This window comes from Epinephelus moara, chromosome 6 (genome assembly GCF_006386435.1).
Source record: "Epinephelus moara isolate mb chromosome 6, YSFRI_EMoa_1.0, whole genome shotgun sequence".
NCBI classification, from domain to species: Eukaryota; Metazoa; Chordata; class Actinopteri; order Perciformes; family Serranidae; genus Epinephelus; species Epinephelus moara.
The window spans coordinates 34,125,274-34,187,908 of NC_065511.1; the positions used below are offsets into that span (position 1 = coordinate 34,125,274).

Here is a 62,635-nt window from a genome sequence, read left to right on the forward strand (position 1 = left end):
GAGAGGAGAGGAGAGGAGAGGATCACCTCCCTCTCAGTGCTTCTCTGTTCTCTTGTACATTGGAAGCTTCCCAAACCTGCAGACACCAGAGGATTCAGGGAATCCTGGCCTCAGTTACATGACATCACACACACACACACACACACGCACACACACACACACACACACACACACACACACACACACACACACACCTTGAGTGTGATCTGTCCCTTAAGCACACTGCTGCCCTGTCTTTCATTTCTTTCTTTCTTCCTGTGTTTTCAAGTCTCTTTTTTTCCAGCGCTCATGACGCACTCTGGCATAATGAAACTGTTAAGAGGAGTCCGGTGGAGGCTGGGGCTGAGACCAAAAGGGGGGTGGAGGTGGGTGGGGGGGTGTAAAGTGACACCACACCAGGGCACTATATTTACAACGCGCCTCTTTAACACACAGCCTATTTATAGCTGCCAGATCTTTTCTCAGCGTCTGCCGCACACTGTTGCACCGTCACAAACACAGGCATCAGATGGCACCTGTGGATTTACACTGCGCTGCGCTGCCAAAGGGAACACGCCTTATCCTCTAGCATGTTCCTGCACAAACCCAACCTCACCACACTCCGGCCCACCTCCCCCCTTCACACTCGCACCTTCAGGACATTCGCTCCTCGCTGCTCTGTGTGCTCTCAGTCTTTTATTTCCTTGCTTTCACAGATCCGTCTGTTCTGAACATGAAAGAGGAGAAGAGGGATTTAACCCCATTTCTGTCTCAGCTTGATTGAGGTATTAGACGGGACGAGAAGACAGGCAAAACAGGCGGAATAAGTGGAGGGGTTTAAATGTGGTTAAGGATTCACACATGTTTATATGCAGCAACATACACACCTGACCAGCCATGGAGGATTTAACATCCTTTGCGTCAGTAAAGCAACATTGCAATATGAAAATACTCCGTCACAAGTAAAAGTCCTGCACTGAAAATGTAAAGTATGTCGTAATTATAAACAAAACGTACTTAAAGTATCAAAAGTCCGAGTGCTCATAATCCAGGAAAATTGCAGCCACAGTCAGTGATACATTATTATACATTACATTATTGTCTCCACCAGACGTGTATGTGTGAGTGTATCTCTCCGCAGCTACTCTTGCAAACTACTGGGCCAATCAGCCTAATACTTTGCGTGCACACTTATGGCTGTATGATCAAGTACCTCTTATGGCTGTGGTGATTCGTAATTGTTAAAACCTGTTATTGACTGTTTATTACGCCATTGACTGCTGACGTCTCACTCCTCTTAACCAGCCGGTAGGAGCCTCAAAATCTTTGGAAATCAGCTCGTCTAAAAACAACAAGCCTCACCGTCTGCTGCAGGTCATATTTTGGCATTCATCATGGCTCAGAAACACGTGACATCCACAGAAAAGTTTGGTCTCATTTTGAACCGGAGCATCTGCAGATTAATTCCATACATATGTTGTGATCCACTAAGGGCTGGGCGATATGGACAAAAATTGATATGTTGGTATTTACAGGCTGACTGGTGATACACTATATATATATCGATATATTCTACGAAATGGGCTACATGTTTTCAGTTACAAGTCAAAGCCACATTTGAGATGACACAAGCAGTTTTATAAAAACAGACTGTGATCAAAATAAAATGCAAAAACAGGGATTTTATTCCCCTGTTTGAAAATATACAGCTGCACAACAGTTACAACTCCAAAACACTAGTTGGCAGCGGGGTTTCTGTGAAGTGCTGAAGTTGGCTTAATAGAGACAATTTCAAACAAATCGACTTAATTATATCTCGCAGGATTCACAGACAAAGCATTTGTCTTTTGCTGGACAAATTTTCCACACAAATACAACATGCTAACGTTATTAGATCAAGCCTATGGCATTTTACATTGTATAAATTAGCCAAGCAATGAGTGGAGATCTCCTTTACTCATATGAAGCCAGGATAAATCACACACAAGACTTAAAATGCTATTTTTGTGGAGGCTTTATCGTCTCAATTCATTGTTTCTTATCTGTGAAATTAAATTAAATAAAAGCTTTGTTTCCACTGAGGGAAATGGTTTCAGCTTACAAAAGAGACATAGGACTGTGTTGCCACGACATGTAGTTATATTTCTGGGGAGGTGCACGTCAGGTTACAGCTCTAAAAGGTGTTGCTGGAGAACTTGTAGGTGAGTGAGTGGGGCGGAGCTGTGCGGAGAGTGTGAGAGGAGAGATGCACACTGGTATGCATCATGTAACGTAACTTGACCCTATATCGATATAAACCTTGTCTTAATTTATGTCTTGCTTGAAAATATATCAATATATCGTACATAGCCGTATGAGATAAAAAAAAGTCCCCCTTTTTGTTGTCTTCACCACCATCTTGACTGTAGGGGAGCCTGGAGGGACAATTCCACCAGATGCAGCTATGTTGCATTCCAGCTGCCTTGGCTGTGACCTGAGCTGAAGTGGAGCGTTTTGCCTGCCAGATTTTGTAGACTTGCAGATTTTGTTGATTTGGTCATTTTTGATGCTTATTCCCTATGAGCCTGACTGCTGCCTGAGATTCTCCAGTGAGGCTCTACTGATAGTTCCAAAATCTTTACTTGCCACTAAAGGTGACTGAGCTTTTGCTGTGTCGGCCCCTCAGCTGTAGAACTCAAACTCAGTGACCTCTTTTAAATCTCTTCAAGCAGCTGTGACTCAGAGGCAGAGCAGGTCGCCCACTAATCGAAAGATCAACGGTTTGATCCCCGGTTCCGCCAATCTGCATGTCGAAGTGTCCTCGGGCAAAATACTGAAAGATAAAGATAACACCATTCAAAGTTTATTCAATCATTTCCACAAGTGCTTATCCTGCTATGACTCGTGCGTGGGGCTAGTGCCTGTCCCAGAGCTGACATATAGAGACAGACACACATTCACACTTACCGCCAATTTAGAGTCACCAGTTAACCTGCATATCTTTGGACTGGAAAACTGGAGTACCCAGAGAAAGCATGCTGTCATGGGGAGAACATGCAACCTCCACACAGAGGGGCTCCCCCACCCCAGGTTCGAACGAGGAACCCTCTTGCTGTGAGGTGACAATGCTAACCACTGCAGCACTGTGCCACCCCATTCATAGTCCAGTCATGAATACATGGATTCATTAAAAATAATGAAATGCACCACATTTTACAAGATGATCTTTTTTTTCTTTGCATGTTGAATCTTATAAAGAATCTAAAGCCACAGACATATAAGCATGGTGGAGTACAAAGGACAATATTTCCCTTTAAATTATAGAGGAGTAGAAATATAAAATAGGACTTAATCCTGTTTCTGTCATAGCTTGACTTGTACACACACACACACACGCGCGCGCGCGTGCGCACACACACACACACACACACACACACACACACACACACACACACACACACACAGACAAACACAGCTGACTCTCTGGTTTCTGGTGCTGGAGAGGAATTCATTCATAGTATCATGACTGCCCCCTCAGGACTATTTCACTGTTTGTGTTTCCATCTCTTTGTGCACAAACATCACTAACAAACACTCTTAAGTAATAAACCAAATTACGCATTTGATCACATTTTTTCATAAAAGTGGCCTGAAAACCATCTTTCTCAGAATTTTTGTTTTTGGGCCGGAACAAACACAGTAACTTCACTCTGCGCCCAGAGACCCAGTTTTAAATCTTACTCTGACGTCCTGACTTTAGTGTTCTTATCAGCCTGCAGGCAGAGGGGAACTACTAAAATTAAGTTTCCTTCACACTATTACAAAAGCACATCATGCCCTTCATGTGAGACTATTTAACGTCCTTTTCCTCAAAGAAAAATGTGTCCTTTTTTGCCTCAATAAGCTGTTTTCACATTCAGCCCTTTATAATCTCCCTGCTTGCAGCTCACAGTAATTTATGGCACTAGTTGTGTTTTTGGGTTTGTTGTGCGTATGCTGATGTCAGAGGGAACAAATAAGGATAGTGTAAGCTTGATACAGAAAATGAAATAAATTTCTTTAGCCTAAAGGTGCTTCCTTATCTAGAGGGAATAGTATGCTATTGATATTCAATATACAAATCCACAACATTAAAGTTGTTAAAAAGTCTGTGTTACAACTGTGATGGCTATAAAATACAAAACTTTAACTATATGTTTAGTTTGACCTCAGGGTAAATGAAATAGCTAAAACAGTAAAATAATAAAACAGTACAATGAAAGATAGACTTTAGAAGACAGCAAAACATTGTCAGTTATTTAAATGGGAGTTATAAAACATGAATTGCTGTGAGGGTTTGGTGTCTTACAACAGCAATGGTTTCATTCACTAAACTTCTCGGGTTCTTAGAGTGCCAGCGCTTCAGATAAGACTAAAATAACCAACTGGACAAACTAGGCAGACCCCCAGGGGCTCCCAAAAGTCCCTGATTCACTGCATGTCAATTAGTTTGGGTGTATGTTATGAATCACTTTATTTGTACTCAGATTGGTTGTGCAGAAGCCAAACAGAGACACATCATATTAAAACAAAACAGAAGCAGAAATAAGCGGTCCAAAGGAGCACAACAGCACTTTATCTTGCCCAGTGGCCCCCACACAGGCTAATCTGGCAATGTGTAAGTCCTTTTCATAGTGGTAAAGGTAAAAAAAAAAAAAAGAAAGAAAGATGAAAAAACATCCCCAAGAGAGAGGAGTCGACACACACAAAAATACACACAAGCAGAGAGAGACAGAGCTCTACACGTGGTTAGAACAGAGCAGAGAAGCTTCGTGCTTGCTAAACAGTGCAGAGAAATGTGGCTCTATTTAATGGCCAGGTGACTGCTGACGGGCGTCTGCATGTCAAGTGGCATATCGGGGTGCTTCTGTATCCAGCAAGCTGACGTTAGCCACCCCACCCTCCATTCGTCTCACTCTCTGCTGCTGTGGACTGCTTCCCCTGGAGTAGAGCAGGCACCAGCTCAGGAGACAGCCCTTCGGACGCCTGCTGTAGCGACTCGAATTTGGCCAGCGCAAACACCTCAACGCTGACTATCAGAGTGGGCTGGTGGCTAGCAGCAGTACAAGGTCTAACCTGTTGGCTGATCTGGCAGGAAGTTGGCTCTGTCAGGTCCCCTGGAGCGAGGTAATGCTGGCTGGATTTGTGTTGCTGCAGCCTCTGACTCTGGGTCTCTCTCCAGGAGCCCGGTCTCACTCTGTCCAAATCCGGTGCTTGGGCAGTGACTTGCAGCATCAGAAACCAACGGAAAAAGGCATCCTTGAACGTCGGCATGATATGCGGCCAGTTGCCATTATAGTTTAAAGGCAAATGTCAGTGTCAAGGGGCATTGGGGAAACGCGTCAGGACAAGAACGAAAGTTAAGGTGGCGAAAGTCAGTGTGGGATGGGCGGGAGGGATGGTGGATGGATCCAGCAAACCATGACTTTCACCTGAGAGAGCGGTGTTCATGTCCTGTAAGATTCTCAAGCCAAACCTTGTTCCTTTGTTCCTAAACCCAACCATGTGTGTTTGTTGTTGAAGGAAAAAAAACACCAATTTGTGGCGTTGTGCAGACGTACTGCGTTTATTTTGAAAGAGACTGCATGTAAATGTAAAATTTCCTTTGAAAACAGAACGATCTCTCTTTTTGGTAAGTCTGTCTTCCTGTCTTGAGTTGCTTTGCAGTGTAGGCAGTTGTTTTTTAATCCTGGAATAGCAAATTTCTGTGCAGGATTCTCCACCATTGAATCCTGTTTTCACCAAAGGGGAGTGCACTTGCATCTAACAGCCAACAGGAACGCCCTCTTTCTGAGAGACAGGCAAGCGATCTGATCATTTCATTCGACCTGGATGAACTGATTGGACGGGATTATTACAGGCCTGCAACACTTACAGATCCCTTTTTTCCAGAGCATTTCATTTATTGATTGCTATCAGGATGTAAAGAGAAGTTCAACAAACGTAACAGGAAATGCTTGTAACATAAGTGACTTGGCCTTGATTGTTTTCCCAGAATAAGAGGGAGTGTGATTTTTTTGGGTGACCTGTGCCTCTCTGTTGTTTTTTCCCCGTGGGGCATGACAGTGAACTGTGTTGACAATCCGCGGCTCTCAAACCATAATACAGGTATGTGCTATGGTAGTGGTTGTATGTGTGGGAGAGCTGTGGCTGTACCTGCTCTGAACCCTGAACTGGCGCTGTTTGTTGGACCTGTCGCCGTTAACCAGACGGCTATAAGACGCGGCCGAGGTGCCTATATGCATCTGAGTGTGCAGGGGCTGTCGTATGCGGCCGCCGTGGTGTGAGTTAAGGTGTGTGTTTACTCAACAGGGTGTTAACGTCAGTCAAGGAAATCGATGTTTATCCTCACACGTGTCAAAGAGAAGCTTGTGAGTGTGTGTACACCACTTTGCTTTGCCATCATCTCTTCACTGTCCCCAAACACACACAGATACACACACATACAGGGACTAATGTGTCCTGACTCAGCCTTTATTGAGCCAGTGTTAGTTAGTGTACCCACCAGCTGGCCAGCACAACGACAGGACGACTCTATGGTAGTTTTCCATGCGTGTGTCAGAGGGCAGAGGGGCGGCACAGTTGCTCAGAAGCTTGGGCTTTCCATTGTAATAACTTTGTGGGTGGTGTGAGAGCGTCACCACTGCTTCCTGTGCTCAGTGCTACACACACACACACACACACAGATGCAAGATGATTTTAGAGACTACGCACAACGATGTAGCACACAGAAGAGAGAACAGCATCACAATGACTCCACTAATAACATGCTGCAGTCAGGGTCGTCCCCTCTCTCTGACTCTCCGGGTCCTTTGTGGGGAGGTTTGTGGCCTCTTTCCCAGCTCTCCCTCGGGAGTCGATTCCAGCTGCTGCAGCTCCGTGCTGTCCCAGACCTCAACCCGACTTCACTGGCCACAGCCGCGGCCTGTGTGCTGACATCACTGTCCAGGCGTCCACGCACAGGCAGTTCAGAACAGCACATAGAGACGTCACAGCCAAGACAAGCGGTACGCAGACACATTGACATCTCCCTGTGGAAGTTGTAGTTCCCAGGGCCACTGAGTTGTAGTTCTCAGGGGTGAGGCATTCTGGGTACTGGACTGGGAAATATTTATAAGTTGCTATGAGACACTGACATGTTTGGTGGGACACACAGGAAGAACTGGGATCTTATTAAAGGCGTATTTACACTGGATTAGTTTGCTAAAATTTGCATTTCAGTGTAAAAACCTACAAAGTGATGTTAGTATGTAATGTGAACAATGTATCTGCTTAAAGCACATATGGCAGGCACATGGCTTTGGCCAGCAAAAGAGAGTACAACATAGAAGAACAGCTGAGATGTTGCATGAATGGGGCTGGATGTTTACCCTCAATACTTGGTTTACTTATTTTTTTAATCTAGAAAATCATTAAACTTAACTAATTGTGACTGTAATAAATTCAGGTAAAGTTTTATTGTTTTAAAGGTTTAACACACCCATGGCTGAATTCCATTTAGTTGCTTCAGTTTCAGGGTCTTGGTATTGTTCATGCTGCCTCACAGCCATCATTAAAGGGACAATTTGGATTATCTTGTTCACGAGTGAGGGTAAAATGGAGTGTGAGATGGATCGGCGGGTTGGTGCGGCTTCTGCAGTGATGCGGGCGCTGCGCCGGTCCGTCGTGGTGAAGAGGGAGCTCAGCCGGAAGGCAAAGCTTTCGATTTACTGGTCCATCTACGTCCCAACCCTCACCTATGGTCATGAGCTCTGGGTAGTGACCGAAAGAATGAGATTGCGGATACAAGCAGTGGAAATGAGTTTCCTCCGTGGGGTGGCTGGGCTCATCCTTAGAGATAGGTTGAGGAGCTGAGAGTAGAGCCGCTGCTCCTTCGCGTGGAAAAGGGTCAGTTGAGGTGGTTAGGGCATCTGACTAGGATGCCTCCTGGGCGCCTCCCGCTGGAGGTGTCCCGGGCACATCCCACTGGTAGGAGGCCCCGGGGCAGACCCAGAACACGCTGGACGGATTACATATCTCGTCTGGCCTGGGAACACCTTGGGGTCCCCCAGGAGGAGCTGGAAAGTGTTGCCAGTGAGAGGGATGTCTGGGGTGCTTTGCTCGGCCTGCTGCCCCCTCAACCCGTCCCCGGATGAGCGGATGAAAATGGATGGATGGATGGCAAACATACCAACCAAGGCAACGGTAAACCAGCAACTCTCAGCACTCTAACTGTTTTTGTGAAAAGAGTTGAGAGAGCGATGTAACAGCGTGTTGAAAAGAATTGAAATTGATTTTTTTTTTTTTACACAGGTTTTAAAACAAAACAATCTCTGCAAACACAAGCCTTCCAGCACCATTTCAGAAATAATCTTAGTCCATAACAGCATGCCTGAAATCACATATCACATGACCATCCATGTACACGGGGCATGCTCATGCTGATGTAAACAGGAAACAGATCTGCAGTTGGATGCTGAGTTGCTGTGAACACTACATAGAAAGCGAAAAGCAAGACCAGAGATTTCTTTGCTGGGACCGCAGATGAGGTGGAATGGTAACTGAAAGTAACACATTGGTATGAGGCCTTCAGATTGGGAGTAGTTGCAAAGCAAATGCAGCAACATATTAGAGCGGTACCAGGAGTATTACCCATGGCTGGAGAAAGCCGTGGCAAAGGGAAAAAAGGTACTCACACAAGAAGGATGAAATCACAAAAGGTACGCAGTCCTAGCTATATGTTTTTGGCTTGACACGTAGTGACTGATCAGACCTAAACGGGAAGCAGACATGGGTGTTGTTTTCGCTCATCCAGACTAAAATGCAATCTTGGAACAGGGTCAGCAGCATTTTTAATATGTCGGAGTAGCATTGACGCTAGGTGTAAACGTAGCAATAGTGATGAGTCTAAAATGAAAACGTGTCAGTGTAGATGTAGCCTTGGGTGCCGACATTATGTTTGGCTGCTGCCCCTGTCCACAGCAGTACGTTGCCTAGGCTGTGTGTTCTCTGCTCCTGCCTGCTTCTCCAAACTGGCAGCATGCAAACCCCCATCTTCTGTATATAATATACTGACTATGGGTAAGTACCTCAAACAGCACCACTCCCAAAAATCTGAGCTATCCCTTTAAAGTCATCAGTAACACCTGTTCTTCTGCTACTGTGACAAGTCAGAATGTCTTCTGTGAAAAAGGCCTGTAACCAGCCCCATGTGTGTAAAAACTGGCTCACAATGTGGGTCAGGCTCACGGATTCTCACATCTGTATAAGTGATGAGTGATGGGCGTGTGGTTGAGTCCTGGTTCATGATTTGACTGTATGTGTGTAATCCTTTATGTATAGTGATTCTGGTCGTCGTACATATTTGATGGCCCTCGGAGGCACAAAGCAGCATGCACGACTAGTCTCCTTCCCCGTCGCTGCGGCTCCTGGCACACCCGTCATGTTTTCCACATGGAAGAATACAAATATGCATGTTTGTGTGGGTGTAACTGTTGCATGTTGAATGTTGGAGGGTTTGTGGAAAGGGTTGACTTGAATATGTAACTTTTTTTTTCTTACATTTGAGTGAGAGATTTTTTTTTTACTCTTTCATTTGTGTGACTGTTTCTCAGCCCAGTCGCCAGAAGAAAATGTTGGCATTGTAGGTTTCTGCAAACCATAGATTCGTTACATTTATACGTTTTATACATACTATATCGATGTTTCTAAGGTGACATAGTGTGTGAGCTGTCGACGGGTGGTGGAGGGGACAGGGGATGGCATGTCACCTAGGTGTGGGCGTGCCAAACTGCAGACGACTAGTTGGGGGCGGCAGGTTTAAGTCCCCGTCTGGACCACACATGGAGCATGGACTGCCAGCTGGAGAGGTACCAGTTTGTCTCCTGGGCACTGCCAAGCAAGTGCGGGGTCAGTGCCTTGCTCTGGGGCACCTGTCCATGAGCAGCCCCCTCCCATCTCTCCATTTAATGCATGTATAGGTTCTGTTTGTGCATATGTGTGTTTTTCGGGCCTGTGTGTATATGACAACAAAGTGAAAAAAATGATTTACCCCTCAGGAATTAATACAGTATATCCTCTTCTATCTTCTTAGTTGTTGTTGTCATTCCAGCAGCTTTTTAACCCCCAAACTTGGATGTTTTTAGCAACCTTTTGCTACGTTTCCATTGAGGATATTGCCACAATAAACAGTTGTTTTTTATGGAGACAATGAGTGCGTTTACATGTACAGTTTAATTCCCTTTTCATTCGGAATAAAAGTTCATTCCTATTAAAAGTGATCTTGTAAATGCCTAATTCGGAATGAAAATGGCCAATGCGATTGAAAATTCATTCCGATGTAAGGGGTTGGAATATTCTGTTTCTAATTCCGAATGAAAGAATTTCTCGCACTTGTATACACTCATTCCTCTTTAAGTTCATTCCGGTCTTTCTGCGCATGCTTGTTTCCTTGCCCTTCTGGCGCGATGACGTATACCGCGTGCATAGCAACGGGCTGAGATAGAGCAGTCGGACTAGTTGCACTCACTGGTTTCCATACGCCAAAGCACGGTCTTCTATCTCCCTTCTTCAGCCTTCCACCTCTCTTCTCCTCCTCAGCAGACGGAGCATTAGCAGAACAAGGTTGTTGTTGTACTGCTGCTTCGAGAATATAAGCAAAACAAGCCCGAAAAAGGCGCTAAGAGCGTCGTCGTCAAGCATCTTGTTATCCGGAACGAGGACTACAGTGTTTTCTTTAAACGTAAACACGTAACATCCGCCCCGCCCCCTATCCAATCAGAAACCTTCCCTGCACCAAACCTTGCGTGGACCCGAATAAAGGCGAATAAAAGGCGATTAAACTGATCTCCCGTGTAAACCCTCATTCAGAATGAATATTTCCCATGTAAACTACCTGGAAAAACTTTAATTCCGAATGATTTCATTCAGATTTATTTCATTCCGAATGAGAAGCCATCATGTAACCGCACCCATTGCTGCATTTCCTGCTGGGATAGTGCCATCAAAAGCAAGTATTTTAAGCGGAATTAGGATCTTTTCCTAACTGTAACCAACAGGTATTTCTGCCTAAACCTAACCACACGTTAACCACAGTGTTGTTGAAATGTGTTTTTTTCCGCTGAAACATTTCATGCTGTTCTTGTTAGACCGTAAAACATTTTTTACTTTTTTTTAAATAGATTTTATTTCTGAGTTTGTAACACCAACAATACACACACTCAGACACAAGAAATACAGGACAGTTCACTAGCAAGGACCACGCCACAGCAATATGTGGTTTAAATGTTTGTTGTAATTCAGGAGGTGTTAGTTGTTTCGGACTGGTGAATGAATGTAGGTGGTTGAAGGTGGAAGAGGGATGTCTTCTGTTAGGCTGATCTGGGAAGATGTACTGGAGATCGGGCACAGGGAGACTCAGTGTTGGGGTTCTGTCTCAGGCGTTTTTTCCACCTGAGCTGATTACAGGTCCTCCAGACGGTACCTAGAATGGGACATGGGAGAGGTATGCACCAGACTGAATACGAAGAGATGAGGGAAGAAGGGAAGAGAGGATGAAGGAATGTTGGTAGGTATGAGGTAGGGAGGATGATGGATGAAGGGAAGGCAAAGGGAGGAGGGTGGGTCGAGAAAGCCAGATAGGCTTGGCAGGTAATCAGGGGTGTGGTTGAGGCGTGGCCCTGCTCCCGAACCAAAGTTTACAAATTAACTTAATAGAAAAAATTTTGAAAATGTGATGAGGGAGTTAAACAGAGTGTACTGGATTTCTTCAAGATGTAGACAAGAAACAATGTGACAGCCATTTTGTAAAGTACGGAGGGGAGGCACATTTCCATTCTTGCAAAATAAGACTGTAAAACATTTTAAAACTAAAAACTTTACATTGAATTATCTTTAATTACATTAAGTCAGTGATGAAAGGTTATTTGATTTTGACAAAAATTCTCACATCGATGACAGATGTTTTTCATGTAGGTTGAACTCCCATGAAGTTTTGGTTAGCAGTTATGCAACACTGCACCACACCTGTCAATGATGCATAATGATTCATAACTATCTACTGAGTGTTTATCACGCAGGGAAAAGTAAACTGGTGAATAGTGAGTGACCAAGATATATATCTTAGAAACTGTGGGATGTGAAGTTTACACTTCTCTGATCACTGTTGGGTATCTAACACCGGTGTCTGCCTCACTGCGTCTCACTGGCTGTCATCCCTTTGAGGTGAACACTCTCAGTTTTCATGTTCGCAGCTCTCACAACTCAATCTCAGCAGAAAAGAGTACCGTGAAGGGAAAATAATCTTCTGAGAAATATCGAGGAGGAAGGCTGGAGGGGAAGAGCCTCAGGGGAGAAAGGTTGTACTGTATCAGGCCTGGTTGAATCTCAGCATTGATCTTATGAATAATAGAGCTCCAGCGGCCACGTGACGATATCAGACGTGACATCCAACGACAACCTGGATCCACCACTCCTCAGAGCCACGCACAGACACACACTTGCACGCATGCACACTGTGTGTAACCTTGTAAATCTGTGACTCATCCGGTCTAATCTGTCTAACTGTGAAAACGCTTTAAATGAAAGTATCCGAAAGGTCAGTGTTAACTTCCCAAAACATGAAGTTATTTCTGTTTGGCTACAAATCACTGCCTCACAGAAGAGTCATCAATATGAAACAGCCTCATAAAAGAAAAACATGTCGATCTCCTGTGTTTCCATGTATTCTTCAGCTTCTTAATAATACATAAAGAAACAGCTAATGTCCAATGCTCGGAGCTAACACACACACACACACGCTCCCACTGTCATGTTTACTGTCTGTTCCCACTCATCATTCATTCACCCTGACAAATCTCTGTGAGAAAAATCTGCAAGTCTGCATTTTTTTCTCCCCCAGTGGATTGTATCTCTGGGTTTGTTTTACCTGTTTCTCCTCTCATAAATGTATTCATGCAAGCAACTAGTGAACATTTAGGGGGAAGAGGGAGCTCAGAGCAGGTGAGGTGAAGGGACACAGAGGAAGAAACCAGAGGTGGATTGTAACTAAGTACTTGTATTTTGCTTGAGTATGTTTGGCTTTTGTTAGTTTATATTTTTTTCCACATTTCAGAGGGAAATACTGCACTTTTGACCCAACTAAAATTTTTCAGTTTTGGAATGTAGTTAAAGGAACAGTGTGTAAGATTTTGGAGGTTTTAGAGGCATCCAGAGGTGAAGATTGCAGATTGCAACCAGCTGAAACTTCTCCAGGTCAGAATTCCTTCCAGTGTTAATCGTTCAGGAGGTTTTTACTTGTCTTCCTCTCCAAAACAAACGGACCAGGGGTCTCATTTATAAACAATGCATACGCACAAAACGATTCCTGAAAGTGGTGTACGCCACCTCCCACGCAAAAGTTGTGATGTATAAAAACAGACTTGATGGGAGAAACTTTGACCCATGCTTACGAACATTTTGGAGACAGGTGGAAGCCTGATTGTAGAAATTGTCGTTGCTTTTGTTGGTGCGTACATTTTTTGTATGGATCCTACACATTATTCTATAAATGAGTAGCTAACAAAAATGTGTATAAACTAGTATTTAAAACTACCACCTCATGTGGCTGCAACAATAAAACATTGATGCATTATCAGTGTAAACGGTACATAACAATATATCAGTTACAAGAGCACAAGTACTATTTTGAATGCTGGACTATGGAGTATTTTACAGTGCTGTAGCTGCTTAAGTAAAACCTAAATAGTTCTTCCACCGCTCTAGGAAAAGGAGGGAGGGAGGGAAGCAGAGAAAGCAAAGAAGGTTACGATAGGTCAGGTAACAGAAGAAGAATAAGCTCCTATCAGTATTTTTTGTTCCAGGTACACCACCAGCCCCGTCAAGAGACCCACACCTCACCCTGAGGCTATGCCAGGGAATTATGACTGGAGGACTGGCCTGTCATTATGTTATTATCCTCACTACCGCTTGCAGCTTTGACATGTGTAAAAGCACACACACACACACACACACACACACACACACACACACGCTCACACATACATATCCATACTCGTGAACAAATGCACAGACCACCCCCCACCACCACTGCTGATTTGCGTTATGAGGGAATTCCCTGCTCAGACCTGCAGAAGGTAAGCAGGTGAAAGAGAGAGTACAGTATGTGCTCATTAAAGGGACAGGTTACCCCAAAATCTAAATTACATATTGTCCTCTTACCTGTAGTGCTGTTTATCAGTCTAGATTGTTTTGGTGTGAGTTGCTGAGAGTTGGAGATATCGACCATAGAGATGTCTGCCTTCTCTCCAATATAATGGAACTAGATGGCACTCGGCTTGTGGTGCTCAAAGCACCAAAAAATACATTTGAAAAACTCAATAGCAATGAGGGAGGGAAGAGAGGATGAAGGATTAAACCAATCTAGACTGATAAACATGACTAAAGGTAAAAGAAACTAAATGTATTGTTGATGATTGGGTGAACTGTCCCTTTAAGAGCAAATTCTAGACCAATATGCAAATTCTCGCATCTCGTAAGCAGAGAGAAAAGCTTACGTAACTATTCTGGAGGATGTGTAAGTCAGGGCAGTGTGTCAAGACTGCGGCTGCTGCGTGCCAGGTCACAGGAAGACACTGGGTGAGAGGTTAGGAAAGCGCTGACATCGGCTGTAGGTGACTTGAGAATGAAACTATAGTTTGAAAAAGGGGTTGCACAAACACTCTTTGCATCTACATCTACATGCGTTTATCTGACTCCAGGCCCAGGCTGGCTGGGTTTTGTATCAGAAGCTGGGGGTATGCACAGTATGAGAACCCGATTCACATCATGTCTCCACTCCTTAAGTGCTTCCACTCCCTAAACACTTAAGATTACATAATATACCCTCACCTGTTGCACACACACACACACAAACACACACACAGACAAGAAATGCAATGACTTGCCCTGACAGACCTGTTACGAAGGAATGAACATGCCTCAGAACAAAAAGAACACGGGCAATATGCAAATCAAGTCACCTGAAAGGTGGGTGTTGTTGTGATAAGGAAATTAAACATGGTTATATAATGTGTTGGATGGTGATCACAGAATCATCCCCATCGCCACTCCTTTCAGCTACTGCATCCGTCAGTGACCTCAAAGCACCTCTGGCCAAGAAGAAAACTTACACAAACTACTTTTGAATGCAGCTTTTTACACCTGCTCTTATTTATTTTTGGAATTATTTGTGTTTTAATGTAATTTTACATGAATCTCGTCATATAATAGACAATACCGTTTTTTCTTTTATTGGTCATGTAACAAAGCATTACATAATGAAATGTGATGGCATGAAATATAGGACTTAAGACATAATAGCGATATGGTGTTGACAGACGGTTACCTGACTTGGCCTTTGGCTTATTTATCTTTAAAACTGCACTCTTAAAATATTTTTATGATGACAGCTGTTCAAATTATTATGTATAATATAACAGGGGGCGCTAGTGGTGATGAACCCACCAAGAATTTACCTCCGCTCTGCAGTTTCCCACCCTTTATAGCATCTTTTAGCTCATTGTTTTTTGTTTTGTTGTGGTTCATTGCCACCGTTCTCATCAGTGTCAGCTCCAGATGCAGTAGGCAGCTAGCCTGGAAATCCAGACTCAAACCTAGAAAGATTTTGAGTCTGGCCCTCACCGATACACCCTTCCTACCTGAGGGGCGGCACTAACTGAGGCATTTCAAATGCCGCCACACACAATTGGATAGCTCGATGGCCAATCACAGCAAAAAAACAAGGTGACATATTCATTGCGCTAAGCCCCATTTGTTTGCTGAACAGTGAGGCTAACTGATATATTATGCTTTTGCCGTATCCCATCGGCAAAACAGCAAAAACGTCCTTCCTGGAAACGAAGGCTTCTAGGGCAGTCTTCTGTTCCTCTCTCAAGGAAAAAGATAAGTGTAGTTGGCTTAGCGTTTCTTCCAAAGGTAAATTGAATGGACGCGGTCCTTCGGCAGCTGCCACCTTGGCTGTTTACTTTTTGGCTCCTACGGCGCAGCGCTGTCGCCATCACGTTACGCCCGCCCAGAGCCCGCCTATGTCAGGCTCTCTTCAGCGGGCTCTGCTCGTCGGGGCCAGATCCCCGTGCAGAACAAATTCGAATTTGCTAGGGGCGGGGCATCTGGATTTCCAGATTAGTAGGCAGCTGTTTTGAGCCAAAAGCTCTTAATAAACGCACTTTGAGCTACCTGCCCAGCACCAAATGACAACGTTAGCAGCAAGCTAACCAGGTGTTGAACATACTGGAGCATTTTGTGACTTAAGAGCCAGATATTTTGCTGTGTTCCATTTACCTCAAAAGTCGGAGAACAAGTCAGAAAACTATTACCAGCAATACCAGTCCATGCCAGGTTAGCCATTGTTAGCAATACCAGTTGATAACAACGCAATTCACTATATTGTAGCCCTTCAAACACAGTGGCAACATGTCCACAGATAGAAGTTGGACACAAATGTGTGTATGATTTATTTAATGAAACACAAATAAGACAGAAGCTTATAAACGTGTCAGGTCTCATTCTGAAGTCGTCGAAATCCGGCGCTTGGGCACTGACTTGTGGCGTCAGAAACTAAACTAAGAAACAAAAAAAGGTGTCCTTTAACGTCAGCATTATACGTGGTTGGTTGCCCTTATAGTTTAACGGTGCCCAGCGGGGTCAGGGGGAAACGCGGCGGGACAAGGATGAAATTTTAGGCAGCTAGAGTCCAAATTGGGTGGGTGGGAGGAGTGGTGGATGGGTCCAACAAACACCGACCTTCACCCGAGAGAGCGGTGTTCACGTCACGTAAGATTCTAAAGCCAAACCAGGGTCTTTTTTCCTAAACCCAACCATGTGTGTTTGTTGAAGGAAACGAAACACGTCAATTCGCAGCGTTGTACCGACATAGTGCCTTTATTTTGAAAGAGACTGTATGTAAACGTTAAATTTCCTGTGAAAACGGAAGTGCATCTTGAAAGAAGAGAACTTGACATGGCGTTCCAGAACGTCAACACCCAACGCACCCAGGGTACCTTGCACATTTTATGTGGACGTGGAAAGTCCATGACCAAAAGGTCAATATGTGACAAGGTTGGAGTGAGAATGTGTTGTTATAATATTGCTACACCTCTTACTACAGTATGCGAGGAGTGGCCATATTGGATTTTTAGGTCACCGTTGGTGAGGTTCCTCCGACTTTCTGAGCTGGAAATCCGACTTCGGGGGGTGTTCCAGCTGAAATTTCTGACATGCAACTTGGGAATGCAGTGCAAATGAGACGTATCATTTGCCTCAGGAGTTGGCGGAGACCAAAAATGGAGCTAAAAAGTGAGCAAATGTTGGACTGACATTGATCAGCTGGACACAAACACAGCTCCAGATGAATGCTGATGTTTCTCTGTGTTGTGTGGTTTGTTCACAGCTTGTTTCCACTGCCCTCAAATGGCCAACAAATCAGTTATTGCCAGTTTAATTCAAGAGGAGACTCACTAACTGCTGTTGTTACAGCCCCTTAGAAAGCAATTAGCTGGATAGGAAGCATGGCAGCAGAGGAAGTTGAAGTTAAATCATCCGTAACTGTATTCAGTGAGTGATGTTATTTATTAGTTTATATGAAAAGCGTCATGTTCCATGTATGTCCAGCAGACATGTGACTGAGGGCTGCTCTCATTGTGTGTGACGGGCCTTCCTCATTCATCAGAGCTGCAACTCTGCCGCGCATCCTGTGGAAAGCTTATGAAATCATAAACCACAAAACCGCCACGCCTGTAGTGTACAAGCCCGTTGACATGGTGCTGAGAGAGAGAGAGAGAGAGAGAGAGAGAGAGAGAGAGAGAGAGGGAGATAGTGGGAATGTTGGCATTCATCAATGAAACACCTTGTAATTAACAATGGAAAAAATATTCCAATAAAAATAAATGAGAAGAAAGGACCCACCACACCCAGTCCATGTATCTGCATCATGTACACACACAAGAGTCCTGCCAAAGTCATAAATCTGGCAATGTAATATTTTGGGAGATAAAGATACACTTAAATACACCCCATTCAGCTCTTCAGCAAAATGTTTTACCAAGAGTTTGTCTGTGTGCCGAGAAGTACACCTTTGCTTTTCACATTCAGATATTGATCTCAGAATATTGTTTTATTTATATGTAACACGGGAAGTGTTCGATTTAGGAGCGCAGCACACTTTCTGAGCAGGCCCAGAAAGTGATAAATATGACTCACAGATAAACGCTCTTGGCTCTGTCTTTAAGAAAAAGCCGAAAAAGAAAGACAGTGTACGTCATTATTTGGACTATTTCTGCTGCTAATGTGGGTTTATGATGTTCGACTGAATGAAAGCAAAGAAGCCCAGCGCTGTTTTAGGCTGTAACACAAGAGGAATGTAACAAATATGGCAACTATTTACAGAGAATTATGTGCTAAATAAACTCAGAGCATGCTCAGAATCGCTTTCGCACCACATCAGTATATTTTAATGAGAACCACTATCATACAAGAGCCAGGTGATCCCCAGATTCACCGTGCAACCCTCCCTCTCTGCCTCACCTCTCCCCTCTGTCGCTGCCCGGAGTGCTGCACAAGGAGTGGAAAATACAGTCACCTAAAAATACACTGCACATAAACAACACACTTACAAACACATGGGTACACACACAAGCCAAGTGTCTTTAATATTAGAAAGCACAAGGCTGACACCTGAGACACTCAGCGCAGCGGTGTCACCCCCTCCTCCCCCCTCTGCTCCTCCTTAAATTAGTCCAGCCGTGGCCAGAGGGTCCAGTCTGATCCGCTCTGCTGCAGGCTGGCAGTTAGCGACGAGGTGGAGGGTGGGGGGGGGGGGGGGTCAGGGTGTAAGTGCTGGGGGACACATGCTTATGACATCACAGCCCAGTTGGCCCTGCATGCCTGTGGCAGTCACACGGGGCATCACCAGGCCTGACGTGGCGGATGGGAGGGGATGTGTGTGAAAAGGTCACAGAGACCAACGTGGCCTCCATCCCGGGATTCTCCTTATCGTAACGCCTCTGCCCTACAAAACACACACTGCAGCATGTATGCACACACACACGTTAAACTCACACAGGTGTGACATGCGCAGTATATTCTACTGTTGTATTTTGTTTGTATTTTACCCAATCCCCTGTGCCGTGTTTGTTGTCTGCTCATTTCCTCTCCCACTCCTTTAAGGCTTCATTCAGCTCTCATCTTTAGCTGAGCCTCCACGTTGTTCCATTCTTTTAAATTCTTTCCACATATTGCTACAGACCTGTTCGATGTCGTCTGGTTTTCTCCCACCATCGACTGTCTCCACTTGTTTCCATCTTCCTGTAGTTATTCATATCTCTCTCCAGCACCTTGCATCTCTTCTTCTCTCTTTGTTTTACCTCTTGCTTGTGCTCAGCCTCCATTTCTTTCAACTCTCTGTATATTTGTTTTCTTTCCTTTGTGCTTTTAACCTCAACTGTTGGAGCCATATCCTTCCTCGCGATATCAATTTCCATTTCTTGATTGTTGACTATTTTTAAAGAACTTTGAGTCTCATTTAGAAAATATGTTTATACATGTCTTTTTCTTTTCTTTTCATGTCCCTTTCTTACTTAACAGATTGTTTTAATTGATTGTTATACAAAAAAACGAGATTTAAATGTAGGCTTTCAAATAATGTTTTTTGTATTTGCATATCTTTTTCCAGACAATAAATAGTAATACTGATCTAGATATCCTGTTTTTATACATTTTTTACTTTTAACTCAGTTTTATTCAGTTAAATTGAAATCAGTTGTGTGCAGAGCAGAATAAGAGAGGAATAAAACTTGCAATGGAGATGCCCAGTAGCTCAGAGGGTAGAGCAGGCATCCCATGTACAATGGCAGCGTCCTTGCCGCAGCCGCCATGGGCTCGATTCCAGCCCGCAGCCCTATGTTGCATGAGGGCCACCCCAAGCTGTCCTGTCATTAAAGGCAAAATGCCTAAATAAAAAATAAATAATATATGAAATATATAAATAAAATTATGAACAAATAAATACGAGTACAGTCCCTGAAAACAATCTAAAATAAAGTATTTAAAAAGTGCCCAGTACAGGTAAAGAGATAAAAAAAAAATTGAATTAAGTGTTTAGTGCCGATACTGACTCTAATTGAAAATATTAATTTGCAGTCTATAGTAAACATGTATTAGCTATAAGATGTGATTTTAGTCAGCTGTTTGCTCTCTTAAATTAATACCCACAACAGGCATGAAAGTGAGTGTCAGCACTGTAAAAACCTGCAATAACTGAAATTCTTTGGCCACATGGGGGCAGCAGCAAAAAGTTGTGAGCACCACACTGACATATTATTGCCTTTAATTTGACGCGGCAAACATTATGGCAAACAGTCGATTATTTATACATCCAGCAGCAGACACAGAGCAGCAGTAGCACTTATCAGGAGTTGTGTTTGTGTGTCCAGTACTCACTCTCTTTTAGCTCTGTTTTTGGTCTCCACCATAGACTGGAAGAAAATAATGGACTCAGTCACCAGGACGTCACCCATTGGTTGTGGACTGTCGTTTTGAAGCCTTGTGTTTGGCTTTTTTTTGGCTGTCGCTGTGTGGGGTTTTTTGGAGCCAGAAAGCGACCATATTTGGAAGAATGTGTGGATCTGACTCACAGGCTGTAGCGACACCCCGCAGACAGACTGTCACTCAAAGCGACCACGGCCTTAATTATGTGTAACTTAAATGTAAATGAGTGAGTTATATATAAATTCAACCCTGTACAGTTGTCATGAGGGTTGATATTAGATATAAAGACGGAAAGCATTTTTGTACCAGGCTGTGAAACAGTTTTTTTCTGCTGTAAAGTTGGGCATTTGAACATGGGAGTCTATGGGGACTGACTGGCTTTTGGTGCCATCATCAAGTGGCCATTTTAGGCACTGGAGTTTGTCACTTGGTCTCTACCAACTCCTGGGGTAAATATCTGGCTCTTAAGCTGCTAAATGCTCCATTATGTTCACCACTTAGTCGCTGACTGCTGTTTGCTGCTGAGCAGATGGTGCACAGTAGGTTTTTGGAGCTTTTTTACAGAAAACATCTGCCTGCTAAAAATGATGCCATCAGAGCGGTGAGAATCAATCAAAACGGTAAAGCTGTGGGTCTGACAACCAAAACAATGAGCTGAAACTCACCAAAGCTGGGGAGAGCTGCAGATTCAGGTGCTAAATCTCTGTAGGGGTAATTCTGTCATAATGTAATGTAGTAATGTTATCATAAAAATAGCGATTATAGCTGCTTTATCTTGACGAGGAAGTCGTAGTTGTCAGGTAATGAATTTATTGATTACAATTATTGTTTAAATACTATTACTAAAGACACAATATGCAGCCAAAAGACTACAGCTATCTGTTACAACTGTGCTGGGAGGCATCGTGGGCAGATGCAACAGAACTTCACAGAAATATAAGCAGTTATTATGACTTCTATTTCCTATAATGGTGTCACCTCTTTGCAGGGTGAATGGGCTTCATGCTGCTCGTCTTTCATGCATAAAGCACGAGGTGAGTGTGTGTCACACACAGGATTAGGGAGCGAGAGATGAGGTACTGATAGATGCAGACTCAGCCTTGGCTCCGGCTCTGACTCTCTTATTTCTCTCTGGAGGAGAGTCCAGAAAGATCAGGGAGCCTCCAGCTGGCACACACACATTCGCAAATTGTCTCTGTGTCCCAGCTCCCTCCGCCCCTCCCGACCCACATACGGTTCATATGACAGCGACCATGTGGTCTGGATGCAGAATATAAAGTCAGATTATTTTACAGTGAACATGTTGTCACCTCTCAGAAGACCTGCTACTGATCGCTTAGCAGTGTGTTGCTCCAGTTGGCTGCTGTGATACTGACTAATCACTGCCTGATCACTGGTCTTGTGACCACAGTGACCGGACCAACATGAACACACGTTGACATACATCACAGAGAATGTAAAACACTTAAACATGTATGATATGCTGTGAGCCTTCCTTCAGTGTTCTGAATATCAGAGGTGGACAGTAACAGATAAACTATCTAAATGTATTCAGTTACAGTACTTTGGAAGTATTTTGAGTCACTATAATAATATAAGTTTAGAGAGTGAGCAAGTAGAAGTAGAGTAAGACATGTATGCAGCAAAGTACAGAATACAAAAGAACAATTTACAATAAAAGTGATTAAAATATGTGCATAAATACACAGCTATGCAAAAGGCATCTTGCGATAAAAGGTAAAGTATTTGTTTTTGCAAAAAGCATAACTGTTTAATGCAACTTTATACTTTTACCTTTAAAAGCACAGTCAAAATAAAGCAAAAGAGATCTTCTGATTTCACTTGACTACATTAATGTAATCACTGTAGTTACTTTGCTTCTGCAGGAAACAGTTATCCAAGAAAAACATACAATAAACTCATTAAATATGCATTATTTGATGGATTAAGCTTTTCATATGGTGTATAAAATGATCTGTTTTACCATTACATGGACAACAACATTACATAGACACTTCTTACACATTAACAGTAATATAATACTTTGAAAGGGAACAGAAGTACTTTTACTTTTGAGACGAAACTAAACAATGTACGTTTTTATTGTGTGCCTGTATGTACGTTTAAATGTACATTTTTTTTATTCAAAGCTGTGGCAGGCAGAAATGTGGAAAAGGACCAACAATAACGGCATGATTTGAAAATACACCCTCCACCTGCAGCCCTCCTCTCTGTCTTAAGCCCCTCCCACCACGCGTGCGCCTCATACAGTTACCCAGTGTTTCCCATGCACTGATTTATTTAATCTTATTTTATTGTCCAGTTGCACACAGCTCATTCACTCTCCCCACGCTTGGAGGAGAGTGGGCAGCAGCTCAGGAGATGGACCCTCAGTCAGCGGCTGACTAGTTGTTTCCCTCTGGAGCTGCTGCCTGCTCTCCTCCTGGAAGAGATGGTCTGTAGCGGCGGGGAGTGAGGCGGTGGACGCGTGATGATTTGAGGCTCTTGCTAACGTTAGCTACCTACACATGGATTTGAAGCCGCAGTCGTGAGCCTTTGGTCCTGGGTAGCAGAAGGCGAAACTCTTAGCAGCATTTTCTCCTCATCTCTGAAACACTTTGCCGATATTGACATGTGTTTTGTTTCGTTTTCTGTCACACTCTGTTTTAGATTCTCTTGGTTTGCTTTGCAGTGTAGGCAGTTGTTGTTGATACTGGAATAGCAACTTTTTTTTTGCAGGATTCTCCGCTATTGAATGAGACTCACGTTTGGATAACAGTCTGAAAACAGAACCAAGAAGAGGTGTAGAAGTCTAGTTTTTTCTCAGTCCACTTGAATTACAATATGCTCAGATCTTACTATGGGATTTTGCCCAATAAAGCCAAAATGAAACTGCCTACGCCAGCTTTAAATAAATTGTTATTGCTGTAAAGCTGCATTTACTCAAAGGAGCTCCACTGCTGGCAGCACTTGTATATTACACCATTAAACACATCACACTCACAGTCCTGTGTACAGCTTCGTACCATTCCACAGTGTGGAACCTGTCACAGGTGTCCCTGCATCCCCTCAACCAGCCAGCAGTTTTTGGGACATCCCACAGGATTCACTCGTCGGTGAGCGTGGATCGATTCCACCCGCCTCTGGATTCATTCCACGCTTTACCAACCGTGTGATCTGCTCAGAAACACACACATACTTGACACACGTGCGTGCATGACTGGGCGCTCTCACTCCTCTGAAGGAGGAATATTCTGCGCAGCCTTTGAAAAGGAAAGAGGAGTTTAAAATCATAAGCCCTCTGCTGCGCCTGATATCCTGATAGCTGTGTTTACCTGCAGGGTGCAACATCTCCGGGCATAAACACGTGTGTGATGGATGAGTGAGAGAGTGACATAGCCTTACAGAGGACTGACTTCAACAGTTTCTTTTCCTCCATGCTAAACCACAGAGCAGCATGTGTTATGTAGAACAGAAAATACATGTGACCTATTTGCAGGTCTCCTCGAGTGTGTGAATGTGTGTGCACACAACTGTGTGCTCACCTCTCTCTATGTAGGGACCATCCCTTGTAAAAGTGTGTGGTTTCTTCACAGGATATGGGTTTCTGGTGAAGAAGACACAGAGAGGAAGTGCTCTAAAGAAAGCTTCTCTTCTTTTGTTTCTCTCTCTTCCCATCTCTGACTCCTCTCTTTCTTTCCACGGGACAGACGTCACGTCACACGTGGATGTTCAGGATGATTTATGTAGAATAGAGAAGTGTAGACTTCTCTTGTCTGGTAACTTTACACAGACACAGATTAACTCTCTTCTTGCTTCCCCTATGACACCTATATGAAAATGTTTAGTGGGTGATTGCTGAAGAATTAAAGGACACACACGGCTATTTTAGTGAGGTGTAATCATCAATGTATTATGAAACTGGATACAGTGTTGGAGGCATAGACTGTATATAAAGATGGGAAACGTGTTTTCACGTCATCCTACTGTATAAAAAGCCAAAATATCCCAGAAATGGCCACTGCCATCTTGGCTGGTGACGTCATTTGGTCATTTAGTCATTTAGTCCCTGCTCATACACCTGTGCGACCAAGTGCAAGCAACACCATTGATCATGAGCACACAAAGCAGTCAATCATTACATCAAACCCTCTTTTTATAGTTTCAACTAATTAATAAAACCCAAACTTGAACATATGTCAGCATCATTAGAACAACCTAAAAATTTCTGAGGTGCACTTTGATCTTTTAGTTTGTCCTATCTGCTATCATGGAGGGGGCGGGGTTTATGACCCATACTGAGTTTGAAACCACAGAATTTAATGTGTTAAGTGTTTCGTAATGAATCTATCTGCTTCTCTTACTAACTGTTTGTCTGCTTTTATAATGTTGTCTTTTGTGTTTGGTGAGCCGAAGTCAAATTTCTACCCGTGGTAAACAATAAAGATATATTCTGTTCTATTCTGCAACCTGCCACCGGGGGCCATCGAAATATGTTGACTTTCTTTTTGGGAGCTGTCATGATGTCGTCCATTTTTATTATGCAGTCTATAGTTGGAGACGGGCCCCGTTTATTAATTAGAGAGTTGCTCAGTGGTGCACGACACCAGAAAAGTTCGGCTTCCCCCGGATCTTCCGCATCATTGGACCTATAAAGCGAGTGCACTAGAGACTAATGGTTTAGCTGGAAGTCTAGTTAGCCCTCTGTTAACTTGAAAGGGAAAAAAGTGCGACTTCTATAGACTTACAAAATGTTATCAGACTGAATGGATCAAATCTTAATAGTGAAATGAGTCATTTTGCGGAGGGTGTGAAGCTGAAAAAAAAGAAATACAGCGCTTCACAGAGGTCTCTTTCAATATAATTCAATTTTATTTATAACACCCAATATCACAAATCACAATTTGCCTCTCACAGCAAGTAAGAAAAAAATCCCCATCAACGAAAAACCCGGTGGAAATGGTAGAAACCAAATATAAGTTGATGTGAACAAGTCTTTTTGGGCCCCATGGCATCACGTGACGACCCGTAAATTGTAATTCCTTTGTTTTACGCCTGGCACACTTCCTGGGAGCCTGTGTGCATCAAATTAAGTTGCACTGACTCTGATATCAGCTTCTAAGGATCAGTATGTTGCCAATATTCTTTACGATGAAATCCGGCAGTAAGAACAGCAACAAAAAACCCCACACTCATATCTTAAAAACCAACAAGCACAAACTTGAGAAACACCAGAGTACAAAAATCAAATCAGAAAATATTTTACAAGCCAAGTGATTTAGGAGCGTTATCGATGTGTCTGTCTGTCCACAACACAAAGACCGAGCACTCTGCTCTCAGCTGTAAGGAAATTAAAAATTCTTCCTCATTTCTACCCCTTGATGAAACACTGAGTTGACTTGTATAGACGGTGTCAAGAGGAGTTTGGAACTACAGGTTGCAGCAGTGTGGCGCGCTCCACGTGCTGCCTGGGCCTGTTTGACTCCTGAACACTGAGGGACAGCTTCGCCACAGCTCCTTCATATTTAATTGTTACGTTGAATTATTCTGGCTCACTGCCGTGTTGTGCCACCCTGAATTGGGCCGCGGAGTTTGTGAGCATATCTCTGTGTCCGTGTGTGTGTGTGTGTGTGTGTAGGACGGGGACAACAGGGACAGTGATGTGGCAGTTGTGCCTGAGTTTGCCACGAACACTGGAAGCCTGTGGGAAAGCAGAGCCATAGCAACAGAATGAATTAATGAACAGGATTCGAATGCTACGTTTAACACAAGGTACAAGCTCAAACACACACACACACACACACACATATAGGAGCACAAGTACAAGCCAGCTGGTGGTTTCATATTCAACACAGGTAACCTGGTGATGCAGGTTGGGCCAGAGCTACTTCTACCACTACAAAACACCCGGCCGGCAGCTCGCAGCATTATACCAAACATCATGTCATAAATTCCTCTTAAGGTTCCACACAGTTTAACTTAATGTGGACACATCAAATCTGAAGCTGTTTCTCATCAGTTCGTTTTTCTTCCACTCAGTTACAGTGAATTTCTCGACATTAAATAGTCTGGTTTGAGTATCAAACAGATGACGTGTGGCTACACAAACATGTTACATAGTATTATAATGATATATAGGTTAAAACAAAACAGCACACAGAGCATGTGTTCACGCCGTCCCTCAGTGAGGACAGTTACATGTTGTTCTTCTCTGAGCCGGTGATATTCAGAAAATAGTCTGCAGCGCCCCCCTCAGGAAAAGGCTGAAAAACTCTGGGGCAAAGTGCTTTACATGATAAAATGAGAATATAAACATAAAAGACAGAATAAGATTCAATCACACACACACACACACACACACACACATAGAAATAATACAAAGGTAGGTTTGATACCAATGAATAAGATAAAAGCCACAAAAATACAAGTCTGAAAAGGATAGGTTTTTAGATTTCGTTTAAAGCTGTCTATTGAAATAGAATCTGATGTCGTCTGGAAGGCTGTTCCACAGACGAGGGCCAGTCAACACAAATTGCAGGCCAGTTTGGGGCACAAAAAATCAATTAAAACTAGATTTAATGTTTTTTTAGAGAGTGGTTTAAACAATTAGTAATATGCTTTGGTATATGCAGGTAATACTTTTCTTAGAACAGCTGATTGTTTGCTCGACTTAACCAAATACATATGGACAGCCAAGTGAAAAGGGAAAAAACTAATATATAATTAGAATGTACGTAAAGTTCCTGATGTTTGACACTATGAAGACTATCCGCCACTTTTCATAAAGTGATTTTGCCTGTCTGTAATAACTGAGAAAGCGTCAGAAAATAGCTTCAGTAGACGTGGTGAAGACAAACCCAAAGGCGGCACATGTTGGAGGCTGATGCCTTTGAATTCCTGTGGAGGTATGGTTACACTTTAATCCAGTTAAACACCAATTTAAAGGAATACTTCACCTGCAAAATGACCATTGGTTTATCAGTTACTCACCTGTGTTACACTGAATTCGTGAAGAAAACTGTGTTTCTGTCATGCCACCACAGTGAACGGAGAATCCAGAAAGGGTGAACAATCTTCCTAAATTCAAGTAAACGGGGTCACAACAGCAAATCTACCATAAAACTTAAATTAAAAGCCCAGTCCCTTTTACTAGCCCATTGTAGCTATGCATTTTGACAATTGAAGGCCTGTCTCAATTAGACGCCTGGTCTGGTTGCCAAGCAGGTCTTTTTTATAGAAGTTCTTCGGATGTATGAAACCGGACTGTTGACTACCTGCTTGAGCTAATGTTAAATGAACATGCTACACATTGTTAGCTCTGGTGATTTCATTTTTTACTGAAACCATGAGCACCAGAGCAGGCCATAAGTCATTCAGATTTACCTGCATGAAGAAAAATAAATGGTGACTCCCTTTCTCTGAAGCTGTCATTAAGTCAGTGTATGTGTCCATTACTCGATTACCTGGTAAGTTATTTATATTACGTTAGTCTATAAGGGTCCACCGACCAAAAGTGTTTTTCACATAATTAATCCAGGTTATGAATATTGTTCTAACAGAATAAACTGGTGTGTCAGTGTGCTGGGTGCTGTGAAACAAGTGTCATAACATAACACATAATTGATGTGTTATTCGAAGCCTCATTTTTATACAAGTATTCATACTCGTTCAAATAAACAACTTGATTGTGTCTCCCAATCTTTGCTGAGCAACATTTTTGTGTTAAAGGAATTAAAGGCCTGTCCCTAATATGAGCCTGCTGAGTTCAGTGATTCAAGCAAGTAATAGCGCAGGCTACTGATTGAAGTTTTATGGTGTATCAAAACAGTGTAATTCAAATCTTACTCATCCAGTCGTTTGCTCAGTGCTTCTCAAACTCATAGTTTTTTGCTAAAACAATACAATTTGATTGGCGTACCTCGCTACACGTGTTTGAACTCGGCTCAAGTGGAGCTCATACGCACGTGCATGCTAAGGCATCCTCAGGGCTCACTATTTGTTGGCGGAAGTGTTTCGTATTGTAACATTATTTTGCAAAAATTCATATTTGGGAAGTACTGGGCGCACGGCTGGATAAATGAGACTTGGATTATATCGTTCAAAATGTTACAATATAAAACCCCTCCATCAACAAGTAGTACACTCTTGCATCCTGAGCATGTGTGTGTGTGTGTGTGTAAGCTCTGCATGCCCAGGAACACTTCTCGGCCATGCGGTTTCTGCTGTTCTAAATTGTAATTTTTTTAGCAAAAATGCCTGTTTGGGAAGTACTGAGCATATGACTGGATAAATGAGACCTGTATTATACTGCGTGAGCATATAAATTTTAAAGATTTGCTGTTGTTAAACGTAGTCCCCAACAAATTTAATTCATGAAAAATGTTTGCCTTTTTTGGATTCTTCGTTCACCAATTCTTTCTTCACAAATTCCTCGTAATGCGCAGAGACTAACTGATATACACATGGTCACTATGGGGTGAAGTATTCCTTTAAAGCTGCTGCATTAAGATAAGTCTGGGCTTTTCTGCTCATGCAAATAAGATGCTATCAAGTATGTGCGTGTGCGCTGTGTAAGCTTGTTGAATCATAGGATTAAGACAACTCAGGTTAATTACACAATGAGCATACACGCAGAATTGTGAGCCATTCAAGACTGAACTTAAAAATAATATTGATTACTTAGTGAGTTATGACTAAACCTCAGTCACACATTACATCACACACACCCGACACGTGAGGCTAAAATTCAACACACACACATTGATTTTTACTTTTTTATTGTACAATATTACAATTACATTTGTACAAATCCTGTTCACAAAAAAAAATGCAATTCAGGCTACAAGAAGAAATGTTTGCCGGGGCCTGAAAACAACAATGTCCGTGAGCACTGCACTGAACCTTCACGCAGCAGTGGCGGGTGCATACTGCTGCTGCTGCTGCTGCTTGGAGAGACGGCCACATACACACACAGACATTACATCTGAGGTGGGCTAGCATGGCTTCCTCCAGTTCACCCCACCAGATCTTAAAAACTTAGGAGGGGCAAAAGCAACAGGTTGGACACCAACATCGGTGCAGGTAAAGATCATGTACTGAAACGGCTGCGTAAAAAAAAACATGTCTGTGTGTTGTAGTGATAGTGCAGAGGGAACCAGGGGAGAAAGGTTGTTGTTCATTTGTTGTTTGGTCCAGGTCCAATGTGTTAAGAAGCCGAGGCGCAGGGTCAGGGGTCGTCAGGCGGAGTTTAAGAGCGAGTGTACTTCCCCCAGATGTGCAGCATGAAGACTGAAGCGATGAAGAGCAGACTCATCACCAGCACCGGCACCGGCCCGCTGTCACAACAAAGAGATGCTGATCAAAACACACACACACACAAAATCCCATCATTTGCTCTAACCCCAACCAGAGCGAGAACCTTAGTGGAGTGGCTGATTTTATTGATGAGCTTAGGAAACAAGGAGGGGCTCTCATCTCTGAAGGAGGGACTGAGTGGGGGGTGGGGTGGAGGGACGCATCGCTAAGTAGCAGCATTGCCATGCCAACCGTCTCCTCAGCGGCCCCCTCCTCTCCCTGTCAGAAGGCTGTAATTGAGTTGACCTTTCAGAGTGCATCCTTTAATGAAGCTTTGAGGCCGGCGTCTAACGCAGGAACAAACACACACTCGATACACAGCACTGTATGGCGAGTCTGCCCTCCTTCGACTGCTGAAGAGACGCACTCAATAACCACCACAGCACCATCGATCAACCATAGCCAGCTATGGCCAGGAGACAGGACGCCTCCTCTAATATTAGGCGCTGCAGAATAGAAGTTTATGAGTTTGAGAGTTTTCTAAAAAGTGCGCTTTCCCAACACACATAATTGCGTGTGTATATAGAGACACACACACTTAAATCAAGCAGATCCACCGCTCAGAGATGATTTGTTTTACCACGGAGGCACGTCTACCCAATTTCCTGCCGTTAAACATTTCCCCCGATTCTACCTGATGAGCATATATAACACTAATGATCGCAAGGGTCGGAAATCCTGAGAATTAGTACGTATTTGGAAGTTAAAAATGTCAGAGGCTAAATTTGTTTGCGAGTGTGTGTGTGTGTGTGTGTGTGTTCCCGTGTTCTGCTTTTATAAACTACACTTACACTTTGAGGCCTGGCGAGTCTTCTGTGTAGAAGCGCCACATGCCACCGGTGCCTGCCGATCCTGTGGTCCTGCCACCGCTGCGTGTACCGCTGCTGGTTGCTTTCCTGTGGAACACACACAAAGTCAAGAATATATCAACACTGTTTGAGTGATTCAATATAAGCCATTATCAAAGGCTTTACATGACAACTAATTTGATTTTAAACTGTTAAAATGCTTCATTAAATACTGCTTTTTCCTCTGTAGTAATTATCATGTTACAAAGTACTCAAGGACAGAACAAACAGACACACCTTTGTGAAAGTCTGACCACTTTAACCCATCTAGCAGTTTCTTTAAACCAAACATTTTGATCAAATACCATCACAGTCAATGCCATTACACACTGTATTCAGATTGTAACTAAACACCGTAGCTGCTGATGAAAGAGCGGAGTGATTCATGGCCGCTTCACTCGTGTGATGAGATTAAACGGAGGTTAATGAGGTAATGAAGCGGGCGATAGTAATGGGTAATAATGAGAGAGGCAACAGCGAGCCTCTGATTACACACTGATTAAGCCCACAGCACAACATCTATCTGCCGCTCTAATCTACACGGGGCACACAAAAAATAACGGGACGGACTATCTGAAAATCATCAATCACTCTTTACAGTGTGATGACACGGGCAGGTGGGGGTCAAAGCTGGGGGTGTTTGGGAAATAATTACAGAGAACGCGTGCAGGACGAGACGACCACATAACTTATCGCTTGTGTTTCATGTGGTGTCTTCAATGGCTACTTTTTCACAGCGGTGGCAAACATACAGATGTGTGATAAATGAATGGAAAAAATAGAAAGTGTCTTGATGTACAATCAATAGCTTTGGGTGCCTTTTGTCTCTGAGCTCTACTGAAGGGGTGAACTACCAAAAGATATTCCCTAATGTAATGATGATGTGGTTGAGTAAGCTGCCCTGCAACAAGTCCGACTAAAACAGATGTTCAAATTGGTTGTAATCTGTCGACTGGGACGACTGTGGCAATCAAATAATTCCTACGTGGAAGAATTTTCATTCATTATGTTACTGCAGTTATTATGCACTTATGGAGACTTTACACATCTTTCTACTGGATAAAGAGAAGAAGTAAAAGTTTGGTGGACTGTGTGTGTGTACCTCTGTCTGACTGTGGAGCCTGCTGCTCGGGGAGCCACTGTTTTACTTGGGGATCGGCTTGATGCCCCAACATTGGTTGCACTTGCTGCTGGTCCAGGCTGAAGTAAAGACACAAGAGTTAGTACACATGAATAGGATTCATCTCTTTCTGACAGCTGTCTAATCAATGACACTCACCTGTACATGCATACACACTTCCAGACACTTTCACATCTAAAACTAACCTATTACATTAAAATAGCTTTGATAGTAATGATTGAAAACTTTCATTTTGATTATTATCTTTATACTATTTTTTTATGTTACAGACTAATGGAAAAGGCCTTGACTACAAATCCACACTGTTAATTGCTTTCAGCTTCTAGCTGTAACATGTAGTCTCACCCAAATATGTTCAGGAACATGTATAATTCATTAATCTAATGCTGTGACAGCTTTACATATAAGTTTTGGTACTGTTTGACTAGCTAAAAAAGAGCCACGTCCACATATGACGAGCTAACGCTAGCATGCTAGCTAGCAGACAGCAAAACGTTAGCTCATGTCTACCGTTAAATGAGTGCAGTAGAGCTCGTTAGCTTCTACAGTGGTAAGTGTTTGAGATGGAGCAGATAGTCTTACCATTTTGTTTTATTTGTCCCGATGTGAGCTGAAACCCTGAGCCCGTCTTCAAGCTGATGTCCACGTCAAATGAACAGCAGACAGTCGGTGTGTGAATTGGTCAAAACTTGAGAGGAGATCTCAGAAAGCTGACGATTGTCTAAAAAGGACACGACTGCGAAACACAAGACCAGCGCAGGAGACCGAGCAGAAGCCTGACCGGCTGATCACATTCACCACAAAAGACACGTAACAAACATTGTCTTAGGGCCTTGTTTTTGTGTCAGTGTAATAAAACATAATTACGAAACCCATAATATTTTAAAAACTTTAATTTATGTGTTTACTTGTACTTTAATTCAAAGGCAGATATTTGGTCCGCTTTGTTTCAGAGGGAGACGTGTCTCACAGGAAGCGCGACCGTTACGTCTAAGAAACAGGCGCCATTGTGGCTCAAACACGGAGCACCATTAGACTGATCGCGACAGATGATTTGAGCCAACATGGCGTCCGAACGGTAGAGTTTCATGACAGCTGTACACGCTGCAACGGGCGTATGTACGAGCATAATCACGGGTTTACTAACTCGGACAAGGTAGTGAAAACATCCAAAGGTAAACATTAATGCATTATAAGAAGATGGTACGGAGATATAGATATGCTTAGCTACAAAGACAGCTGCACATTAAGTTAAAACGGGTCGTAATTTCACTAGCTACATGGGCTAGCTTCCAAACTGTTATCACTCTGGTAGTTAGCTAGCGTTAAAAACAAGGAGGATAACTTTTAAAGTCAAACTGTTATTTTAATTAGGAGTGTCATGTCTGTTCTTGTTTTCAGCTTGACTTCTTATCCGCAGATCCAGTGCCAGCTAAAAGTAAATGGCAGAGCACTTTGGGACAAGATGATAGTCACAATGGTTTACAGTCAAGGGGTCGATCAATATGTTATTTCAGAGCCGATTCCGATACAGATTATTAGTTATCAGAAAGACTGATAACCGATATTTGGGGCTTTTGCTGTATAAAATGGAAACCCTTGTCTCAAAATTCGGAAAAACACAAACTCCACAACTCTTGCTGAAGTTACAGATGCACGATATTTGATTTTTTTTTTTGCCGTTATCCGATGTGCCGATATGTAACGACTCATTTGGCCGATAACCGATACCGATATTGATGTATCTACTTTTTTCCCTACATAATTTTAGTGATCATGAAGTCTCTTCTGTAGTGGAATCACCATCATATTATGCAGGCATACTCTTATTGTGATGGTCCACCAGCAGATGGAGACATGAAATTCAATACATGATAATGTATGTAATATTCATTCATTGTGCAATTAAGAAAAAGCATTTTGGCTGATTCCGATAAAGCCATGTTTGCATGTATTGCAGTCTGCCTTCCCTGGTGTTCATATGTATTATATTCCGCTATTAGGCTACACCTCAAAAATGCTAGTTGGCAGTTGGGTGACTATGTTTTAAGAGTCAGTGAAGTGTAACTAAGTTTGATTGATTCGGCTAACACACCTACAACACAAATACAACATGGTTAAATAGCGACAACATTAAACAAAGGTGCAAAATTAGAAAATACAAACGGGTCCATTGTAGATTGAATATGCAGTAGCTAGTCTGTTTTACATCATCTGGTGTGTCAAAAATCAATAATGTCAGTAATCAACGGTTGTTGGTTTTTAAGCTAGAACTTGTCACATCTCTTCGCCGTATCCTTGGGCAGTCTCACTCCCTTTTCCTGTCCTTACAGTACCCATTCAACTTAGGTTTCATCCAGTAACTCCTATTAGACTAATGGAGGAATGTTACCAGCATTGGAGAGAGTGGACTCATTAATATCTGGTTACTTGTGTTGGACAGAGTTGTTTGCTTTTGCTGTTATGAAGTTTTAGATTATTTGAAAGCCATTAAAAATTAATTTACTCTGTGATGTGTGTTGGGTTAAAGCAATCACTTTCTTTACATGTTTGTACTTCTGATTTTGGGATTATTAGCACTGTCTACAGGCTCTATGTGCTCATCTGTCATTCTACATGATACAGCGATGTATGTCGTAAACTTAAACCTCGTCTTCAAACCAGTGTTGTCTTGTAGGAAAAGATATTAGAGTTTCGGTTTGAACTTTATACATTCTTGTGTGCAGGATGGCGCGGGTGGTGTTCCTCCATCCAGACCTTGGTATTGGTGGAGCAGAGCGACTGGTGGTCGATGCTGCTGTCGCTCTGAAGTCTAAAGGATGTAGCGTGCAGATATGGACGGCCCATCACGACCCAACACACTGCTTCTCTGAGACCCTTGACCCAGAGCTGCCTGTGGTACGTTAACATGCACCTGACTGTGTAATACTGTCCCTCACATACACACAACAAAGACAAAATTCAGAAGACACGCACACAATGTTTCTGTTACTCATGTAATAGGTATGTGTGGGTGACTGGCTGCCCACCAGCGTGTTTGGCTACCTGCATGCCCTCTGTGCCTACCTGAGGATGATCTACGTGGCCCTCTACCTGGTCTTTCTCAGCGGGGTGGAGTACGATGTCGTCTTCTGTGATCAGGTGAGCCATGTCATACAGGAACTAACTATCTATCTGTTTGGTCATCACTCACTTGAGTCCCTGTGAGCCTTCTGTATCTTGTAACTGTCTCTGATGCTCAGAGAATAGCTTCCATTGTCTACAGCTGGCCCATCTCCGTTTTTGTGTCACGCCCTTTTACTATTCCATGAAGCAGACACTCCCTTGCTTATTTTCTACTGTTTTGTCTTCCACACAAATACATACAAGTGACACCTTTCTCTCACACATAATTACAGGACAGAGAAAACTCATTATTCAGAATGACTTCCAGTGTGACAGCAGAAGAAACATCACTTCTTAAATGAATAAAACCGCAGTCAAGCAAAACATGTCTTGCAAAGGTCACATAGAGCTTTTACAGACAGTATTTGTCTTTATTTGTGGTTAGATTGTTTACTCAAACAGTCAGTTTGTATTACCAAATGTTAGCCTATGTCATACATTTCTAATCTTAATATTGACTAATACATTCTTTATTATTTAAAGGTCCAGTGCGAAGGATTTAGAGGGATGTATTGACAGAAACGGAATGCAGTCAGCATGCTTTCTGTAGTGTATAATCACCTGAAAATAAAAACAGTGTTTTCGTTACCTTAGAATGAGCTGTTTATACCTACATAGGGAGTTGAGGCCTGTGCTACGAAGCAGGATTTGGAGTTAGCAAGGTAACTTCAGGGTTAACTCTGCGTTCCACGAAGCTGGTTCTCTATTTACCGTGGCAACTTACGCTGAACAGCCAACCTGCTCCGGAGCAGGTTATGTTGTGATCACAGCCTGTCAACACCCGACCTCTGACCAGTCAGATCACTGAAAGAAAAAAGTATCCATGAATGAAAGTCTGGAGTCTCAGGTAAAAAAGAGGAGTCTACATGCTGTTATAGGTCAGTTGAATCATTTCGGTGTTTGCCACATTTGGGTCAGATAGACCTCATCAGTCATAACTACTTTTCCACCCTTTTCTTCAGCAGCAGAAACAGTCTGATGTTACTTTAAAGTGTTTTATGTGACATATTCAGAGTAGTTTCATCATCGTGCAACTAAAGAGCAAAAAATACTCTATATTAACGTCACATACAGTATATCCAAGTGATACCTACACGTATTTAAAGTCTCGGCCGACGGTGACTTTATGGATAGTATTTCCAATATTTCTACATTTCCATTATAAGATCACAGGGTATCATTTACATTCCACGCCACTAACATTTTACTGTTTTACAGTCGCAGACACCTTCAGTACTGTTTCATCTCATATGATATAAAGCAGCCTCCTTTATTAATGGTTCTGATGATGTTGCTTGTAATTAACGCCCCCGCCTCTCTCACATGAACGCGCTCGTGGCTGGATAGGAAAACCCAGAGTTGACTGAACTAGTTGATGACCAGCTTTGTAGTACCGGTTATCCAGACGGCCAATGTGACGGGTTAGTCAAGCTAGATAACGGAAGATATCCTTGGTAAGTTGAACTGGCTTCGTAGTACAGGCCTCTGGTCCTTGTCCATGGAGTACACCATAGGCCCGTTTCCACTGAAGAAGTTCCTGGTACTATTTGGGGGGCAGGAACTACTACAGGAACATCCTCTCGCCCGGCCCTCTCAACCGCCGTGTCTCCACTGAGAGAGCGGAATAGGAGGAAGGTTCCTGTAAAGTTACCGGGCTCTGGATGTGACGTAATCGTTGCGCGACCATTTTGACCGGGGCGACGTAGGGGCGTAGGGACGTAGTTAGCTGTTAGCCGTTAGCGGTGTCTGTATTAACTCAATAACTCAATAAATGGTCCGTGAAAAAAATATTTTTTCCAGCAGGTGTCTTAGTTACAACATGATTGAGCTAACTGGAGTAGTTTCATGTCGTATCCGACAACGGGAGGCTTTTAACAGATGACGTGCTGATGTTAGCTTTGCTGCTGCTGTTAGCTGTCCCTGTCAGCGGCAGCCACCGATGCTTTCTAGACATCGTGATTTCCCAAAACTGAATAAATACCACACATAGCAACACAAAACTGCTTTGCTAGCTCAATCATGTTGTAACATATGTAACATGTGTATCCACTGGAAAAAATATTTTTTTCACGGACCGTAGATTGAGTTTAGGGCTGCCACGATTAGTCGACTAATCAATGACTAATCGACTATTAAAATAATCGATGACTATTTTAGTAGTCGACTAATCGGTTTGAGTCATTTTTCATAGAAAAGTACTATAAAAGTACCCCAAAATACTCTTTTTGCAGCTTCTTACGTTAAGATATTGGCAGCTTTACACACTCTGCCATGACGGTGAACTAAAACCCTTTGGCGTGAGTACGAAACAAGACATTAGATGACGTAATTTTGGGGTTTGGGCGAGACAGACCGACATTTTTCAAAATTTTAACACATTTTTCAATAAAATGATTAGTCAACTAATCGAAGAAATAATCGACAGATTAGTCGACAATGAAAATAATCGTTAGTGGCAGCCCTAATTGAGTTACTGAGTTATTACAGACACCGCTAATGGCTAACAGCTAACGGTTAGCCCAGCTAATCTATGATAACCATAGTAATTACAAAATGTCACATCCCGCCTTGGGTATATCCAATCAGCACCAAGTAATCCCCAAGCCCCAGCCAGGAGTCTCTCGGGCCATTCTGAGTACCTACTCGGAGGCAGGGACTTGTTTAGCCCCTGTAAAAGTTCCGGAATTCTGTCCTTCGGGGGTGGTTCCTGCGGTGGAGACACGCACCAACGGCCCCGGCCCCGTAAAATTACCCCGAAGTTCCTGCGGTGGAAACGGGCCTCATGTTGTGTCTACAGTTACCCAGCATGGACAAACCAAACACTGGCTCTTGATAGGGCCATTTGTGTTTTCACATCAGCCACCGTAGTTAGCAGCCCCTCTGTGACAAGCGGCATCAGAAAAACACTGACTTTCTTTAATGTGAAGGTGTATAAGGTTTACATTTTTGTTTTGTACCCCTTTCATTCCACCCCAGGTGTCAGTGTGTATCCCGGTACTGCGACTGTCCCGTCGCAGGAAGAAGGTTTTGTTTTACTGTCACTTCCCAGACCAGCTGCTGACCCAGAGGAAGTCGGCCCTGAAGAAGCTTTATCGCGCTCCCATCGACTGGCTGGAGGAACGCACCACTGGCATGGCTGATATGGTACGTAACAGCTGAGGACTGAAGGCTGCATCGTTCTGTTGGGTGTGATGGTCTGATTGCAGGGCAGGACTGTGTTATAATTATTAGAATTATAATGTCACTGTTATAATTTTGTTTTATCCGGAAGGAAAAGCTAATTTATATAGCATGGTGGTAGAAAATGATGTAAAGAAAATACACATAAATACAGTACAAAAATACCAGACATGTCATATATAAAGTTATATATTAATGAAACAAACTGAAGTAGTTGTATGTGATTTTCAGAAGATGCTTATGATGTGACCTGAGGGTTTTAACGACCCTCATAGAACATGCTGTGTCAATTTGTTCACAGATTTTGGGAATGGCCAGATTTCAGGCTGAGTCTAAAGGAGACTCTTCCTCCTCTTCACTTCCTAAGTGAATTAAAGGTCCAGTGTGTAGGATTGAGGGGGATATATTAGTATTTTCTTTAGTGTTTGATCACCTGAAAGTTTTTGTTACCTTTAGAATAAGCCATTTATATCTACAGAGGGAACAGGTACAGAGGAAGAGACCTCTGTTGATGATTCAGCTCCCAGTACAAACCCCTTAAACTATGAACACTTAAGGAATCCTCAGCAGGACTTGGCTGGTTTCAGCTGGTTACAATCTGCAACCCTCACTGCTAGATGCCACTAAACTCTACACACTACTCCTGAATATAATGAAAATAAACAAATCCCCATTTTTCTGGGGTTTATAGCAACATAGGTATAGATCATGCATAGGATTAACTATATATTTACCTGTTAAAGGCTTCCTTCAAGGAGAAAAAAAACAGTAAAAAAAGTTTTTAAAACTCAGTGTTTGAAGTTTGGAAACAGTTTGTTTACTCAGAAATATTTATCTCACCTGGATGTTGTTTAACAGGTTAAGAGAAGTGAAGTTTCACCTCCTGACTGAGTTTGGCTCTTTATGCTGAAACTACTGTGTAATAGAATAAATCAAAATATAAGGTGTATTAATTTTAAAGTGATTATTTAAAATGCGATACAGCCTGATCTCTGCAGGCAAGCTGACGTAAAAGCTCAGGGCTCTGGTAGAAAAGAAAATGACATTTCGATTTTAGTCTAGACTTTAGGATAACCAAAGACCGCGGGCTGTCATCCTACTCATAGCAAATTAAAATGCCTGCTCCATATGTGAGATCCTTACAAACTAATCTCTCTGTACTTCCTCTTAGATTGTGGTAAACAGCCAGTTCACCGCAGGCATCTTCAGAGAGACCTTTCGTGGTCTAACAGGAGTCCAGACAGACGTCCTCTATCCTTCCCTCAACACGGGTACCTTTGACCAGCAGTCCAGTGAAGCACAGGGCCTGGAAGGGCTGCTCCCTGAGGGAACCTCCTGCCTGTTTCTCTCTCTCAACCGATACGAGAGGAAGAAGAATCTGGGGCTGGCTCTGGAGGCTCTCGCAGTCCTGAGGAGCAGCCTTCCTCCCGGCCAGAGAGCAGGTATTCACCTGGTGGTGGCGGGGGGCTACGATGACCGAGTTACTGAGAATGTTCAACATTATACTGAGCTCAAAGAGCTAGCAGCGCAGATCCACATAGAGGACTGTGTCACTTTCCTGCGCTCCCCCTCTGACTCATTGAAGGTGGCCCTGCTGCGGGGCAGCGCAGCCGTGCTCTACACCCCGAGCAGAGAGCATTTTGGGATAGTTCCCGTAGAGGCAATGTACTGCTGCTGCCCTGTTATCGCGGTGAACTCCGGGGGCCCCCTGGAGAGCGTGGCAGATGGGGAGACGGGCTTCCTGTGCGAGCCCACAGCAGACGCCTTCTCTAAGGCCATGGAGAGGCTCGTGAAGGAACCGCAGCTCCGCAGGGACATGGGACAAGCTGGGAGGAGGAGGGTACAAGATAAATTCTCTCTTCAGGCCTTCTCAGACCAGCTGTATGGGTACATTGTCAGGCTAAGCGAGTGATGTGAAAGCTGGAGGAGGCAGGTGGAAAAATGACCCTCTACCAAACTGTGGATTGTCTGTGGACGACTGGGGACCGCAGTGTGTGTGTGCAGGGAGGCAGTGGGGGTGTTATGAGGACTCAGAGGACAATCAATCAGCATTCCCCTGGAGGGGTTGCTGAGAGGAAAAAAAGGACGGAATCTCTATACCAATTAAGAAAAGAGTAACGAGTTTACATACCCTATCTCTGGAAAAATACCACACCTGCAAGTTTGTATGTGTGTGTGTAATAATGTGTGTGTGTGTGTGTGTGTGTAGCAACGCTGCAACCCAGAGCCTAGCAAATGAGCGCACCGAAAGGATTGATTGTTAGAGTGAAATGTTTTGCACTGTCTATTTTTTTTTTCTGTTACTTTGCGACAGTAGTCTTTGTCTTTGTGTGTTTTCGGAATGAAGAAGAAGAATGTAGTTACCACCATGTGCCGGTGCACAGTCGCAGATCGATAAACAGGAGGCTTTCCACTACTTCCTGTCCGCCCAGAGCTTTGTTCCCCTCCTCGCATTCAGAAGATGCTGGCCTGTTCATGACTCCTGCTGCAGTGTGGAGGTTATTAGTAGATGATAGAGAGTGTTTGGCTTTAATAGAGGTCTGGTTGATGGGCAGTGTGGCTTTGTCTGGGTCATTATCAACGAGGAGAATAGCAGAAGGTCATTGTGTCTGCGCGCTGGCCTCCTCAGCCCTCTTACTGTATAGAAATGCTCTTATTGACATTCCTGAAGTCTTAATAAACAAGAGGACACATACTTTCCTGACTCTTGTGGGGTTTGCTTTGTTGCTAAGTTTTTTTGGCCTTTAATAGACTTTGGTAAGGATTTACTGGGTGAGTGTTGAGGCATGGAAACGTTGTTAATGTTGTGCCATCTTTGTTCTTTTTCATTGAACAGCTTTGATTTTGCCTTGAGTTGTGAAATGAAACATTCTCAGACAATGTAGCAGCAAAGAAGTTTTATTTTTGCTTATTAACAAAGTCAGTGTGACCGATGTACGCGAGAGGCACCGCAGAAGATCTTAAGTTTCTGTTTCCATCCGTTGTGTCATTATCATTTGCAGAGTTTGAGTTGTATCCCCATTCTTTTTCTGGAAAGGAATCTGAAAAAGAGTAAATTAATAAATGAATAAATACATGAATAAATGAATAATAGGAACGTTAAATTACCAATTAGCTTTAGCCTCCTGAGACCCTGTGTCCTCATGAGGACATTACAGTTTGGGATTACTGGACTTTATGCTTCATTCTGCGTAACTTCGGCCTGTCCTCATTCCTGGACACTTTTTTGTGCAATTTAGTGGCAGACCTAGGGCTGTCCTCGACTAAGAATTTTCCTCATTTACGGCCATTAGTCGACAAGTCGCCGGCACGATTACGATATTAAATTAATTATTAAATGATATATTTTGGGTGGGGCAACACAATGGTTTGAGTTGAAGGTGTGAGAAAGAATAGTATCAGTAACATTGTTAACACTGTGCTACATTACAGAGAAATACAAAACCGTACTAATGAACCTTCATTAATATAGGCCTATTTTTTATCTCCAAGTGCACGTCACACACTGAGCGAGCCGCCTGTTAATGACGCTGTGGGCTAATGGGCATGTAGCTACTTCCATGTTTCAGATGATACGTCATGTTTGTAGTCGACCAATGACAATGAGTTTACATATCACCTTGGGTTCGTCCTTCACCTTCTCAAAATGATCCCACACATGTTATTAACTAGCCTGTGGAATAACACCAGGTACCAGCCCTGGAAATTAGAGGCCGTACACATGCTGTGTCTTTACCACTTGGAAAACTGTGCTACTCTTGTGTTTTTTTTGTGCCAATTTTCAAGAGCGCGGCAGCAGGTTGCGTCTGAGGTTGCTAAACAACCATAACAAGCACCGTATCATAACCTATTTACCTGAAAGTGCAGAGCTGATCTTCTTCCAGGAGCTGTTTATAGGTGTGTAGACCTATCATCTGTGGGACAGATGTAAAGCTCTGGGTAGCCCTGCACTAACATGATCAACTGTTCATATTTATCAGACTGGATATTTACAGAAGAAGAGAAAGATATCTGTCAGCTGTGATTGGTTTGTAACATGACTCCTGTCTGACTGCTGAGCGTGGCCTCTTCCTGTGTCTGTTTTTATTTATTTATTTTTTAATCTGCGACTAAGCGACGAATGAAATCTTGCCGACTAATTACCTTTCTGGTCGACTAATGTTTGGTTTGGGCAGCCCTAGTCAGAGCACAATACACTAATCCATGTGAAAACAAGATGGCAGCCATCTCTGCCAAGTCAGTCTGCAGCTGACCTCGACCCAAAAGTGGACAAGGTCATAAACCTGATCAAATTTAATGGTTGAAACTTGTTTTTATACCAATACCAATCAAAAGTTCGGGTCTCAGGAGGATAGATGCGATATTTACCACACATTGGGCCTCATACAGCAACATACTCTGAAGTTTCACAGTTATTTTTCTCTTAATTTTCTGTTAAGACAAAAAAAATAAGGGCCCAACTCCAGATGCTCCAAACGTCTTACCATCCAAATCTGCTCTTACCCAGGTGTGCTGAATGATGAACCCCACTTGACCGTAAGTAACCTATCAGCATAGGTAATGATCCCTAAACACTATATAAGGGCAGGTGTTATGCCGCATGCAAGGACTCTGGCACGTGGCCAAGAACTGAGGAGACGCCTCCAAACAAAGGCTGTAACAAGTAGAACTTCTGCAGCAGTGAAATCAATGCACTGTTAAACAAAGTAAACGTGATTTTCCAGAGTTTCAGGAAAATCAAAAACCCAGCAATAGCAAAAGATTTGTGAAGCTCTAAATGCCATGGTAAAGGAAGTATTCAGATCCTTTACTTAATACTTTGTTATTAGTAAAAGTCCTGTGTTGAAAATATGACTTAAGATTAAGTATGTAAATACAATCAGGGAATCCTAAGTGCTATGTCATTGTCGTCTTATGTCAACTGGACTTGCTTGAGTTCCTTGAAGACGTTTCACCTCTCATCCAAGAGGCTTCCCCAGCTGTAACTCTGGACTGGTGCGGAGTCACAGGCTTTAAACCCTTACAGAGTCGTCAAGGTAATATGTTCTCTGAGTTTCAGAGTTGTTCCAGCTTTACAGATGTTCTTTTGTACTATCAGGGAGATGTATCCAAATATAAAAAGTAAAAGTACTCAGTGCTGAAACATTTAAATCAATTTCATCAATCAAAATAATTAAAAAGGAAAAGTATTAAAGGGATAGTGCACCCAAAAATGAAAATTTAGCCATTATCTACTCAGCCATATGCCGAAGGAGGCTCAGGTGAGGAGAGAGGAGGTAGCAACACAACTCCACCTAATGGAGGCTGACAGCGCCCCAGATTCAAATGTCCAAAAACACATAATTGAAACCACAAAATATCTCCATACTGCTCGTCCGTAGTGATCCAAGTGTCCTGAAGCCCCGACATAAAAAGTTGTTTGGAAAAACATCATTTGAACTCTGTTTTTAGCCTCATTGTAGCCTGTAGCTCTAACTGACTCTCTGTGCACTGCGAGATATTTTGTGGTTTCAGTTATGTGTTTTTGGACGTTTTAATCTGGGGTGCCTTAAGCCTCCATTAGGTGGAGTTGTGTTGCTACCCCCTCTCCCCTTGGATCTCCGCAAGTGATGTGAGGACTTCACCTGATCCTCCCTCGGCACGTGGGTGAGTAGACAATGGCTGAATTTTCATTTTTGGGTGCACTATCCTTTTAAGGCCTCATATTTGAGACGCTGGAACCATGAAATGTTTGTGCATGAAAAACAACCTAAATGATTATCAGGATAGTTGCTAATTGATTTTCCAATCGATCAACTAATTGTTTCAGCTACGATTGTAGATTTTCATGGTTTGTGTGCAAAAATCTTAATTTGAAAAGTAACTAGGAAATAAAGTTAGCAAATAATTGAAGTGGAGGTAAAGGACAATATTTCCCTCTTAAGTGTTGTGGAGTGAAGTAGAAAGTACCTCCAATTTCTTATTAAGTACAGAATTTGAGTAATGTACTTCCAGCACTGGTCGGCAGATGCACAGTAATTGAAATTAAAAGAAATTGGGATCAATAGACTGAGTATAGTAGTATTTCTTTAGTGCACAAACTAATAATCCAATCATTATAATTACTCTAAAACATAAACTAAATCAGATTTTATGATTTTCATACATTGTTTTATGTTCTTCAAACTTGAAACTTGTGTTTCCTTATGTTGGGCAACAATTTGTGGACTTTGAAAATGAGATTTTTTTGGTAAGAGTGCTAACGACCACTATTTAAATATTAGTGAATCCCAGAAATAAGTGGATACAAACAAAAATACTGTAAAACCTCAATTAAACACCCAGTCCCTTTTACTAGCCCGGTGTGGCCCTGTCCCAAATACAGGCCTGTTGATTTCAGTGATTTAAGCAAATATTAGCCCGGGCTACTAATTGAAGTTTAATGGTAAGATGATTTGTTGCTGTCCTGCATGAGGCCCATTCTCTTTCAGGTGCCGTTGAACCAACCTGGTTGCAGACAGCGTTGCCGTATCGAACAAATGTGGCGAAGTGCTCGCTGTTGAAGTTCAGCAGGTCGTAGTTGAACTCCTGGTGCAGAAAAGTCTCGCAGCGATTCTGCATCATTTCCTGCGGAGACGGAACCATGTTGTGCTTGTTGTTGTTGACCCTGATGCGAGTTCCTGGAGGAACTTTGATCTCCGTAATGCGCTGTGTGCAGATCCTGGTCTTCCTCAGAACACGCTCACCTTTCGACTTTGGAACCATTTGCTGGAGGAAGCTGCGGCAGGCTCTCTGTGTCATGTTCTCATCTTACAATCATGGGGAGACACATAAAGAAAGTGTTTAAAAATAAAAAATTAAAAAAAAGTTAAAAAAAAGTGTTAAAGTTTAAGTGTGTATGCATACAGCAGCTTCTTACCTCCCACTCCAAAATGGATAACACGGCCGTCTCCAACATAAACACCCCAAAGAGACAATCCTGACCACGGGTGTGCAAACTCAATCATGTCTCCAATCTCTGCTGTGGACACACTTGGATCAACCTAAAAGAAACAAGTGCAAAGTTTGAGCAGCGCTGAGAGTCCACACTCTGAAAAAATAATATTTTTAATTATAATTTGACAAACTCACTCAGGTCAGTATTACACAGGTAATTTGCTTTGACTTCAAAAGGTTTAAGTTGAACCAATTTAATATTTATATGAAAGTTGTGGTGATATTAAGTGGTCAAATTATTTTATTCAAGATATTCTAATTTATTTATTTTTGTTCAGTCCTACTCAAAAATCATAAATGCTTATCCTCTAACCCCATGAATCATTTTTTAGAGTGTATACATCCTGTTTTAACACATGGAGTTCAAATGAGAGGAAATTTACATTGAGGGTGGAAATCTGGGAAATTGAAAGATGGTAGACAAAATAATTTGACTGTTTTTGAGGCCCAACCTGAAACAATAAAGGGGACAGTGAACGTGAGACAGTATGAAGCAAAACTGAGCTGCAGCAGTAAAGAAAATCTTGAAATAACTGGACTCAATATGAGAAAAAAACTCATGTTGAGATTCACAGAAAGACAAAGAAACAGAGATGAACATCTATTTAATTGAATAATAACCAAGCAATTAAATATATGTTCATTGGACAATAGTGTGGTGTGCAAACTCGTTTTCTCTCGTGTTTCTCCGTCTTTTACACAACCCGTCGTGTTCATCGGCTGGATGTGTGTACATTTATAATCCTTTTTGAGAATTACACATAAAGCTGAAGCTATCAGTTTCCTTGTCCCCAAAATACTTCTACTTTGGAATACCCTCTTCTTAAACTGGTCAGCACCTAAATATACACAAACCTCACCAGGACTTCAGACACTGCTGCATCAAGTTAAACATTTCTGTATATATTAGATAATACTCACCTGTCGCCATGTCATTTGAGAAAAAAGGCTGTTCCAGTTTCCCAGAAGGTCCATTGTTGCTGTGAGCTGAAGTCAAGAGACGCTGGACTGAAGTGCATTTTCCAATTATTGGGAGGCTGTAACCAGGTTGTGTAACAGCTGAAACGCCGTCATTAGTCGCAGATAGCCTTGACTGTAACTATTCAAGATGATAGGCAGCTTAATATGTTACTTATTAATCTAATATGTGCTCTATTATTTCCATCAGGTTCACTGTGAGCCAGTCATTCAAAAGTAAATTATGCTGATCTTTGCTTCAGTTTGTTTAAAATGTGTGGTTGACTTGCATTGAGTTTGTAATTCCCACTCCTCACATTGATTCAGACATTTCTTCAGAGTCAATTTCAGAAGCTGAAATGCAAAGAAACCAACAGCGACGCTGCTTGTTTTTCAGAGCGGAAAATTATTTGTCCCTACAGATCCAATTAGTGCAGGTGGCCTTGCTTTAATGTAGGTGTAGCATTTGGAATATCACAGTGATAGTTTGTGTTAGTGATGCTGAGATTTTTGATGTGTGCAAGTAGAATAAAATATATGTATACATATAAACTGTTTTTATTCAAAATACAGGTTCTGTATAAGCGAGGAAATCCAGTTCCAGATATTTCTAACTGTGACATTTGTTGCTAATTAATTGCTCATAATCTTTCACATATAAATAAGATTCAACATGAGATTCGTCAAGGTCGACTGTGAGGATTTAGGGGCATCTATTGGCAGAAATGGTGTATAATATTCATACCTATGTTTTCTTTAGTGTATAATAACAGGAAAATTTTTACCCTAGAATAAGCAGTTTATATCTATATACTGAGCGGGTCCTCTTCCACAGTCAGCCATGTTGTTTCTACAGTAGCCCAGAAAGGACAAACCAAACACTGGCTCTAGATAGGGCCACTTGCGTGCTTGCATTTTTGCATCGGCTACCGTAGTTGGGTCCATGTCATTGGTCCGACATCCCGTTGTTCCGATATGTGATTATATTGGCTATACTGTATTTGTGTACCATAGAGAATCAGCAAACGCAACAAAAGTATTCTACTGGTCGAGATACAAGTGTCATAGAGAGGAGAGAATGAAACACCATAACCTCCTGTTATTAACTCTGGGGTCCGGGTTGTGTGGNGAACAACGGGACTTCTGAACAATGGGTTTAATATGGTCGGAACAAAGGGATGTCGGACCAATGGGTTGTCGGAATAATGGGCTGTCGGACCAATGGGCAGACCCCCCCGTAGTTCTCCGACACACTTGGCGCACACTAAAAATGTACGTATGGACACAAGCCAAAAATGGTGTGTGCCAAAAAATATTCAACAATATTTCTACAACCAGGTTTCCACCATACCATCTGCATGGCCAATTTCCTGTCTCCAAAATGTTTGTTTGCATGGGTTACAGTTTCTCCAATCAAGTCTGTTTTTACACCTTTTGCGTGGGAAGTGGTGTACGCTTCTGTCAAGCCTCGTTTTGTGCGTACGCAATACTTATAAATGAGACTTTTTCCCTTGGAGGGCCAAAACTGAAACTTAATGTTGGGCCACGGGCCAAAAGCAAACACCTAAGCTGCAAAATGGTACGATGATACTAGTTCCCTTAAGGCCTGGACATACTTTACACATTATACAGTACGTCCATGAACAGCTGCTGCCACGCGCATTCCTGTCCTATTCGTAGTTCAACTGAGGGTCTGTGTCAACCCCAGCAGTAGATGGGAGGGCAGGGAGGTGAGCTTACTGTCGTCCCGTCTACTGCCAACACTGGGTGAAACTGAAACTAAGAAGATGCTGCTGGATGAACTTGGACTTCTTGAACGAACTGTTCACCCGCCTCACAGACAGAAGGCTGCACAGCCTCAAAGCCAGAACAACAAGGCTGAAATGCAGCTGTGAGCCTTTTGAACCTTCTGGCTTAAAGTATGTCCTCTGCACTTTGTACTGCTGCGACTGCACGCGGCTGATGATGCACTATTGCGCACTTTAACATGCTGCTGTGTTCTATTAATTATAGGGTTTTATGTTATCTCATCATTTATTATAGGTCTATCTTACAATGTTTTGTATTCTGTACGCTGCTGGATCTGGGTAATGAATTTTGTTCCCTCATGTTTTTTAACATGTTTGAATGGCAACTGAACCGCGAACCTTGAAACTAACCGCAGTGTTTTGGATTGGACAGGAGTGTGGAACATGAGATTGGAGCAGTGGGTGCTAATAATCAGGGATCCTACTATCTGAAGAAACATTGTAAACAAAAATAAAGCGTTGTAAACACCAATTTATATTACAATATTTAAAAATTATTTTTAAAAACATTTTCACCAGAAACAACCCGCAGGCCGAGTTGAACTTTGACCTGTGGGTTCAAATTTGGGCAACCCTGCACTAGACCTTTAAGTGCCTTTTTCAGGTTAGTCTCGCCACCAGACAATCAGAGATCTCCGCCTTCTGATAGTCTGGGGACACTCCTTTCTAAAGTGTGTTTAACACAACGGAGGAAACGGCCGGCAACAAAGCAACACCTCTTGCATTTTTTAAAAGGACACGCCCTCCCGGAAATGTGCGCTCCCCCTTTTCTCGTCCGCAAGGAAACAAACACACACACAGAGAGCTTGAAAATGGATGCCGAGAGATTTAACTCCGTTTTATCAAACGTGTGCTCAGTCCACAAGATTGTGGAAATGAAGGACTTTGTTTAAAACTTTTAACGCAGTCGGACTATGATTACGAGCACAAGAGTTCAGCGAGCCACCGAAGGACTCATAATCTTTCACATATATGTTTGAAAACCTGCGGTTTTACTATTGGTTCTGCAACGTAGGGAGTTTTTTTAAACTCTGAAATTGTATCCACCCATCTAAACGAGTTTTTTTAAACTCTGAAATTGTATCCACCCATCTAAACACAAAATTAGGGAGAAAGACATCAGTCTTTAGTTAAGCAAAGCATCTAAAGACTGACTTGTGAGTCTATTTTCAGGTAGGCATCTTTTTTATGAGCTCATGTAAATAAAAAATCCTCATGAGTACACTTCAGACCCGAAAACATGGTAAATAAAAACACGAAATAAACATTTTGGAACAATTTGGACACAATGCTGTGAGGCGACAATGCTAACCACTGCACCAAGGTCCCGCTGTTCCCTTCATGACCTGATGAACCCCACATTGCTATTGCTTACATGGATTACATGATGGCCCTTTATAGCCAGATTTTATTGAGAGTTTGGTTTTTGAAACCCTTTATAGAGTGTGTATTTCAAAATCTTTTTTTAAGTAAATAAAGGGAACCTAACGAATAATTCACCACATAAAAATATTTGAGAACAGTCTAAGAATACAAAATGCTACCAGTGCAAGAATCAGACAGCAGGATGGTGTGTTTGTGTGTGTTTCCACATGCAGAGGTATTAAGAGTAGATGATGAGGAGGGCGTAGCTGCAGTGATTTAGGGGCCCCGCTAGGCAAGATGATAAAAAGGCCCCGTGGAGCCTGTAAGGGAGGGAAAGACCCACAAACAGGCTCCATTCAGTGTGACTGTGTCCCACTTACAGAAAGATGGCGTCTTGAGGTCTCGTTTCTATCTCTTCCTGTTTCCTTCGCTCTTTGAAGAAATTGTCTTCGCCCCAAAGTTGTGAGAGAAGAATCGATGTCCCTTCCCTTCCCTCCCCTCCACCCCTCGCCTCCCCTCTCCCTCTGCCCTGTGGTGGGGTGGTTATTGAGATCACGGTGTGTCTGAGTGGCAGCGATAACCGGTACCCAGGTGCCACTGGCACATGGTGTTTAATTAATTAATGAGACCGCAGGGTTGGTTTTCTAATTCCACCTAGCCAGCACCGGGGTGTGGGGGAGATAGCTGCGAAATGTTTAGGTGTGTGTTTTCAGGCGAGGAAAGGAAAGATGTATGTGGGAGTGTGTGCGTGTTATGGGTGTATATCTATTTTGTTGGCAGTTTGGGAGCTGGTTTCCTTGTTAGTGTAATATTAAATATGTATGGAATATTTTTACTCTGACTTTTAATCACGCCATGTGATTGGGAGTTAATCATGGGCTAAATGATGAGAGAAACACAGTTAGTGTTAATGCATCAATCTGAACCTCCGGCACACTAACCAGGTCATGGACTCATTGCCCTGAAATGGGAAATGTACATGAGATTTAAACATAATACCAGTAGTGGACGTGTTCGCAGCAGTGTATGGTGTGTGTTAGGCAGATTTAAATATAATAAATTTGGTGATGCAGAGTTAAAATTGTTAGAAGTCATTTTTTTTACAGCATTTTAGCAAGTAATACAAACAAGATTGCAACAAAAACATTTAGTTCCAGAAGCTGCAGGGCATTAAAAAAAAAAAAAAATTATAATAAGACTTTTTTATTAGACTTTTATTGAGTAGTTCACCTTTAAATTACTGAAATTAAACAACTCCATTATATTCTACAGTGTTTTACTTAGTGTTTTCTGTTATCTTCATCATCACTGTGGTCTCTGAGATTGTTTGGTTCATATGACAAATTGCTCTCAGGTCAACACCCTCGTGAGGACAATGAGCATGCTAATTAGCATCCATGAGATGGTTTCTGAAAGTTTGTGCAGAAGTTCTTCGGTTCCCCAAACCATTAATTGCATCAACTGTTCAGTTGGCTGGTCTTAAACAGGTGAAGATGTTGGATGTGGAGGTCCTGAGCTGGTGTGGCTTAATGTGGTCTGTGGTTGTGAGGCCAGTTGAATGTAAATGGACTGCACTTGTGTATCGCCCTTCTAGTCTTCTGACACCTCAAAACGCTTTTACACTACATGTCACATTCACCTATTCACCCACTGGTGGCTGAGGCTATACAAAGTGCCATCTGCTACTCAGTAACCATTCACACGCTCTCACACACCGATGGAGCAGCCATCAGTATCTTGCCCAAGGATACCTAGACATGCAGATTGGAGGTGCTGGGGATCAAACAACCCGCTCTACCGCTGAGCCACAGCCCCCCATGTACTGCCAAATTCAGTTCACAGGCAACAGCTCTGGTGGACGTTGCTGCAGTCATGGCACACTCCCTCAAAACTTGTGGTATTATGTCGTCGTGTGATTTAATTGAACATTTTAGAGTGGCCTTTTATTGTGACCATCCCAAGGTACACAGTAATGATGCTGTTTGAGCAGCATCTTGATGATTATCTTGAAAAAAAAAAGAACTGCCCACTAACATGAATTTTAGCAAATTTGTGACCAAAATTGAGTATAAAAAAGTCTTAGATCTTTAACTTATACCTGTGAAAAATGGGAGCCAAACCAAAAGGATTGCGTCTAAATTTTTGTCCAGTGTTTATGAATACTACCCTGGAAATCCAGAGTTCTCGCAAGAGCACAATTTGAATTGCTCAGCGAGTCACTCTGACAATCAGTAATGATGCTCATTACCCATGCCCTTGGAGCAGAGCTGCACCAATCACATCGGTGTATCTGATATAGGCGGGCCAGAGACGAGCTAAACAGATGACGACAGTGCTGTGACAACGAAGTCCGGAATCAGTCAGTAAACATTGCAAGATGGCTACGGATGAACACCAGTTGCCATTTGCATTACTCATAGCCAGACCCTAAATCTTTCTAGATTTGGGTCTGGATTTCCAGGCTATATGAATACTAGGTAGATCTTCACGAAACATCAATCGGTCTCTCTGGGATTTTCCATGCTTTTTTGAACTTGTTCCATTGAGAATAAAACCGCTCTGTATTCTTAACCAATCAATATGTTAAAATGTTTTTCAACCTAATTCATCAAACACAAACAAACCAACATGACATTTCTCTTGGATGTATTAAAAGGTGTTTTAATCAGTGATCCCAAAGCCTACTGTGCCTTCTGTGATACATGCAGGTGCATTACTGTAATATAACTGCCTTCGTTCTCGCTCCGAATATTTTCACACTTTGCACAACAGGAGGAGTTTTACTGTTGGATGAATGCAGCGGGGAGAGATGAGTCTTCCTGCTCATGAATGACAGAATATGCTTAAACAATAGAAAATCTGCATTTGTATTCACAGCTCATCTTTAAGAGCTGTTTTACATGGTACATGTTAGCAAATTATGTATTTGGCTCTTTACTGCTTCCATAAACTATTCAAATATATTAGCTCACACCTCATAAATGTTAACACTGCACAACTCTTATACTCACACGGGCAAAACAGTATCAGGAGCCGATATCACAGAGGAAAGGAATGATTTACTAAAGCTACATAAAACTCTTCTCTCTGCGGGAGATCATAATAAAACTTCTATAATCTCTGATAGTGGGATATTATAGATAGCCGCTATAAAAATAGCTTTATGGCCCAGGAAAGAGAAGCATTACGACTTGTTCTATGCTGCGGGTTGTGGTTTAAACCGTCTTATAGCTTAAAGATAAACGAGTCCATAGATTTCATACATCACACGTCATCTAATTCACAGGAGGTTTATCCATAAAAATGTAAGTAGACTTGTTTCAGATGTAAAGTTATGAGGAAATGTCCAGCAGCGTTGATGGGTTGCAGTTAGATAAGAAACAACACAAGATAACACTGAGGAAAAAACAAACATGGGCTGCACATTCTGTTCTGATACATAAATACATAACTTCCTGATAAGATTAAGAATATATCAAAGTTTCCACACAGCGATGGCATGCTTCTGATGTTTATTTTTAGCTTCATTTTAACTGGGACGACACACATGCCTTTTCTAGTCTGTGAATGTTACTTGATAATGTCACATTGTTACCTGACTGTCTGTATCATAACTTGGTGATCAACAGCCGGGAGCAGTGGCTTTATTGAGTCTTGCTGGAGTTGCCAGGCAACCAGATGAGACGCTGCAAAGATAAGCTGTTGTTCCAACCCCATCGCCACCAAAAATGTTGGCATTGTACGTCTCTTCAAACCAGGGACAGTTACATTTGGACATTTTTATGTGGTGGATACATTTAAACTTTATGTTTCAACACTGCTGTGGTGAACTTGTGGTTAGATTTTGACACAAAAACACTTGGTTATGGTTTGGAAAAGGGTGCATAGGGTTCTGTGGCAGCAGAAATCCAGACTCATCAGACCAGGCAACGTTTTTCCAGTCTTCTATTGTCCAGTTTTGGTGAGCCTGTGTGAACTGTAGCCTCAGTTTCCTGTTGTTAGCTGACAGGAGTGGCACCTGGTGTGGTCTTCTGCTGCTGTAGCCCATCTGCTTCAAGGTTGGACGTGTTGTTGGTTCAGAGATGGTCTTCTGCAGACCTTGATTGTAACAGTGGTTATTTGAGTTACTGTTGCCTTTCTATCATCTTGAACCAGTCTGGCCATTCTCCTCTGACCTCTGGCATCAACAAGGCATTTTCACCCAGAGAACTGCCGCTCACTGAATATTGTCTTTTTGTCAGACCATCATCTGTAAACCCTAGAGATGGTTGTGTGTGAAAATCCCAGTAAATACTCAGACCAGCCTGTTTGGCACCAACAACCATGACACGTTCAAAGTCACTGAAACCTCCTTTGTTCCTCACCCTGATGCTCGGTTTGAACTTCAGCAGGTCGTCTTGGCGTTAACAAGCAGTTGAACAGGTGTACCTAATAAAGTGGCTGGTGAGTGTATAGTATAGTGAAAAATGTCAGGATGTTTATAATGGCTGCAGAGATGTTTGGTGTTGTCTCAAACTTTTGACTCCGCCCTCTAGTGCCATCTATTGACTGTATCTGTGGCATCAGAAAGGATTATCGGCAGTATAGGGAGAGCATTGTTCACAACGTTTGAAACAGATGTATCTATTTTTGTATATAAAGGGAGCATAAACATGAACACAACGCCAGGCTGAATGTATGAAGTGAAACAAAATGGCAGTTCAGTCTGATTATAAGCTAAAGCTGATCACCTCCTGACTCCATCTTTGACGCACACATAAGAAAATGTTATTGATTTTAACATCTAACTCTTGAAAAGAGGGTGAATCAGCTTATTCCCCAACATGTTGAACTATAAGACAGGTCAACATGCTGAATAGCCCTGAATTTAAAAAAAAAAAAAAAAATGTTTTCATTCATCCGCCATCATAAATGTATATCTGAGATAAACATATGCACACAAACACACACATATTTGCTCACAGATATCCTGGCTCCCTGGTTGCTCTTCCTGGAGCAGCAGGGTAATGCAGGAGGAGGGGAGGAGGAGAGGAAGAGGGGAGGAGAGAGAAAGGAAGAGGCAACAGGAGAACAGACCTCCCATTGAACTTGGCTCGCTTCCAGCACTCATTCAGCCAGTAATCAGCTGTGAGTCAGTCAGTCACACTGGCTTTAAACAAACACATTAACATTTGAGCGCACATTACACGAGCACTCACTCGCGCACGCACACACACACGCTGTCATCATATTAAACACACACACAATCAGACACTGTTTAGCACCCTGGGTGTTTCTGCTGCGCTTTTACCTCGTGCACTGAGGGTTGAGGAGTGTTTGTCTCTTTGCAGACGCTGGCCTGAAGGGTGCGTTTGGTGTCGTTCTGGTAGGGACCGGCTCAGGGCGACGGCAGGATGGGGTAATGGTGAGGGTGGAGGGTTGGGATAGACAATAGTTCACATGTTGGGTGTTGGTGCAGGCAGACGTTCAGAGACAGAGGCCTGCTTGGGGCACCCTGATCAGGGGGTACCATCGCTCACCTATGGCTCCAGAAGGAACTCGCCTGCGGGTGCACGGTTCCAACACAGCGCTGCACGGGAGAAGCCGAGCAGACCCCCACACAGCTGGAGAGGATAACCTCCGGTGATAACACTCATAGGGGTGAATGTCAATCACGCTGTCTGCCTGAATGTGTGTGTGTGTGTCTGCGTGTGTGAGACAATGCCCCTCGATTGTTGATGCAAGTATGCTTTATGTACAAGAATGCATTCTTAATGTGTGTGTGTGTGTGTGTGTGTGTGTGTGTGTGTGTGTGCCCAGCGATGGCCTGTTAGATTGAGCTGTCAGTCGGCAGGCAGCAGATGAAGATTAATGGAGCGTGCAAACAATAAGAGGCTGGCAATGATCATAAATATGCTAATGGCCATTATCAATACACACTCACTGACATGCACAAGTGTGTGTGTGTGTGTGTGTGTGTACAGTATTCATGCCGGGAAGATTTGGGATAGGAGGTGATTCAGGTTACTGAGTTAAAATCGTTCTCCCTCCCCTTGGGATTCGCGCCAAAAAGCACAGGCACACACATACACACACACACACACACACATATTTTTAGACTGGCAGTGTGTTGGCTGACTGATGGACGGGAGACATAGGCGTCCCATGTGTTATGTTTGGGTTGTGGGCTACAGCAGCGAGGGGAGGAGGGCTCATTGAGTAGATGACATGATTGGTGTCGCATTAAAATGTGTTTATTTAGTGTTTGTGCGCGTGTGTGTGTGTGGGTGTGTGAGAAGGGCAGTGGATAGCGATGATGTCTGTGCCAAGCCTCTGATTAAGACTACAGGTTCGGCTAATGGCACAATGAGAGGCTGATTAAGAGAGGAAGAGATGTTGAAAAAAAACAGGAGAGTAGCGGGAGATAAAAGGGATAGATGGACAGATCCATTCACTAAACTGATGATGGGGCTCTTTGTTGTCTCATCCCATTCTGTGGTTCTCTGGGGTCCCTCCTGTGTCTGCAGCATACACTCATTTTTTAAATGAAAAGCCTCTTTCTTTATCTCTCTCCGCCTCCCCCTCCTTCCTCTTTTCCTCCCTCGCCGCCCATCTGGGTCACGCAGCACAAAAGAGCAGTACAGGGGCCCTGAACTGGAACCTGGTCGTCCACTTCATCACCTGAAACATACTTCTTAACCTCCTTCTACCTACTTTTCACCCCCGGTCGTCTCCTCTCACGCCGCCTCCCGCCCACTTTTCTCCGCTCTGCCAGGGCCTGCAAAGTCCACTGGGAAATGTCGAGGGCTCACGGGGCTCTCCGACCTTCCTTGTCCTTTAAACACACATGCACTCCTGCAGTCACAGAGAAACGCACACACTATCCATCCGCTCCTGATGGAGAGTGTAATTTGTGTGTGGCAGGGTGGCGATGGATGGAGCATGTAAAGTAGACATAGGGAAGTGGTTATGATTGGGGCTAATGAGCTCACAGGGGACGCTTGGATAGAGGAGGCTGGCCAATGGCAGGCCTGGCTCAGGTACACCTCTCTGGAGGGTCCCTGCTGAGCTGAGACCCTCGTGGCCCCGTGGGAATTTGGTTGTGTATGTGTTTGGGTCGTTCCTGTTTGAAAACCCAACAGTCCCTGTGGTCATTATACACTTGTTCTGCTGAGCTGGTTATTATTGCGCTCCATGGACGGGGGTAGTTAAGCATTTAGATGTCGAATCACATCGGTCATTAAGTCAAGGTCACAGCTAACTGGTAAAACACAGAGGGACCCGCTTGTTTTTGGAGTGCTATTGAGCATAATACAGCCAAACTCATAGAAACTCAGTGACGATTGCTAACACTGCATCAGCGGTGAGTGTGGGTGTGTGCGAACAGGTGTGTGTGACAGTGTGTCATTCTGTGTGTCTCATTACCATGCATCGTGTGTCAGTGTTGTCCAGGAGGCTGAGCCTCCGCGCGGTGCTCCAGGGGAGAGTTATAGATTACTGGCTGGAGCAGGCAGGGGCCAGGGGAGCCGCTGGAGCCCAGACCGGAGAACTGCAGGCTGGGCACGGCTCTCAGCTCATCAGCCTGTCTCTTGAGGCTGCGGAGCTTAACCTGGAGCAAGGCTCTGATTAACCAGACTAATGACGGTGCAGCCCCCAGCTCCCACTGCCCAACACCATAATCACTGCTTAAGGCCCCAGCCAGTCGGCGTGTCTATATGGAGAGAGAGCAGTGTCACAGCTTAATGGATAAGTCTACTGACAACAAGCATTTTAAGTCAGCTGTCAATACAAGCTTTTAGACTCACTCGTGTGGCAGGAGACCGATGTATGAGAGGCTGGAATCAGATCAAATACATTCAGAGTTTTAATGAATTTTTCTGTTTGTCGGCTGTACGTGTTCATGTAACTGAGTGCGTGCATGTGAATGTGTGTCACCACAGTTGGAGGTGTTTAATGAGTGCTGATCGATGTCTCATCTGTGCCTCCTTATCTCTAAAGCAAACATTTCATCAGCACAATGGAAGCTCTCAGCCTTTGGTACACACAGAGACCCCAACAGACGGACTGCACAAACCAAACGGCGTATGCAAATTAGACAAAGACAGACGTGCTTTTGTTCACATCCCACTCTGACAGAGAATTCCACAATAAGTGTAAAAAGCACACATCAGTAAGCATGCATGGCTTCTTAGTGTCTTTGTAGGTGGGAGGGGTGTGGTGGGGTGGAGGTGCATTTGCTCCGCAGACAACAGACATGCCAATAGAGCTTACCGTCCTCTGTGAGTAAAGTGATTTCTGACAACTCCTAAATGAAGCCCTGGAGGTGAGGAGGCCTGCAGCTTCATCACAGACCTGCTTTATGACTGTTTGTGTGTATGTGAGAGTTGGAGACAGGGGTGATAGCTTGCCGTTATAAGAGGTGGTGAGTCGATAAGTGATCTAGCCGATAGAGAATGAGGTTGGAGGTATCCAACATGGAGTTTAGATGCCATAATAAGCCTATGGGTTAGTTTCTGCAGCTCTGTGAGGGTATAAAATGATACACTTAGAATATTAGCCACCAAATAGTAACAAAAGAAATGAGAAGAGATGAGATACTTTAACTTAAGCTGTTCCATATTTTACTTATTGTCAGTAAGTCCCATTAAAAGACCAACACCTGCAATATGAAGTCTGTTTTTCAATTAATTCAGTCGACTTCAAAAAACCATTTGTTCCCGTTTAAATATATTAGAAAACTTTTCGAAAAATGAACCAAAGCAGGCACAATTTAAAGCATATTAAAGAGCATAAAAGAGTAATGATAATGTTTGATATTGAGATGAGATGAAAGTTATCATCCTTGATATTTGTTTTATTATTTAGATTTATAGTTGGTGTTTTCCCTGAAATAGACATTAAATGTTTGTCCTGTCAGTCATTTCTCTCTATAAAGTAGTTTGTGTTGTTACTGGCGGAGTCCGCCTTTCCCACACTGTTTTAAAATTATGTAAATGCTCATAAAATTCACAGGAAACAATGCACATTCAGCTTTTTCTGATTTTATATCCAGTGTTTGTTTCTCTTTAAATAAAATACTAGATTACTAGTTACCCTGTTGAAAATATATTAATTATGTTATCAAAGCAATGTAACTTATTACATTTTCTAACAAATGTTTTAAACTAGGCAATAATGTTGAAAAGTTCTTAATGTACCCGATGGACTCCAGTGATGTCTGCCTTGTGTTGATATGAAGAGGCCCAGACCGTGGATATGTTTGTAGGTGATCTCCGTTTACTCCTGACAACTCTGACGGCAAGAGGTAAAAACAAAATCCTCCATTAATTACGACCATATAACTCAAGCCCCTACACAAATTAAGTGACACAGGAACATGTTAGCAAATTCTACAATAAGTTAAGGCTGAAAAATGAAATTATAAACAGCATAACAGTGCTAAAACACGGAAGTTACTGCGAGAGCAATGTGGCTTACCTCTCCCACAGATCACAACAGCAAAAGGGGAGAGGTAAGGCAGGAGACACCCCGATATAGGTGGGGTACCCCTAAAGGTGCAGAAACTGAGAATCAAACGTTTCACATATTGACTATGGAGGCCTGAGAGTGTGAGTTAACAACTGAAACACATTTTGTGTCATTATACTACTTGATATTACAAATGTACATTTGACTTTGTTACACATATTACTGCTGTGTAACTTTTCTTACATAAAAACATAAGTGCAGAAGTGTTGCACTGAAATTTGTTTCAGTGGCTTTGCTGACCGGCGTCGTCCGAAATATGCCAACTGAAGGCAGTCCTGCACGACGAAAAGATGCAAAACAACAAAATTAATGTTTTATTCTACATGTAAGTTTTTTTACCAATGAAAAAAAACACACATTTGAGTGTAACCCCTTTGTAATCATCAACATTTTGATCAGAAACTGTAATTTAATTACTTATTTTTCCCATTAACTGTAAATGATAACAGTTACATTTATTTTGTAATTTAATTATGTAACTCCATTACATGTAACTAGTTACTCCACAGCGCTATTTATCTCACTGATAGAAGTCTCCTGAGTCCGTTATATGAGGATGAAAATAATGTAGCAAGTTTTGCGGTTGCGTATCGTCATTGTTTATTGTGAGGAAAAAAAGACAGAAATAAAAACATGAATATCTGTCAGATACACACATATTGAGTCCATAGGCCGGGCTGTGCATGTGTCGGCGTCTGTGACCGTCAGTCTGACAGGCTCCCATAAAATTAATATGTAAACTAAACTTTCTGGTTTTAAACTGCATCGGTCTCAACAAGAGACTAGTGGTGCACTAGTGAGCACATTTGATAGCTGCAGGTGTGCCTCTTGTGTATTACCGTGACAACTGAGTCACAGAGCAAAGCATCAGTTTTCCTCAGAGTAAAACACCTGGCGAGCTTTGATTACCTTCACTCTTAAAGGTCCAGAGTGTAGGATTTAGTAGCATCTATTAGCAGAAATGGTGTAAAATATTCATAACTATTATCTCATTATTCTGTCAGCCCTGTGATACGCTGGCGACCTGCCCAAGGTGTACCCCGCCTCTCGCCCAATATCATCACCTGAAACCGAGATTTGTTGTGTTTGTGTTGCTGTTAAATCTGCTGTTAAGTTGAGCCGTTAAATCCACATATGGAGCGGGCCCTCTTCCACAGAGTCTGCCATGTTGTTCAGTAGACCAGAACAGACGAAGCAAACACTGGCTCTAGATAGGGACATAAGTGGTTCTTCTACACAGGCTTGGCACACGGGAGAACTTTCAGTCCTCCAACCTTACCGCTAGATGCTTCTAACTCCACACTAGACCAGTGGTTCCCAACTGGTCCAGCCACAGGGTCCAGGATTCTCCTTAGTCATGAGTTCAAGGTCAACACACTTTAATATAGTCAGCATCATAGTAGCGTTTGGCATTGTTGTCGAGCTAGTTTGTTGTCTATTTCAAGTAGTTGTCTGTTATTCACTCGCTCTACAACAAGAAACGGCACTTCAAAATAAAAGCTCTGTGCTGGAAATTCACTGTATTTTAAAAATAAAGTTTGTTTTTCACAAACTTGACATGTTTGCGAGTCACTTGCTGCGACCCACCAGTTTGGAGCAATTGCAATAGAACTTAGTGTTTAATTGTAGTTACAGTTTAGCGTGTAAAAGCCACACAAACAATATCAATGTTGGTTTTGGTCCTTTTTATATGATTTGCTGACAACGAGAGAAATGTAAAATCTCGCCAGCTTCATCAGAGGGAAGAGAAGAAGCAGTGGCAAAGTAGATATGAGTATGCAGGACGTATGTTCGAATCTACTGGGGCTTCTATTGACTGACAGCCCTGACTAAGCCGTCCACATCGCTGCTGATCCTCCATAACATCCAGGGCTTACCTTGTGTGTCCGCACAATTGAGCGCAGCTGCATGTGTGCCAGCCATGCATTTTTCTATTAGTGTGTGTTCGTGTGCGTGTGTGTGCTCAGCTCTGGCTTTACAAGTGCCAGTTGATGGCTAAGCAGAAGATCCAGGCATGCACTCACAGCAGCTGTGTTTCTGAATGGATCCAGCGGCCATTGTTCTCCTGTCACTAACTCGTCTCTCAGGCCCAGGAGACACACCGCTGACATTTACCAGACACCCCCCACCATCATCACCACCACCACCACCACCACCCTGCCTGCCTCACCCCCTCCTCACCGCGTCTCTCCCACCATCCCCTTCCTCTCCTCTGTCTCATTCTCTCTCATACTCTCTCCCCTACTGCATCCATCATGCCCGTCACTCCATCTCTCGCTATAGCATGATGTGCAGGGACAGATGTGTGTGTGTGTGTGTGTGTGTGTGCAGGGACAGATGTGTGTGTGTGTGTGTGTGTGTGTGTGTGTGAGAGAGACAGAGTGAGTGTTTGTGTTAATGAGTGGCCCTTTAAGGCTATTAAGATAAGATTGGTACGCCCAGAGTCCCTCATTACCCAGCAAGCATTGCCCCCTACACGGAATGGTAATTGGGAGGGAGAGAGAGAAAGAGGAGGTAGACATGGAAATAATGGAGGATAAACGAGGGATAATTGGGCGGATCGAGAACAAGAGGAGCGATTGATCAGGTTGATTTGTGTCTGCAGAGAGAGACGCTGTAAAGAGAGCAGGGGTTAAAGGTCACACACTCTTCTATGTGCACGCAAGCATGATACAAAAAAACATAGGTTTTGTATGCTTGAGTGGACGCGTTTAAGACCTGCAAACAGTCCAATGGAAACTTAAAGGTTTAGTGTGGAGGATTTAGCTACGTGCAGGAGAACTACGGTGGCTGACGTGAAAATATGAAAACGCAAATTACCCTATTTAGATCCAGTGTTTGGTTTGTTCACTCTACTGTAGAACAACATGCAGAGTCTGTGGAAGAGGACCCGCTCTGTATGTAGATATAAACGTGTCATTCTAAGGTAGTGGCTCACAACTTGTTTCCCTAAGGGACCGTTCTCACTCTGACCTCGTTCTGGGACACCGTGTCAAGTTCTCTCTGCTACATGCATTGTCTTCTTTCAAAATACCCTTCAGTTTTCACAGGAAATGTACCGTTTACATACAGTCTCTTTCAAAATAATGCACTACATCGGTACAACGCTGCACATTGACGTTTTTTCCCCACAAACACACATGGTTAGGTTTAGGAAAAAAGAATTTTACCGGACACAAACACTGTGCTCGCAGGTGAAAGTCGTGGTTTGTTGGACCCATCCACAGCCCCTCCCGCCCGTCCCACTCGGACTTTCGCCGCCTTAACTTTCGTCCTTGTCCTGTTGTGTTTCCCCCTGACGCCACTGGATGCTGTTAAACTACAACGGCAACCGGCCGTGTGTCATGCAGACGTTAGAGGGCGCCTTTTTTTGTTGGTTTCTGACGCTGCAAGTCACTGCCCAGGCGTTTGATTTCGACAACTTTGGAGTGAGACTGGGCTCGAAATTACAACCCCTAACTAAATGACGTACTTTATTTTATATCTTACTATATAATGACAAAAACTCTGTGTGTGTGTGTGTGTGTGTGTGTGTGTGTGTGTGTGTGTGTGTGTGTGTCTGTTCCTGTGTCTGTTCCACGTTTTTCTCCTTACTGACTTGGTCAATCCATGTGAAATTTGGCACAGTGGTAGAGGGTCATGGGAGGATTTGAATGAAGCAATATTACATCAATTGGCCAAAGGGGGGCGCTATAGCAACTGATTGAAATTGCAAACTTTGAATGGGCATATGTCATGCCCCGTATGTCGTAGAGACATGAAACTTTACACAGAGATGCCTCTCCTCATGAGGAACAAATTTGCCTCAAGAACCCATA

At 42.9% G+C, this 62,635-nt stretch overlaps 3 protein-coding genes across 5 annotated transcripts; 1 reads left to right on the top strand and 2 right to left on the bottom strand.

Annotated features, from left to right (window-relative positions):
• Window positions 1–29,277: 29,277 nt before the first annotated feature.
• sec61b (SEC61 translocon subunit beta) lies at window positions 29,278–32,601 on the bottom strand. The gene is made up of 4 exons (XM_050046161.1): window positions 32,443–32,601; window positions 31,822–31,919; window positions 30,663–30,767; window positions 29,278–29,852 (listed from the first exon to the last, which is right to left on the bottom strand). The coding sequence occupies exons 1-4, from the start codon at window positions 32,443–32,445 to the stop codon at window positions 29,765–29,767; spliced, it is 294 nt and encodes a 97-aa protein (XP_049902118.1). The 5' UTR covers window positions 32,446–32,601; the 3' UTR covers window positions 29,278–29,764.
• A 280-nt stretch (window positions 32,602–32,881) lies between these two features.
• On the top strand, window positions 32,882–40,900 carry alg2 (ALG2 alpha-1,3/1,6-mannosyltransferase). Of its 2 annotated transcripts, none has more exons than XM_050046157.1 (5): window positions 32,882–33,035; window positions 34,587–34,758; window positions 34,864–35,001; window positions 38,002–38,169; window positions 39,377–40,900. In XM_050046157.1, the coding sequence occupies exons 2-5, from the start codon at window positions 34,588–34,590 to the stop codon at window positions 40,115–40,117; spliced, it is 1,218 nt and encodes a 405-aa protein (XP_049902114.1). In that variant the 5' UTR covers window positions 32,882–33,035; window position 34,587; the 3' UTR covers window positions 40,118–40,900. The 2 variants fall into 2 exon arrangements, with proteins under 2 accessions (XP_049902114.1, XP_049902113.1); XM_050046156.1 differs by having other exon boundaries at window positions 32,997–33,016.
• A 187-nt stretch (window positions 40,901–41,087) lies between these two features.
• LOC126391409 (phospholipase A and acyltransferase 2-like) lies at window positions 41,088–46,209 on the bottom strand. 2 transcript variants are annotated; one of them, XM_050046160.1, is made up of 4 exons: window positions 46,102–46,209; window positions 45,104–45,227; window positions 44,692–44,993; window positions 41,088–41,246 (listed from the first exon to the last, which is right to left on the bottom strand). In XM_050046160.1, the coding sequence occupies exons 1-4, from the start codon at window positions 46,153–46,155 to the stop codon at window positions 41,166–41,168; spliced, it is 561 nt and encodes a 186-aa protein (XP_049902117.1). In that variant the 5' UTR covers window positions 46,156–46,209; the 3' UTR covers window positions 41,088–41,165. The 2 variants fall into 2 exon arrangements, with proteins under 2 accessions (XP_049902117.1, XP_049902115.1); XM_050046158.1 differs by having other exon boundaries at window positions 41,088–44,993.
• Window positions 46,210–62,635: the final 16,426 nt, after the last annotated feature.

What these genes read in the sequence shown, in the direction of transcription:
- sec61b (XM_050046161.1), bottom strand. An exon ending in GGCTCCACAGTCAGACAGAG is followed by an intron (nt 30,768 to 31,821) that starts GTACACACACAC and finishes TGTGTTCCACAG; the next exon opens with GAAAGCAACCAGCAGCGGTA. An exon ending in GACTCGCCAGGCCTCAAAGT is followed by an intron (nt 29,853 to 30,662) that starts GTAAGTGTAGTT and finishes TTGTTGTGACAG; the next exon opens with CGGGCCGGTGCCGGTGCTGG.
- alg2 (XM_050046157.1), top strand. Translation starts at nt 34,588, where the DNA reads ATGGCGCGGGTGGTGTTCCTCCATCCAGACCTTGGTATTGGTGGAGCA. An exon ending in TTGACCCAGAGCTGCCTGTG is followed by an intron (nt 34,759 to 34,863) that starts GTACGTTAACAT and finishes CTCATGTAATAG; the next exon opens with GTATGTGTGGGTGACTGGCT. An exon ending in CCACTGGCATGGCTGATATG is followed by an intron (nt 38,170 to 39,376) that starts GTACGTAACAGC and finishes ACTTCCTCTTAG; the next exon opens with ATTGTGGTAAACAGCCAGTT.
- LOC126391409 (XM_050046158.1), bottom strand. Translation starts at nt 46,155, where the DNA reads ATGGACCTTCTGGGAAACTGGAACAGCCTTTTTTCTCAAATGACATGG. An exon ending in CTCAAATGACATGGCGACAG is followed by an intron (nt 45,228 to 46,101) that starts GTGAGTATTATC and finishes TGTTTCTTTTAG; the next exon opens with GTTGATCCAAGTGTGTCCAC. An exon ending in TATCCATTTTGGAGTGGGAG is followed by an intron (nt 44,994 to 45,103) that starts GTAAGAAGCTGC and finishes CATGATTGTAAG; the next exon opens with ATGAGAACATGACACAGAGA.